At 52.2% G+C, this 70800-nt stretch overlaps 1 protein-coding gene across 2 annotated transcripts; it reads left to right on the forward strand.

The window, feature by feature from the left end:
- Positions 1-19756: 19756 nt before the first annotated feature.
- On the forward strand, positions 19757-31435 carry RASD2 (RASD family member 2). Of its 2 annotated transcripts, XM_027108255.1 has the most exons (3): positions 19757-20114; positions 24627-24906; positions 28968-31435. In XM_027108255.1, exons 2-3 carry the CDS (start codon positions 24636-24638, stop codon positions 29495-29497), a joined length of 801 nt encoding a protein of 266 aa, XP_026964056.1. In that variant the 5' UTR covers positions 19757-20114; positions 24627-24635; the 3' UTR covers positions 29498-31435. The 2 variants fall into 2 exon arrangements, with proteins under 2 accessions (XP_026964056.1, XP_026964055.1); XM_027108254.1 differs by lacking the exon at positions 19757-20114 and having other exon boundaries at positions 24600-24906; positions 28968-29497.
- The last annotated feature ends 39365 nt before the right edge of the window (positions 31436-70800 follow it).

Below are 70800 nucleotides of genomic sequence, written 5' to 3' on the forward strand. Positions count from 1 at the left end.
TGGACCGGAAGGGCCAGAGGGTTCTTGTAGGGGACAGCTGAGTGACGAGAGCAGAACAGAGGGCTGTGGAAGGCTCCGTGCCAGGCGGAAGTGTTCAGACTTCAATGTTATTGTTAATAATAATCACAGAGCAATAAGAATGAGCATCATTTTTTGCACTCGGAGGTACCAAGCATTGCACCACAGGGGCTGGAGTCTCTTATTTCTCCCATTTTCCAGACGAATAAACTCAAGCTCAGAGAGCAAAGACCACACGTTGATCAGTGCCAAGGCCCGGACCGAGTCTCGGGTCCACGTGACCCCAAGGCCAGGTCCTTGGCTGCAGTGAGAGTCAGCATCAGCTGGGGGTACCCAGCAGCCCCTTTGACAGGGGTCACTCTTTATGGACAGTACTCTCCCAGGGTGGGAGTGAGGTGGGGACAGTCTTGTCCTCTCTCCCTTCCCCTCTTTTTCTTTCCCAACTCCCTCTGCACAAGGTCACGGTCAACTGAAAGATCCCTCAGGCTGTCCTCAGCCCCCGGTGGGCCTGTCATCCATGGAGTCAAGTTTAATAGCCTTTGTGGGTCCAAGTGTCCCAGCCCCTCCCCCGAGGTCTGGATGGGACCAAGCAAGGTGGCGATGGCGGTGGCAGGGGAGGGAGGAAGAGACTCCTCTCCAACGAGAGAGGGGACTGCACCACCCCAACCCAGCTTTGGCATGTTATGTGCCGGGAATGAGAAACCCAGCGTTGCTATGGAAACTGCCATCCCCTGCTCCTTCTGTCATTCTCTGTGAGCAGTTCCTGTGTGTAAGGTAGACGGGCAGGGGCACCTCTGCTGCACAGGGCATTGGAATGCAGGAGGACTGTCTCTGGGGGTGGGGATGCAGGAGTGGATGGGAGCTGGGAGAGGGGCCCCTGGTGGTCCTACTCCGAGGAGGGGCTTCAGGGCCTCCGACTTGAGGGCAGTCTGAGGGGCCACCATGGTGCTCAGGTTGCTTCCCTGGAGCAAGCCTGGTAATGGTCATTCAGACTCAAAAGGCAAAGAAGAGTTTGCAAAGTACAGTCAGATGGGCTGTTTGGAAAGAGCTTGGGCCCTGCAGGTCCTGAGATTCAGGCCTGAATACCAGCATTGCTGGCTTCCCCAGGCTTCCATTTCTCCATATCTAGAAGTACAACATCATAAGTGCTCACATGGGATTGTGACTGTGTCCCTGTCCCCTGTCTGGTGGCTACTTCAAAGACAACATCCAGTTAAAGGGGGTCCCTTCTTCGCCCTTCCCCATCTTACCTGATTCCACTCAGGTAGGCAGTATGAGCCCACTTTACAGATGAGAAGATTGAGGCCTAGACAAGAAAGAAGGAGCTCACAGTCCAGAGTCGGGGCAGGGCTGGGGACTGAACCAGGAGACTTGCACTCTCCCCGCTTCCCAGCAGCCCCTCTCCCTCTTGGCCCTGCTGTCTGGAGCCGGCCTTAATTGCCAGGCATGTGACCCTCAGGACTCCCTCCCTCCGAGCCACGTGCTAAGCCCCAATGCCTCTTGATGCTGTCATGGGCGGCCAGGCCTGGGGCAGAGACACCTCTCTTTTTGGCTTTTAATATTAAAATAGAATCAAGTGCTGTGCCTTCTCTGTGGGAAATGGAAAATGAGGCTGGGGAGAAAAACAACCCTTCAGGCCCCAACCTCAACACCCTCACCAGTACCCCTCTCAGCTTCCAGAAAGGAAAAAGTTCCTTCCAGGTGATCTGTTAGCTCTTTCTGGGGCAGAAGCAGGTGGAAAACTAATTTTAACTTCTCGGGGATTTAATTTAGCCTTTTTTTTTTTTTTTTTTCTGCGGTACGCGGGCCTCTCACTGTCGTGGCCTCTCCTGTTGTGGAGCACAGGCTCCGGACGCGCAGGCTCAGCGGCCATGGCTCACGGGCTCAGCCGCTCCGCGGCATGTGGGATCCTTCCGGACCGGGGCACGAACCCACGTCCCCTGTATCAGCAGGGGGACTCTCAACCACTGCGCCACCAGGGAAGCCCTTAGCTTTTATATTTTGCAGACCAGGGGTAGGGCATCAGGTGCCCCCTGCGTCCACTGAGCTGGGGGAAGAATTGAAGCAGGTGGTAATTTTGCCTTCACCAGCCAGGTCCTGCAAATCTCAGTGGGCAGAGATGCCAGAAAGGTCAAGGTCTGCTGCTCCCTCTCCCCTAAAATCTACTGCTCCTCCCTCCCCCAAATCCAAGGAAAGTGTCACCCTGAGAGTTAGGAGACTGAAGCCAGATGTGTGAATCTGTGAAACCTGTATTTGCTGTGTGGCCTTGGGCAAGTCACTTTCCCTCTCTGGGCTTCAGTGACCTCATTGGTCACAGGGGGACAATAATTGCTGTCTTGCCCGCTTCCCAGGGTGGCTATGAAGGCTCAAAGCAATGCTGGGCTGATTTCTTGGCCCCAGTATTTAGAGGGACATAGCAAAACTGGCGAGGGTCCCACAAGGAGTCATCAGAATGGGGCAGGGATCCCCTAGTCCACCCACTGGAGTGGGAGAACCAAGAGATCAGGCTCTATCTTGTGCTCAGCCCAGTGCCTGGTACATGGAGGGTCGTTAATGCAAATTTATGAATGAGAAATCAATGAGAGTTCCCACTGGGAATGGGGACAAAGGTTAGCCTGGAGAAGAGGTGGATGGGAAATTGGCTAATTGATCTCCAAGCAGCAGAATGGCTGTGACAAGGCACAAAGAAGAGATGGTTAGAGACAGGTCCTGGGGACAATGGGCAGACTCTATAACCAGGGGACAGATTTCAATTCCACATGAGGGCCATGGGGTAGGGGTAGGGGAAGTGAGCTTGCATTAAGCATTTGCAGTGTGTCTGGGTTCTGAAGAGAAACAGCTGAGTTTTATGAAGTCCTTGCTGAGAGGCTGTAAAGGTTAGAGTCAGGACCCAGTGTCTGGAGCCAGACAGCCTGGGTTTGAATCTTGGCTTTGTCACTAACCAGCTGTGTGGTCCTGGGAGAGTTACTTCTCATCTCTGAGTCTCAGTTTCCTCATCTGTAAACTAGGGATAATAATGTTATCCAACTCAGGAGTAGCTGTAAGGATTACAGCGTATGTACACATAGACGTACATACATCAACCCCAGAACAAAGCCTGGTGAATAGTAAGTGTTTAGTAATTGTTGTGTGAGTGTTGGCCAGTATCATTACTTTCCCTTGGTCCCAACCTACTTGGTTTCATTTAATCTTCACAATGATCCTATGAGAGGTGCTGTTATCATCCTCATTTTCCAGATGGAGAAACTGAGGTCCATGTAGATTCAGCAATGTGCCTGAGGTCATCTATCTTGAAAGTGACAGTACAAGAACTTGAGCCCAGCTCTGCCCACTTGGAAGCCTGCACTCCTAATCACTGCAGTGCTCCTATCATCTCCCCGAGGGGGGAACCCCGCCATGCCCCCATTTCCAAGCCCAGGAGGCAGAGGCCCAGGAAGAGCAAGGTCACGACTCAAGGTCTCAGAGCCGACCAGAGGCAGAGCTCACGTTTGGCTCCAAATCCCACAGGCTTGCTTTCCACTGTGCGCACCTTCTAACCACGGGTGCCACTGAGCCCCCTGGGGAAGAGCAAGTCCCTGCCTGTTGCTCAGCCAGCATAGGGAGGATGCCCTGGTATGAGCCCTCCCGGAGGACGCTGGGGTTCAAGACAGCACATCTGCTCTTTCGCAGGCCTCAGGGTGGATGATCACGTGAGATGACGGACGTCAAAGCTCTCCAGAAGGTGGCAATGCGACACACGTGAGAGAGGTGAGAAAGCATGCAGGCGTTGCTCTTGCTGTCACTGCCAACTCGGGCCAGAAGAGCCCAGAGTCCCGTTGATGGGGGAGCAGAGGGCATCCCACAAATGCTCCAGGTAATCCCCACCCCCAGGCTTGTCTCCCTCTGTCTCTGTCTGTGTTTCTGTCCCACCCCCATCCCTCTGTCTCCCATTCTCCTTCCCTCCCTCTCAAGAAAGTGAATCATGCCCACTCACCAGCAATGCTCAACCAAGATGAGTAATTAATCCTCCATCTTCCTTATCTGGTCCTCTCACATTTGGTTACTCTTGGCCGAAGCATATTCAAAGACATGTGATACCCAGAGTAAGTTCCAGAGTGTAGCCGAATTCCTCTGCATGAAAATGTGTGGCATTGGAAAGGTCATGTTATAAAAGCAAGTCCTGGATCAGTGCGGTGCCACGTCAGCTCGATTGCCGTGTCAACGTAAGAAACCGGGGCAAAAATAGATAATCTGAGTTATTTACTCGTCCGTGTCAAGCATAAGCTATTTATCTTTTCTGGAATTGAGTTAAAACTGCTCCCAAGGCATTTTAGACAACGATCCTCATATAAAGGATGGAATAAGAGATAATAATAGGAAGTTGTGCTGGCTTGAGGGTTTCTTAAATAGAGTGTTGCTGAACTGGAGGAGTCTGGAGATATCCGGCTTTCCTCCAGACAAATAATACGTCTATTCATTCTTTCCTTTTCTTTCTTCCATTCATTTGGAATCGAGGGTTTACTCTATTCTAGGCCCTGAGAATACAAAGGAGACGGAGATAGACACTGACAAGCAATGGGGACACGTCCCTGTCCTTCTGGAACTCTGGGTCCAGGGGAGGACAAGACGGGTAAACAGGCAGTTAGGATGGAGCGTGCAGAATGCTTTGATGGGGGCATGTGAGGACCACAGGGGCCTGTGGAGGGGCCCGTGTGCTGGCACTGGGCGAAGCACTGGGGTCGTGGACACTGCCCCAGACAGGCTTAGGGTCAAAGTGACTGACGGCACATGGGGTTCAGCTGACCAAACCCAGCCCTGTGGATGCAGCCCTTGGAATGGCCCGGAACCAGATGGGAAGGGAGACCATTTGGGGAGTGGAAGGCAAAGCCACGGAGGTGGGCATGCGCAGAATGTTTAAGGAGCTGTAAGAATGCTGGGGTGACTCTAGTAGAAGTTCGTTTAGGGGAGCAGCCGGAGAAGGGGCTGCTGAGGATGGAAAGGGTGGGGAGCCCCGGGGGCTCATGCAGCTCCCGGCTCAGCGCAGCAGTCTGCTGGGCTTTGCGTGGATCACTGCAGAGGCTGGTTCCAGCTTGGGAAATGTAAGCCTGACCAGGTGGGAGGCTCGCCCCTGCTCGCCATCTGTTGAAGAAGGGTCACATAAGTGCCACTTGGCTTCCTGGGGGAAGATAGCATCTGGGAGGCAGAGAGCGTTCCTCTGGGGGAAGATGCTTGATTGGGCCCAATCATGATTTATTCAGTAGCAACAGACACCTGCAGCCTGGGGCCAGTGCTGGCCTTGGTCCTTCTCCAGGACTCATTCTGGGTGCACATACCTGTCTCTCTGGATGACCATGGCATGGGGGTTGGGAGACAGAGGCCAGCCCAGAGGGAGCAGCCTCCCCTGTCTTTAGCTGGCTGGGGGTTGGGCGGGAGGAAGAGGATGTGTCCAGCTCACCTGATGGTGAGCACTGCCTGCTCCAAGGGTCCCCGTTCCAGTTCTGTCCGCTGGGAGTTCTTCTAGGCTCACCACGAGATTCACCGTTCCTAGTTAGTAGTCCCAGATGGAACTCACTGCCGTCAACACCGTGCAGACCCTTCTCATGTCATATGTGTATGCTCGTGTCCACATGTGTGTGCATACATGCACACGCTGTGTGCTTGAAAGCTGCAGGTGTGCCGTGTTTTCATAAGTCCAAACTAGCATTATGTTAGTCTATGTTAACATAGACTGAGTAATGATAACATAGACTGAGTAATGATAAATCGTCCCTGATAAAAACTAGCTAGCATTTGCAGGCCACGCTGTACTTTTCCAGAATGTGCTTGCATCTATATTTTCCTTGTTGGTCTCACCATAATCCTGAACAGGACTGGGTTTGGTCAGCTGAACCCCATGTGCCGTCAGTCACTTTGACCCTAAGCCTGTCTGGGGCAGTGTCCACGACCCCAGTGCTTCGCCCAGTGCCAGCACACGGGCCCCTCCACTGGCCCCTGTGGTCCTCACATGCCCCCATCAAAGCATTCTGTACGCTCCATCCTAACTGCCTGTTTACCCGTCTTGTCCTCCCCTGGACCCAGAGTTCCAGAAGGACAGGGACTTATCCCCATTGCCCGTCAGTAGAGAGGGCAGGTAGTAAGTGGCCCAGAGAAAGTTTACCCAGCTAGTTAATGACTGAACAGGGAGAACCTGAATCTGCTTGACCCCATGGTCACAGTGTAGCTTGAAGAGACAAAGGTGTCTCATTATCTGCCCTTAGAGGCATGACGTGTACTTCTCCAGGCCATCCTAGCAGCTTTTAACACTGCTAATTTAATGATCATTTTAGAAAAATTGTTTTTATTCAACTAATGGTTTAATAGTAACCTGGAACCTCAGTAGCTGGTCAGTGTTAAGATTAGCCACCCAAAGTTGATATTAGCCAAAGTTTGAATTTTCACCGTGCACACCAAAACCTAATGCTGTTTCCCTACTATGTCCCACCCTCCTGGGATATGTGGCCATGAAGGCTGAGGCTGGTCACAGCCAGGCGTATCCCCAGCCCACCTTTCCCTAATGAAGATAATTTTTTTTTTTAAAAAAAACAGATCCTAAGCTAAGCACTTTGCAGGCATGATCTCAATGAATCGTGACCACAAACCTATAAAGTAGGTAACAGTATTATTTCCATTTTGCAGATGAGGAAATTGAGGTTCAGAGAGGCCCAGTGATGTACTTCCAGCTACACAGGCCAGGAGTGCGGGTGCTGAGAGCCACACCCAGGCTTTCTCTCCCCTGAATCTGGGAGAGTAACGACTAGGCTCTATTGCCTTCCTCTCCTCCAGCTTCTCCGCCATGGCGGGGCTCCTCCTCCAATGCCAGGACCCCAGGTGGGAGGATCATGGACTTGGGAAGTGGACTGGGAACTGGGGTGGGGGGCGAGCTCCGGCTTACAGTTGGGGCCACCCAAGGCCAGGGCAACCGGGCGATTAACCTACATTAGGCTCCCTCATCCCTGCTCCCTCCAGCTCCTGCTACAGTCCCTAATTATGAACTAACAGCGGTTCCCAAGTGGATGGAGGGAGGGAGGAATGGGTGGCAGAGCAAGCTTCCAGATGGCCCTTCTGGCGAGCGTGGGCTTCATCTGGTCTTTATGTAAGAGTTGCTCTGCTTCCTAGATTGCCTTCAAGGCAGACGTTGAAACACTTGTTTTGTGTTTATGATACAGAGGAAGAAATTAAAAAGCCCCCAGGGGAAAACGAGGAAGAAAAAAACCAGGAGTGATTCTGGGGGCTTGTCAGGCAAGAGAGAGAGAGAAACCAGGTCTGGGACCAGTTTCAAGATTACATCGAGCAGGTGGCTTCCCTGGGCTTGGGCGGTGAGGTCAGGATTCCACGGTCACGAGTGGGGAGGAGGGTAAGCCTCCTTCTGGTGACACAACAGGACCAGAAACCACCGATGACGGAGGGCCTGCTGTGTGCTGAGCACTGAACTGGCCTTGAGGTACTCTCTCGAATTCTCTCAGCATCCTCACTTTACAGATGGGGAAACCGAGGCTTGGGGAAGCTCAGTGACTTGGCCAGCTTCAGGTTGTCTGACAGACTGCTTGAAGCTCTCCCACCCAGAACCTCAAGCAGTTCACCCATTCAACCCCACCTCCTGTCGCAACCTCCGCAGACAGCCTCTCCTCCCTAGACGTCCTGGCATCACAGCTTCCAAACCAGACGTCTTCCTGTGTCTGACCTTCTGTTGCCCTTAGAACTGTTCCTAGGCTCCCAGAATCTGTGGCAAGAGGCCTCAACGGCCATCACTCCAAGTCACCATTGGGCTTTTAGATTCTCTCTAAGGCATCGCCACCTCTGCCTGAACACCTGCCTGAACAGGGAGTGAGCCCACTGCCCGGCTGCACGGAGTGGGAGGCTGGGCCTTTCTCCTGATGAGCTGCACCGAGGTTTCTCTTTTCTTGTCTACACCCTTCAGGGCAAGCACAGCTGGGCCCCTCGGTTGGCAAAAGCACCATGTGGGCGATTGCCAGGGTATACAATCACCATCTCTTTTTACAGCAGAAGCTAAGGCCCGGAATGGTGGGGGAGGGAGGGTGTCCAAGGTCACACAGCGAGTTGGGGACTGAACTAGAACTAGAATCAGGCCCGATTCGTAGCCCAGTGGCCCCCTGCCTTAGCTCAGCCCCAGGTCTTACCCCTCCAGGCAGATTTACATGCTCCCAGGCAACTTGCGCAGACCTCCATGAAAGCTCTAGTGTCCCAACCTGTTTGGCAGTCTGTTTTCACAATGGACTTGGGAATTCAGAGGCCAGGGCCTTCTTGCACAGGGCCTGACCCACAGAGGGCACCAGGAAATATTGGAGAAAGGCGGGGGGAGGGAGGGAGGATAGAAGAGGGGAAATGGGGGAGCCACAGGGGAAGGCAGGGGGCCGCCACTGTAAGGATTCCCCTGAGACAGCCTGTCATCAGGGTGGAGTCAGAAAGGACCCTTTCCTGGCCACCTTTGAGCGGGAAGTTGTCTGACTGTGGCTTCGTAATAATCGTGGCAATACTCGGAGTCCACAGATATAGTCTGCTTTATATAATTCCAACTGCTTCTTGCATTTGATTCTCTCGACCAAGTAGGCAGGGGCTTGTGTTATCCCAATTTTGTAGAGGAGGGAACCGACGATCAACAAGGTCCCGCTGTTAACCAGAGACAACACACACCTTCCGGTGTGCAGCCCGGGGTTGCTTCTGCCAGGACATACGCTGCTCACCATTCATTCATTCTTCACTTCACTTCTTCACTTACTCCTTCACGTGCTCCTGAGCTTCCTTGCTTTTCCATGGATGCACCGTGCGCGTGCCTGCCTCGGAGCACCTGTACTTGCCATTCCCTCTGCTTGGAACGCGCTTCCCACAGAGGTTCCCCTGGTTTTCCCCCCTTGCCTCATTCTGCAGAAATGCACCTCTCTGAGCACCTGTCCACAGTAGCTTCTTATCACCCTGTCACACACCCGGCCCGTGTCCATTTTCTGAAGAGCACTAATCACTATGTGACCTTTTATTATGTCATGTATTTATTATAGTTACTACTTTATATCCTATGTTATAACAATTATTATCCCCCTCTTCACTCTACAGCATCAGCTCCTTGACAGCAGTGTTTTGCCTATCTGGTTTTCCATTCTATACCCAGCAGGTAGACCAGCGTCTTGACACACAGTAGAGGCTTAAATATATTTGTATTTACTGAATGGATGAGCACCTGTTACATGCCAGACCCTGCTCTGCATATTGAGAATCCACACACGATTAATGTCTCCCTGCTCTTAGGGAACTCACAGTAGAGAAACAAAAGTGGGTCCCCAGGGGCTTCCCTGGTGGCACAGTGGTTGAGAGTCAGCCTGCCGATGCAGGGGACACGGGTTCGTGCCCCGGTCCGGGAAGATCCCACATGCCACGGAGTGGCTGGGCCCATGAGCCATGGCCGCTGAGCCTGCATGTCTGGAGCCTGTGCTCCACAATGGGAGAGTCCACAACAGTGAGAGGCCCGCGTACCGAGAAAAAAAAAAAAAAAAAAAGTGGGTCCCCAGGATGGAATGGTGGGCCATTGTAGGCTCCCAAGTAATGGTTCTCTTAGTCATTGTGGCAGAGCCTACTGGATGACTCTCCAGTATCAGTTTTCTCTTTTTTCCTTAATAACAGAATCCCAAATTCAGCGGGACACAAGGTCATTCAGGGTAAAGGTCACTCTTCCCAGCCTCCCTTGCAAGCCTGGTGTAGCCATATGACTCAGTTCTGGCCAGTTTTCAGAAAATATCCTTAGAGAAAAGGGGGTATGCCCTTCTTCACCCCTTCCTCTGCTTATGAGATTGTGCAGTGATGGCTAGCCTTGAGTCACCATTTTGGACCTTGAGGATGAGGTCATATCCCAGGGATGGTGGAGTAGAAAGCTGGAAGCAGCCTGGATCTCTGGCTCTGTAGAACAGCCCCCTCACCTCCAGAATTCATTTGCCTGAGCAAGAAATAAACTCTCTGGTTTAATTCTCTTTTATTTTGGATTTTCTGTAGTTTATAGTTAAATAATCCTTATCTTAATGATACAGCCTTGGATGGAAAGAGGGAAAAGTAGGATAAAATGTCTAGGAGACTTGCTTTTCCACACAGAGTAAGATGGGTCCATGGCCTATCAAAGAGGCAGAAGTTGTAGCTGTAATGTGTCTGGATCTAGGCTGTGGAATGGGATAGAACCTATTGGCCTCGCAGGTAAATTGACTATGGTGGCAGTCATTGGATCTCCACTCATTCCTTTACCTTTTCATTCATTTATTCAACCATCCCATCATTCTCTCATGAAGTTCATTCACTCATCTATTCGTCCAATAAAACATTCTACAAAGCAGGGACCCCCAGGCTGGGGTGTGAGTATGAACTGGGCAGGGAAGCACTTTGTAATTGAAGCTTCTCCTGGGGGCTAGCGGCAGACCCATCTCTGAGCGCCAGGCCTCGGCCCCAGTTGATGGCATGTCTGAGAAGTGATCACATTCCAGATTGCAGGAGCGTGCAGTTCCTGGGAGAAGGGCACAGGGCCCTCCAGTTTCCCGGGTTGTCCCTCGTTCTTCCTGTGGCCAGGCAGGGTGTTCTCCCACCTCCTCCCCTATAAGAAAGCAAGTAGAAATTCTCTTCAAGCACAACTGCATACTCATTATGTCATGAAAGGTGACTGATGTTAGCAAGAGAAGGGTCACATGCCTTGTAGCCTCTGAAAAGTCCGTAAGACATAAAGCCTCTGCTTAGAACACAATGCTAAGAATATTCTAGAAGACAGCCGGAAACTCATAGGCCTTGTATATTTTCTCCGAAATTGAGCCAGGATCCCAGGGGAGGGTGGGGTTAAAAAAGATCACAGGACTTGCTGGGGCGGGGTGAGTAGGGAAAAGGAACTGAGAGGCAGAAGGGACACACAGGCGCTCTTCCGAGGCATCCTTGATATGAAGCAAAGTGACTTGGTGGGAAAAATAAGGATTCACTGGATGTTCATAGTTGGCTCAGAATAAGTCAGTTTTCTTTCTGGTATTTGATGGGCCTGTACATCCTTGCAGATACTGTGGTCAGAATTGAGGGTTAGAAGACAAAAAGCAAATGGATCCATTACTGTTGTCTTTTGTTATATAACAGACCATCCCAAAAGTTGGGGCTTAAAATAACAACGGTTTTATGATTTCTTATGCTCCTCTGGTAGGCTGGAAGGGCTCCTATTTCACATGGACTAGACAAGAGAAGTACCGGGTACTGACCAAGAGAGGAAATAGACTGGACACACATGCAGCTGCATTCAGCTTGTGGCTGGAAGGTTCTAGAAGGGCATGTCACATGGCCTCTCATCCTCCACATGGCCTTTCTCACCACCTGGTCTCTCCTTCCCCTATGACAGCCTAGATTTCCTTACGACGTGGTGGCTGGATTCTGAGAGAGTGAAAGCAGAAGCTTCCTGGCCTCTTGGGTCCCAGCCTGGAAGTGGCACGGTGTCACTTCTGCCACATTCTATTGGTCAAAGCAAGTCCACAGCCACACAGTGCCTCAGACTCCAGTGGGGAGGTAATAAACTCCACCTCTCCATGGGAAGAATTGTGAGTGGCCATATTTATAGACAAACTTCTGCGAGGAGTTGATAGGGATCGTGGAACCCAGATGGAAAATAAGATGTGAATTACACAAATTACACAAATTACGCACGGCTTTAGAGAAGCACGTTTGGTGCATAGAGCGAGACTCACCTTCCAACTGCATGGCCTGGGGCTGGGGTTCTGCACAGCTGACTTGGCCTGTCTTCCACTACCCTGCTTTCCTCTTCTTCAAACAACCCATCGGTTGGAGACCACTAAAGGAAAGAGAAATACACCAAGGCCACGGTCATTAGCATCCCGGAACACTGGGTTCTATTTCTGGCAGCTCCGAGGTAGTTGGCAAATCTCTACCCCCTGCCTCCCAGCTCAGCACTCAGAGGTAATGAACCCACTGTATTACGTGGCATTAGCAGAAGTGCTGAGTACCAACCAGGAGAGGAAATAGACTCCCTGCTCTCCACGAGGATCCGCCTGCATCTGGGGCTGGGGGCTCAGCTCCGGGCTCAGGGGAAGGCAACTCGCATTGATTGAGTGCCTACTGTGTGCCAAGTGCCGCTCGGCATGTCTGGCCCCTGCTTTTCTCCTGAGCCTCATCTTGTGCTATTTTCCCTTTCCTGGCTTCCCTGCCAATCTGGGTGTGTTTCTGTTCTTCCAGTGGGCCACTCTTTCTCTTCCTTTGCGTGTCCTGTTCCCTCTGCTTGAAACAGTCTTTCTCTGGTCAACTGCAATGCATTCTTCAAATCACAGGCTCTCTCCCTTCTCTGCTAGACTGTAGGCTCCCAGCCCAGTGTTCTCTAAGTGTTTGTTGAATGACTCAATGATGGGATGAATGAGTCCTCACAACAGCCCATTTGACAGATGAGGCAACCGAGGCAGTTGCCATCAAGCAGAGAACTAGTTCATCCAAGGCCAAGATAAGGTGAGAGGCGGGGCCAGGATTTGAATCCAAGATTGTTGGGTGGCCAAGATTGTGCCCTTTCTACAACACCTGGCTCATAAGGGTGAATGAAGGGTGGACAATGGTGATGGAAAGGGTGCTGGTGGAAGAAGCAAGAGCGAAGGCTCTTCTCTGCCTCATCGCTCCCAGGGAGTAATGCCAGAGACGGAGGGGGACCTGGGGCCAGGCTGCAAAGTGGCACCGTGTTTGGCTGAGTCTCTCTGTCTGGCCTCCCTCAACCTCTCTTGAATTGAGGGTTTACAGGCACTTCTCTGTAGACAAGAGGTCCTAGGCCAGCGGCTCAGCTGGCTGTCTGAATCCAGAGGGCCATGCTAACTCCCAGGGTCCTCGGCGCCCCCCGGTTAATGGGGCCCAGGGCAGATTCCAGGTCAGAATCCGGATGCGTTACCCCAGAAGAGCAGTCAGAATGCCGTACTGGGGGGAACTTCCTGTGGCAGAGAGAGCACTGGCCTCGGAGTCCCAGACAGACTCAGGGTCCCAGCTGCACCAATAAGAGCTGAATGACCTTGGCCCAGTTACTTCACCTCTCGGAGCCTCAGTCTCCTTGTCCAGAAAATGGGGATAACAAGGGTTGTTGAGGAAGTTAAAGGAGTTAATTGTGTAGCATGATTAGGACAGGGCCTGTCTCCCCAACTTGAGCCTTGTGTAAGGGAAGCAGTTGATAAATATTAGGTTGGAAGGCCTATTGTTCTTCCATTGCCATTTAACCTCTTCTGCCTCAGCTTCTTTTCCGTGTCATGTTTTGTTCTGCATGTTTCCTGGGGCTGTGGGATGATCAGATGTGATAGAGGATGGAGAAGACATCTGTGGAGTCCCGGCCAAAGGACAAGGCTAAGGGAAGTTGGGCTGCCCTTCTGCCTCCATCTGGATCACACCAAGTCAAGACCAAGGGGCCCAATAAACATCTGGAGAGAAGCAGAAGTTCCATGAGCTTGGGAGATGATGACGATGATGATGATAGGTATGATGACAGAGAGGATGTTGGAGGTGATGATGATGGAGATGATGATGGAGGAGCTGATGGAGGTGATGATGATGGAGTTGATGATGATGATGATGTTGGGTGGATGGGTGGATAGATGAGAGGGCTTGTTATAGCATGTTTAGGTCAAGCCTTAAGAAGGCAATAGGAGGGTTTCCCTGGTGGTGCAGTTGTTGAGAGTCCGCCTGCCGATGCAGGGGACACGGGTTCGTGCCCCGGTCTGGGAAGATCCCACATGCCGCGGAGCGGCTGGGCCAGTGAGCCATGGCCACTGAGCCTGCACGTCCGGAGCCTGTGCTCTGCAACGGGAGAGGCCACAGCAGAGAGAGGCCCGCGTACCGCAAAAAAAAAAAAAAAAAAAAAAAGAAGGCAATAGGATACCATAAAAAGATCAAAGGACTAGTTATTCAAAGACCTAGATATTTTACAATGCAGGCTCTGCCTCTTACTAGTCAAATGAGTTTGGGCAAGTCACTGCACATCTCTGAGCTTCAGTTCTGTCAGCTGTAAAATGGGAACAAAAACCCTTCCCTGCTTACTTCACTGGGAGCATGCGTGGAGGTCATGGCCATGATCATTTTCATACACACAAGCAGCTATGTTTATTGCTGCTGCTGCAGCTGAGGGCAAATCCCACCCACAGGCAGTCACTGCCATGAAGCAGACTTAGTGCCAGCGCAAGATCTGTTACTTCCTTACCCAGGTGTCTTTAAGCCAGTTGAGTCCCACAGCCTCAGTTTCCTCATTTACCAATGAGGATCCTAGTGCCACCCCCACAGGGATCAACCCAGTGCCTATGAGGAGTAGGGGCTGCATGAATAGTCCTTGCTATGATTAAAGCCTCTGGTTCACTCTTGTTGTTTCTTTTCTGGCCACACCCTCAGCTTGGCCTGGCCTGGTATAATGACCACACCCTCCTGGTCATCACTGGTCCCTGCAAAACTGTCACAAGGGGCTGCCCTGTATGGTTGTACAGGTTGCTCACTGCTCAAGGGCACTCAGGTAAGGAAATTCAGCTTGTGTTTTCCTCTTCCAAAGCGTAAGCCTCAGAGAGGAGCTGCCTCTGCCTAGAGGAGGTGCCTTTTTCTAATTCTCATAAAAACTGCGTATGCTAGAAGGCACCTGAGTCACCTTGTAGTGGGATTCATTCAGCTTAGAAATGTGGAATCAGATGCGGCTTCAGAGAGGATCTGATCCAATATTCCTGTTGCAAAGAAGAGAAAACTGACCACTATTCAGTCATTCATTTATTGAAAGTTTACTGGGCACCTACTATGTGACAAGTAACATCTCAGCTCAGAAATAGGCAGAAGTGATCAGATGAGGGGACGGGCACAGGGTGTGGCTGCTTCAACTGTGCTCCCGTAGACCTTTGGCCCGGGGAGCACCCCCTATGTCCTTATCCCTCCCCCTCCAGGGGTGTTTGGAAGGGTCCTGGTGTAGTGCCAGTTTACTCCAACTAGCTGTTCTCTGCACTGGCTAGCACCTGACCTGTGCCCCTGATCCAGCCAGCCTCGTGCAGCTGGTGACCCACTGTCCTCTGCTGAAGGCTCAAGGCTGATTCTGATGCCCGGGCCTGCTGGGACCGGAGACCCAATTAGGGGCTGCGTGGCCCTGGATGGTACATTCAAGCAGGAAAGAGCCCTGTGCTAGGAGTCAGTTCCTGGGCTCTGGATCTAGCCTGTCATTAACATGTGTTGAACTTGGTGAAGCCACGAACCATCTCTTTGCAAAATAAGAAGGCTGAGCCGCATGACATATAAGGTTTTGCCAACTCTAATCTTCTGGTCAGTGGGTCTCAAACTTTGGCATTGGAATTACTGAAAGGGCTGGTTAAAACCCTCCCTAGAGCTTCAGACTCAGAGGGTCTGGGGTGGGGTCTGTATTTCTCACAAGTCCTAGATGCTGTGATGCCACTGGTCCAGGGACCACACTTTGACAAACCGCTGCTCTAGCAACTCTGGCTGCACATTAGAATTGCTTGGGGGAGCTTTAAACAGTGTGGATATCAGGCCCAACCCCAGAGCAATTAAATCAGCATCTCTGAGTGGGAGCCTGGGCTTTGTTATTATTTAAAAGCTCCCCCGGGTGACTACCAGGGATAGAAAACACTGCTCCAGAAAAGTGGCCAGAGATGTGACAGCACATTGATTGGGTAAATGCCTGATTTCCCTTTGGAGAAAGGTCTCTGAGATCCCAACTCAGCCCCTCATTAGCTGCCTGGCTTTGAACAGCCTCCCTGAGCCTCAGTTTCCCTTCCTGTAAGTGGTGCTGTTAGGACTAAACAGAATTGCCTCCCTGTGTCCACCCTTCCCTTCCTCCTGTCTCCAAGGAGAGCTTGTGCATTCTTCTGCTCTGAGGCTGTTCAGCTGAGCACAATTCAATAAGCGTTTATTAAAAACTCAATGTGGGGCTTCCCTGGTGGCGCAGTGGTTGAGAATCTACCTGCCAATGCAGGGGACACGGGTTCGAGCCCTAGTCTGGGAAGATCCCACATGCCGCGGAGCAACTGGGCCCATGAGCCACAACTACTGAGCCTGCGCGTCTGGAGCCTGTGCTCCACAACAGGAGAGGCTGCGACAGTGAGAGGCCCGCGCACTGCGATGAAGAGTGGCCCCTGCTTGCCGCAACCAGAGAAAGCCCTCCCACAGAAACGAAGATCCAATGCAGCCAAATAAATAAATAAATAAAACGAATTTATATTAAAAAAATTTTTAAAAAAACTCAATGTGCAAGGTGCTGTCCTTAATGATGTGGGAATTCAAAGATGAATCAGGCTCCGTCCCCTCTCTGAGGAGCTCACATGTAAGTGGGGATGATGAGGCATGTGTCCAAAACGCGAGACGGGATGTATCACAGGCCATAGACGAAGTAACAATGGCGAAGGCCACTGTATGCAAGGCCCCCCAGCGGGAGACCCTTTATGGGTTTTATAATCCTCCCAACAACCCATGAGGTAGCTACTAGTATAACACCCACTTTACAGATGAAGAAACTGAGGCTTAAGGGGCTGGTCAGTGACCCACAGTGCAAGAGCCAGCTTTTTTGCCACGGGAGCCCAGACGAGGATGAGATCCACACGATTAGAAAGGCGAGGAGGCTTTGTGGGGAGAGGTGTGGACGTGCTTTGAAGGATGTGTAGAAGTTCAAAGGGTAGTTAGAGGGAAAGATTCCCCAGATAGAGGGATCAGCACATACAAAGGACCAGAGGAGGGAAATCCCAGCTTCTCTAGGGACCCAGAAGTGGTTTGATTGGCTGAAATGCAGGCTAATGGTGAGGCATGGTGGGAATCAGATCCTGGTTGGAGGCCCTGTGTGCTGGGCTAAGGAGTTTAGGTTTTATATCTTAAGCAATGGGGAGCCATTGAAAACTCTTGAGCAAGGGATGGCATTTTTAGAAAAAGATGAAAGTGGTCATGGGTTATGGGGGGGGGGGGCTGGTAACAGAGAGCCCAGTAAGGAAGAAGATGGCTATAACAAATGGTCCATGTGCAATGGTAAAACAAATGGGGGGGCAGGGCAGGGAAGACTAGGAAAGTGAGCACACGCGGGAGGTGTACTATTGCCATGTGAGGCTTCTTCGCGCATCGTTTCCTTATGTGCACCTGCTTACTGACTGAGCCACTCTGCACTGGGGGGCAGGGGCAGGTGGGTCTCCATATACAGCTCCCCTCAAGATGGGGACACGGTCAGTGGAGCATGACCCACTCAGGATAGAGAACTCAGCTGAAGCAGCAGGGAATGGGTTCCTGAGCCAGCTCAGAGCTGGCCGCCTGCCATGCTTCCGGGGTGGGTGTGGAGGAACCGGCCCAGGGGCCCAAGTGCTACTGACCCCAGCTTTCCAGGTGAAGCATACCACCCTGCCTGCCTCCTGCTGCCAAGTTCACAGCCAGCTCAAGGCTCACAGCCTCTGTGCCTCAAGCTGAGCACAAACGCTCCTGGGCTGAAGCCAGTTCCTAGAAGCAAAGTCTGGACGAGGAAAGATCACTGGGCTGGGATCCTGCCGCTTGCCGGCTGGCTGACCTTGGGCACTTCCCTTAAGCCTGTCTGAGGCCTAGATATTCCACGTCCTCCGGTTAGGGGACTAATCACAGTCAAGAAGTATAAGCACTGAGTCCTCTACCTAGTCCTTCCACCTCCATCTGCCCCACCTTCTCTGATTAACTTCTTAAGACCACGCAGGGACAAGCAGACCAAGCCATTTTCTATAATCGAAGTCCAAGACCATCTTAGCGCTTCTGTCACTCTGTGGACCTAGCATAGCACACCCATTTTATAGATGACATAACCAAGGCCCAGGGAATTTCCATGACTGGCCCAAGGCCAGAGATTTGAGCGGACACAGAGGCAGACTGAACACCAATCCCTCACCCAACGGAGCTGGAGCCTCAGCTTGGTGCCCCCCCAGATCCCACTGACTATCATGAGGTGGGAGAATAGGTCTGGGGGCAGATTGGCAGACATCCCCCATGTTCAGGGTTCTGGAAGTGAGGGACAGTTCCCTGGCTTATCCAAATGATGGTTGAACAGAGAATTGCATCCCTTCAGTGTCCCTGTACCACATCACACAGTGAGAACATTCTCTTTTCAGCCTCCTGGTAACACTGAAGGAGAAAGTCTCTGTTGGGAGCTAAAAGGTCTGTAACACCTCTAAAGCTGGCCGACCCCCCTTTTTCACTGAGGGCACATCTCAAGCCTTGGCAGGCCAATTTCCTGCTAGAATTTAATAACCTTGGTTTGTTTCCCTTGTGCTTATTTTTGCTCTTACCTTCTATTTATGGCAAGTGATACTGGTTTCCCATTTAAAGCAGTGATATAACAATTCTTCAAAAAACGTGTTTGGGGCAGAGGGGAGGAGTGGGTCTTGGAAAATACTAAGTAATAATGACTGATGTCTGTCCTGGTTCAAGGTGGGGAGAAGGGAAGGGAGAGAGGTGCTGCCCAAGGGCGCCCAGGACGCCCCCAGCAGGGCTCTCTCTACGATGCTCCCTCAGACCTGCATGCTGCACAGACCTCCACTCAGGAGCGCTTAGGCCAAGGTGACTCCGCGGCCCCTCCTGACCGCACGTGCGCGGCCCATGTGTCATCCCGGGGGGTCCTGCAGGCCCGGAGACCTCGGGAGGGAGGCAGAGGCTCAGGCGGGCAGAATGGGTGCCCGGGAGGGCCCCTGGGGATTTCGGCGAAGGAGGAGGGCGCGGGAGCCTTGCGAGCGGGCTGCAGCCAGACCAGGCGAGAGGGGCCAGGTTCCCTCGCGGGTCACCTGCGGCCGGCGCGGTGCGCGTGTGAGTGCGTGCACAGACGTCAGCCTCCGAGGCCCGCGCCGCCTTCCGCTCCCCGCGCGCTCCCCGCGCCCCCGGCCGCCCCCACCAGAGCCCTGGCCCCACGAGCCCGGGCACGCGGAGCGGCAGACTGAGGTGCCAAGGCGGCCGCGGGCGGGGCTATGGGGCGGGGCCAGGCAGCGGGGCCCGTCGTCATTGGCCGAGCGCAGTACCGGGGGCGGGGCGCTGGGCGAAGGCGGGTGAGCGGGCTAGGGGAGGCAGAGGCGGGCGCCGGGTGGCGGGACAGGCTGCTTGCAGGCTGCGGAGGGGGCGAGTGCGAGCCGCGCGACGGGTCCACGGAGAACCGCTCGCAGGGGCGGCGAAGGGCGCCCAGGCCTGAGCTGGGCTTCTGCCGCTGGGACCGCCGTCAGGAGCCTGGTCTCCGATCACTTTTCGGAGGGACCACTGACCTTGCCCTGCGGGAGGAAGAGGGGCGTTCGCCTCCAGGAGAGGGAAGGAGGGAAGAGCCAGGGCCCCGCAGAAAGTTCACCTCCTCTGGGGGCCAGAGGGGGTGAAGTGGTAGGAGGAGCCTGTGTAAGGCTAACTTGGAGCTGCGAAACCTTAGGGCGGCGTTTAAGGCCCCCTCCCACACGCGCGCGGAGCCGAGCGCCCAGCTCCTCCTTCAGCTGCTGGCGTCGCCTTGCAGGGAGAAAGGAGCCGTCCCTCGGCGCCGGGGGAGCTGCACAGCTGCGGGCAGAGGAGGAGGCCGCGGCCGAGCCGGGCAGGCACCCCCCTACCCGAGCGATCCCCTTTGGGGCGGGCGGAGCAGGTGGCATAGGCGGTCGGATAGGTTCTCCCACCCGGGACACGCACATACGCACGCACCTACAGTCACCTCCAAAGGACCCTCCAGGAGTCTCTAAGGACCCGGAGTTGCTCTTTTTGCCCTCTCCCCCAAACCCGGAGCCCCAGGCAGGGACCCCGGGGTCGGACGTCCCCACGCCTCCGGGCACCTGGCTCAGCAGGAGTCCCCCGGGGCCGGGCAGGGCAGGGCCGGCGGCAGCGAGCCGGAGCCCGCCCAGCGCCCGGGCCCCGCCGAACCCTCGGAACCCACTCATGGGGCACCGGCTCCCCGTGTCCCCTCGCCCGGCCGCGCCCAGCCCGGCGCCCCGAGCCGCGCAGAGGAGGAGCCCGGCGGAGTGACCCGGGAGCCGCCAAAGACTCTGGAAGGCTCGGCGGCCGGAGAGCAAGGCGGTTCCCCGCACCTCCAGGCGCTTGCAGGCATCCCTCCGAGCCGCGCCAGAGGCCCGGCCCGCCATTCCCAGGTAGGAGGGAGACACCCCAACAGAACTGGGGAAGCGGGGAAGCCGGGAAGAAAGGTTTGAAGCTTGTCAGCGGAAGGCTAGGTGAAGCTTTACAGGACTAGGGAAAGTTAAACTGATGGAGCGCCTATTATGATCATACGGCAACTTCACTTATCTAGAGAAAATGAAATTAGTTGAGCACCTACTATGTGCCAGGCTGGGTGCTTATTCCAGGAAAGAAAGACTTCCTGCGTTTCTCCTATGTGCCAGATTCGGTGCTAGAAGCCTTCCATTTAAGAGATCTGGAGTAACAGCCGGTCTGAATCTAAGGAAACAGAGGCTCAGAGAGGAAGAGGCACTTCCCTACCCCAAACACAGCCCCTCCCCTTCCTAAGCCAGCTGCAGCCTGCAAACCTGGCTGAGGGTGGGGCTGGGATGGGGCCAGTTGGTGGCGGCCTTGGTGAGGACCTCCTCTGAGGAGGGAAGATTAAGGAACGCCTTCCCTGTTCAGAGTTCCATGAGCTTTGGGGGGAGTTGGTGCAAGGAGTGAGTTTCCTGGGCGATCCGCTTGCCAAGAAGGGTTTCCTGTGATCAGCTGGCCAGAAGGCTCCCAGGTACCTCTGCGGGGTGCTCTCTCCTCCCCTTACCCCTGACCCTGGGAGGATGATGAAGGGTGTTGTCTAGGACCTCATGGGAGGTGGGAGGCTGGGCTGGGAAGGGGCAGCCAGCGCAGAAGCCCGTATTCAGGCTTCCCCTGGCATCAGAGAGACAAGACGGGGTCCCCCAAGGCATCTGCCTGCAGTCGCTCCCCACCTGACTGCTCCAGGCAGCCCCTTGACTGCCAAGAGGAAGTACCACAAAGAAAGGCGCCTGCTTGCTGGGTGCTAGGAGCTGTGTGGGCCTCTTGGCTTCTCACTGAGCTCTGAGGGCCACTGTGGGTTTGTTTCTACCATTTGAGAGATGACCAGCCCCGCTAGGCCCAGTCATTTGCCCAGGGTGGCTGGGCTGGTGAGAGGCAGAGCTGGTCTGCCTGCTTTCTACCACCCTGAGCTGTGTCAAGGACGGTGAGATTGGCTTTGCAAAGCCCCCAGGACTCCCCTCAGTGTGGGCATGGAGGCCAGTGAATGCATGTGTGTCCAGAGAGGCTGGGATGTGTGCTAATGGAGGAGGCTTGGGGTGTGTGGCAGGGAGGCAGGGAGGGCTCAGGGTACCACAAGGAGGAGGGTGCGGCCAGACTCTTATACTGCTGTTCCTGCCCCTGTGACCCCTCCATCTTCCAGACAGGCCCTGGGAGAAGGGCTTGAGGAAGAAGAATGGGGTGAACGCACAGATGCATTTGCTGGGAGCTGGCTGGACAAGGTTTGGGGGAGTCCTGGGCAGGGTGCCTGACCCCAGCTATCTGCAGCAAGAGAGAGAGGGAATTAGAATAGGCTTCTGGGGTCATTCCCCCCGCCTGACCCCAGCTGAGGCTTCAGTGAGTCAGACTTTGTTTTGAAAAAGATTGATTTTGTCCGGGGGGTGGGTTTTTATAGAGGTAAGAGCCCCAGTTTTGGAGCCAACAGCCTGATTCTAATCCTGGCCTGACCAGTCATCTGTGTGAACTGGGGCAAGTGACTCAGCCTCTGCGACCTCCAGTGTCCTCATTGGTCCAGTGGGTTGATGGTGGTCCCCTCTCCATTGGAGTGTTGTGTAGTCATTGAAATAAGGCACGCAAAGCACCCAGCATGATGGAGGCCTGCCCAGCTGTGCTGACCATTTTCCCAGCGTGGCCCCGCCATCTCTGCCTCTCTGGGATGAGTCACAGAACTTGCATTTGGGTGCCTGTGCTGCTAGTCACCCCCACGAGCCACTCTCTGGGCCTCCGGGGGGGGGGGGGGGATCTACATTCTCAAAGCGCCCTTTGAACTCCTCACCATAGGGTCAGCCTGGCTGAGGATGGAGAGAAGGGAGCAGGCAGCGGTGGAGGAGAGAAGCTGTGCCTACAGCGCTGCCCATAGTACCTCCTCTGGGGGAGGAGAAGGGAAGGAAGATGCGGGGGTGGGAGGTGCTGTCACCTGACGGCCAGGTGTCTGGGTGTTTCACACAGCCCCACGTGGCTGGGGCCATGTGAAGACTCGCAGTCTTCTCTCAGAGAGGAAAGCCACAGATTATTTTTTTTTTTTCCTCCTTCTTTGCCCTCTCCTGACCCCACGCCTCCTCTCTTTGACTTCCTCAGGCCCATTCAGTCGCCGACGTTAGCACGTCTATACCAGGAGCTCTGGGCTAGAGGCTGGGGCAGGGGATACACTGTCCCTGGGGGCTACTGGCCTCCTTCCCTCTCTGTGTAGACAGAGGTGACCACCAGCAGATCCAAGCTCCCCGCAGAGGGACTTGCGGAGGGGGCTGTCCTGGTGTGGGACCTCTTTCCCCAGCAGCCCGCGTCCGTTGAAGGTGCACGCAGCCTGGCTCTCCCAGCCCAGGAGGAGACTGAAAAAATTCAGTGCTGTCGGCTTGCAGCCCTCTCTCCCCTGCTGCCCACCCAGGGATGTGCTCAGGGCACTGAGACCCTCCTCAGTGCAGCCCCCCGGGCCAGCTATACAGGGTGCGGGTGGAGGGCAAAGGCCCCAGAAGGAGGCTTTGAATGAGCTCCAAAGGTAGAGCCATTTGCTTCATTCATTCACAGGTCATTTACTGAGCACCTGCTGTGTACATGGCACTGAAATCCTGTGGGATGAACTTGAAGTCGGCTTCAGGCATGAATTGCACGGGAGATGTAGAGGTCGCAGGCTTGGGGTCACCATCCTGGCTTCCTTATTAACTAAATGGGCCAGTCGTGTAGACGTTTAAGCATCAGGTCCTTATCTGTGAAACAGGGAAGAGAATCCGTACTTCACAGTGAGGTGGTGAGGATACTCCATGGCAGGGGGTAGACCGCCTGGGGTCGAATCCCTCCTTGGCTGGTTACCGGCTGGGTAACCATGAGCAAGGTACTAAACTTCTCTGTGTTTCAGTTTCCTCATCTGTAAATTGGGGTAACCATCTACCTTCTGGGGTTCCTGAGGGTTGAAGCAGGTTAGTACACGTTCAGCACTTGGACCGCTCTGCATATATTAACTGCAAAATAAACGTCAGCTGTTATTATCGTTCTATACTTAGCACAGTGCCTGGCACACTGCAGGGCTTGGTTACTGGTGATTGTTGTCATGGCTCCAGGCCTGGGTCAGCGGTGGGCTGAGCCGGCTTATCGTGTGCGGCCCTGTGCAGTTCATTCATTGAGATCATCTTGGTAGCTTGGCATCGGCCATGGTGGGAGGATTCATGGAAATTGACAAATGCTACCCACCAGAGCTTTTATAAAGGTCTTTTTGAGAGCCGCTTTACTGCACGGCGGTTCTCAGTCAGGCAAGGAGAACTCCCTGAACAGGTCGTGTGCCAGAAAACACACACAAGAGGTGTCTCCACCTGAAGTCTCTTAGCGTCATGGCAGATGTAGACATTTACGATGTTGGAGAGGGCCAGGGGGTAAAGGAAAGAGGCTCTCCAGGCTACTGACCTGGGGCATCACGGCGTGGGGACCAGTCATAGTTAGCACCACAGCCCTTTGTGCAGATTGCGAAAAGGTGCCTTCTCTGAGCAGATGAACTCCAAATAAGACGGCCTCCCACTTTCGCACCCAGCCGGGGGCCTTGTGCAGCGCCCCACCTGCACCACGCTGTGAGGCAGCCTGCTGAGGGCAGAGGAGATCTGTATTGCAGCAGGCCTGCACCCATTTGTAGCTCATCTTCTCTAGGTGGGTGGGTGGCTTCCTGCTGGGTTTGGCAGGAGGCAGAGGAGCCTTCAGAGAGGAGGTGGCATTTGAGCCAGACTCTGCTGAAGGGAAGAGGGTGCTCTTGGGGAGGGACTGAGGGCTGGAGGCAGGTACCAGCAGAGCTCAAGCTCACCAGGGGTTCCGGGGGGATGCTGGCAGCTGCTGAGATAGGAAGCGAGGGTGGCTGGACTGTGAATGGCCTTTGGGTGGGCCTGATGGAGCCCCTGGACGTTACTTATCTTTAATTGGGGTTTGGAGCTTGGATCCATTTCGGCCTCTCCCACAAGCCCAAGAGGCTCCTGCAGAAAGTTCTGATGAGAAAAGTGACTCCCGGGGAAGTTAAGCTCCTTACCCAAGAGCAGTAGCAAGTTAGTGGTACAGCGAGGAGTCAAGCCCCAGCAGTCCCGGGCTGCATAAACAAACAAACAAACAGACAAATAAATAAATAAGGGGTGAGTGAACGCAAGGGTGAGTGAACGCAAGGGTGAGTGAACGCAAGGGTGAGTGAACGCAAGGGTGAGTGAATGAGTGAATGGGTGGATGAATGAAGGAGGAAAGAAAGAAACGAGACGGATGAGCAGGCAGAACTCCAAGGCCTTTAGAAAGACCCCAGTCCAGTGTTCCCATTGTACAGACAGAAAACTGAGACCAGACAGGTGGTCGGCAGGAAAGGCCAAGGCTTCCAGGAAGGGCTGCGAGGCCGGGCCTCGGGCCTCCTGATGCCGACTCCCGGCTCTCTGCCACAGCCCCGAGCCATGATGAAGACCTTGTCCAGCGGGAACTGCACACTCAGTGTGCCCGCCAAGAACTCGTACCGCATGGTGGTGCTGGGCGCCTCGCGGGTGGGCAAGAGCTCCATCGTCTCTCGTTTCCTCAACGGCCGCTTCGAGGACCAGTACACGCCCACCATTGAGGACTTCCACCGGAAGGTCTACAACATTCGCGGCGACATGTACCAGCTGGACATCCTGGACACGTCTGGCAACCACCCCTTCCCTGCCATGCGCAGGCTCTCCATCCTCACAGGTGGGTGCCAGGGGTGGGCACAGATGCTTGGGTATGTGAGCGTGTGTGCTTGGTACTTTACAGTTTGCAAGGCACTTGCCTATCTGAGATGAAGCTCATGACGAGCCCCCTTAGCACTGTGGGGGTCACAGAGGTGTTGCTGCTTCCCGAGCAAAGGATGGAGCCAGATCCCCAGTTCCATTCTGTCTGACTCTGGATCGATTGCTCATGACTGCTGGCGCTGCCTCCCAGATCAGGAACGGATAGACTCTGCACTGGGGCTTTACCTCCCCGGGGAACAGAGGGGCTGCTGCCTTCCTTCTGTGGAGGTGAGCCAGCAGAGCTCCAGCGCCCGGGGTCAGTCTGTCGGGCTCTGATCTATGAACACGGCAGGGCTTTCCCACCTCTCAGATAGGCAGGGGCCGGGCCCAGGCAGTGATCAGCCAGAGGGGCTGGTGGGGACCTGCGGATGCTGGGAACTCGGTAATAATCACAGTCACGGCCATGGCAATAGCTAATACTTAACAAGAGCTGTGTGCCTGGGCCTGTTTCTAGAGCTTGGCATGTATTTATTTAATCCTCACAACTAACCTAGGAGACAGGTATTTGCCTCCATTTTACAAGTGGAGAAACTGAGGCCCAGAGAGGTTGAGTTACTCCAGGTGATAGCACAGCTGGTAAATGACAGTCTGGCTCTCATGCTTTACCACTGGGCTATCCTGTAGCCTCTTGGCCCGGCTGGGGGTGGTGGGGAGGGAGGAGATTGTGGGGGACTAAGGGGCCAGGTAGAGATGTGAGACTGGGCCATGATTTTCATCACTCAAGCAGTTTCGTGTGGTAGCTAAGAGGACAGGTCCAGAAACTGGTCTGCCTGGGTCCGAATCCTGGTTCCACTGCTTCCTGGTTTTGTCCCTCTGAGCGAGTGATTTTATCTCTTTGTGCCTCAGTTTTCTCATCTGTTAGTTGGCATCACATGAGCACCCATTCCAAAGGTCTTTGTGAGAATTTAAATGAGTTAATATAGGAAAAGTGCTTGGTGATTGGAAGGTAAGTGCTCAAGAATTATGGGTCTTAAACCTACATTTGCAGTATGCCTGCCATGGGCTGTGCAGGCCCATTTCCTAAACCCTGCACCTGCCACTGCTGGGCGGCGATGAAGGGAAGGAATGAGCAAGTAACCCCCCAGCCATCACTAAAACAGCCCCGCAAGTCAAGATACTTCTACACCAAGAAACCCTAGCCATGCCCACCCCTCTCCCCATGGCCCGGCCAAGACTCCTCCCTGAGTGCCCTGGATAGACAGCTTCCTCTTCCGGCTGTCCTCACTGACCAGCTGACCCAGATCACACTCAGACTGTCCCACCCCACATTTTGGAGAGGGAGTGTGTGGGCAGAAGGAGCCTGGGCTGACCTGGGTTCCAGTCCTGGCTCTACCACTTGACGGCTTAGATGTGTGACCACAAGTCTGGATCTCAGTCTTCCCAGCTGCACAATGGACATAACCTGCTTCCTCCCAGGGTGGCTGCGAGAACTGCAGGAAATTGCGTTGGGGGCATTTCCAGGACTCGATGGAGAGTGCAAGGATGTCTGCTCTCCTGGCCATGGGGAGGGGACTGGGTGCCCACCCACAGAAATAAGGCTAACGGAGGGAGAGAGTAGATGTGGAGAGGGACCACATGCGTATTTCCAAAGTTAATTTTTAATTACACAAATACACCCTCCTCTAAACATACAGATAAGGCTAAAAAGCCCCCTTGCCCATGCCCCCAACCGCAGGCTCCTGCCCCCTCCCCCGAGGTAGCCACCCCATCAATCTTCCAGGCCCCCCACGAACACTTTGACATTCACATTTGTGTCCCCATAACGGAGAGTATTTTTGTCTCATTTTTACGTGCACATATCATTCCAAGCACATCTGCCTGCTGCCTGCTTTTTTCACTCACCAGCCCGTGCCTCATTTTCCAACCTGGTGCTGGTACACAGCAAATTCTGAAAGCCATTAATTCTTTTTTTTTTTTTTTATAAGGAAGGATTCTTTTTTTAAAAATTTATTTATTTTTGACTGTGTTGGGTCTTCGTTTCTGTGCGAGGGCTTTCTCCAGTTGCGGCGAGCAGGGGCCACTCCTCATCGCGGTGCGCGGGCCTCTCACTATCGCGGCCTCTCTTGTTGCAGAGCACAGGCTCCAGATGCGCAGGCTCAGTAGTTGTGGCTCACGGGCCCAGTTGCTCCGCGGCATGTGTGATCTTCCCAGACCAGGGCTCGAACCCGTGTCCCCTCTATTGGCAGGCAGACTCTCAACCACTGTGCCACCAGGGAAGCCCCTGAAAGCCATTAATTCTGCCGCCAGCTCTCCTTCCAGCTGCCAGCCAGGCGTCTCTGAAGCTTGGCATCACAGCCTTTCACCTGGATATGTCAAGGCTGCAGAGCCCTCAGGGGCCCGGGATTCACCTTAACGGGATGAGTTTGGCAGCCTAAGCAGAAACGGTTGCCAGGCCAGCGCTGCCTTGCAAGTGCCTTTCTAAACTGCCCACACCGTCCTCCATCCCATCCCACCCCGTCCACACAACCAGCTTTATGAACACCCACTGTGCGCCGTGACGACATCTCCCTCTGCTCCAGAGAGCATCATTGGCTGGAACGTGGTCCTGAACGTGGCGTGTGCTATTCTGAGGGGGACAAATGGCGTGCCCCGGGGGTCCAGAGGAAGGAGGCAGCAGTGATCCCAGAAGCTGGTATCACTTGATTCTCCTCTCGAGAACTTGGGCCAGTCCCGGGCACCTTTGAGCCTCGGTTTCTTATAAAACAGGGCTCTTAACATCTCCCCACAGGTTCTCAAGAGTTTAAGTCAAAGTGCAAAAGGTACTTTGAGTGTGAGACTGTGATCACTGTAGTGAGATGTGGAAATTGGGGTGGAGGTACCAGCCCTCTCTCAGCCTCCCCGCCTCCCCTGCCACCTCCCCATCATCCCTGTTTCAAAGACCTGCGCTGAGGGATGCAGCGAGTTGTAGCAGGGGTAGCGTGGGCCTGGGAGGCTAGTGTTCACTTGTTCATCCATGATTTATTCAAGAATCAGAGGACACCTGTGTGCGCCAGGACCAGCCAGGTGAGGACAGAATCGGGTCCACATCTCGGCCTGGCCACACCTGAGCTGTGTGATCTTGGGCTGGTTGTTCACCCTTTCTGAGCCCCAGTTGGCTCACCTATCACATGAAAGTAATGAAATCTCCCTCACAGATGTTCCGTGAAGAGTCAAGGGGGAGCCCATGCGACTCTCACAGGTGCTTGTTCTCGGGTCTTTTGAGACCCGAGATCACTGAGCACGTGTCACTCTCCATTCATTATCTCATCAAACCTTCAAAAGCATCCTGCATTGGACAGATGGGGAAACTGAGGTTTAGAGAGGTGGTATGACCCGCTGAAGGCCGTGTGGCCAGTGAGTGGAGGGGTAAGAGGTGAACCTAGGCCTGCCTGATGCCAACACTCCGCGTTCCAACTATGCATCGGGGGCTATTCCAGGCCCTGGGGATGTGCGCTGAACAGCAAGACCCCTGCTCTTGTGGAAACTGTATTTCGTTTTTTTTTTGTGGTACGCGGGCCTCTCAGTACTGTGGCCTCTCCCGTTGCGGAGCACAGGCTCCGGATGTGCAGGCTCAGCGGCCATGGCTCACGGGCCCAGCCGCTCCGCGGCATGTGGGATCTTCCTGGACTGGGGCACGACCCCGTGTCCCCTGCATCAGCAGGCGGACTCTCAACCACTGCGCCACCAGCGAAGCCTCTGTATTTCTTATTATTCTAACACAGTCCACACAAACTCACAAATCACTCACCCTGTCTCCAGCCCTGCCGGGAAATGTAGGGCTGATTCATTGTGTTTGAACCAGGCTGTGCCACGTATTAGCTCTGTGACAAGGGATTTAACCTTCTGGGCCTCAGTCTTCTGCTCTGGAAAATGGGGGGAATAATAGCAGTCCCCGGCTAGAGTCACTGTGAAGGTCAAGTCAGGGAGCGGGGAGGGGCGAGGGGGTGTGGTGCGGTCAGGAGGCGCCTGTGAACTCACCGCCTGGGGTTCCTCTCCCCACAGGCGACGTTTTCATCCTGGTGTTCAGTCTGGATAATCGGGAATCCTTTGACGAGGTCAAGCGCCTCCAGAAGCAGATCCTGGAGGTCAAGTCCTGCCTGAAGAACAAGACCAAGGAAGTGGCAGAGCTGCCCATGGTCATCTGCGGCAACAAGAACGACCACGGCGAGCTGTGCCGCCAGGTGCCCACCACCGAGGCCGAGCTGCTGGTGTCGGGCGACGGGAACTGTGCCTACTTCGAGGTGTCGGCCAAGAAGAACACCAACGTGGACGAGATGTTCTACGTGCTCTTCAGCATGGCCAAGCTGCCGCACGAGATGAGCCCCGCCCTGCACCGCAAGATCTCCGTGCAGTACGGGGACGCCTTCCACCCCAGGCCCTTCTGCATGCGCCGAGTCAAGGACATGGACGCCTACGGCATGGTCTCGCCCTTTGCCCGCCGCCCCAGCGTCAACAGTGACCTCAAATACATCAAGGCCAAGGTCCTCCGGGAGGGCCAGGCCCGCGAGCGGGACAAATGCACTATCCAGTGAGCAGGAGGGACGCTGGGGTGGGGCTTGGGCGGTGCCTTACGGTGGTGGGGGGCGTGGCCCCGGGTGCCCGCTGCCCGCATCTCCCCCCATGAGACCCCAACAGCAGTCACGTTCTAAGACCTTTGGCGCCAGACTGGAGGACCCCAGCCTCCAGCCTCTGTGCAGTCTCCTGCCTTCAACCACTTCCCTCTGATTCCTCCTTTCCACCACTCGCTCTTGGTTTCAGCTTCTCCGTGGGTTGGGAGGGGAATCCCTGCAGGACAAGAGGCAAGGTTGGGTGACATCTGAACTTATGCCAGGACCCAAGTCAGAGCTTGCTTGAGGGGCCAGAGGGGCCAGGACCCCTGCATCCGATGGAGACTCCTGGAACATCCCAGATGAAAATGATACCCAGAGCCAGCTGGGAGATGGCTCCGCTGTCCTGGTGGAAGACCCAGCTTGGTTTAGGAGGCAGCTGGGAATCTCCTCCCACCCCATCCTGAAACGCTTACCCTCTGGCTCAGCTGGTTCTATCCCCTGCCCCCCAACTTGGCCCTCAGCTGCCCCTGACATTGAGCCAGGGGTGTCTGTGTGTTCGAAGGAGGCGTGGCTACATCGCCTGGCCCATGTCCATCTCTTGGACCGCCTTCCTCAGCCTCTTCTCCCAGGTTCCTCTCGTCTGCTAGTTGTGCTTTGTTGTTGCGGCTGTTACGTCGTGTTCCCAGTAGGAATGGAAATCGCTGTACTGTAAAAGCCTAGTGACCCCTCGTTAGCAAGGCCCCCCACCAGTTCAGATCCACTGCCTCCACTGGGGATGCCTTCGTCCCCCATTCCAGATGGGGTTTCTGTGGCCTGTCTGCAGCTGGACGCTGTGCAGCTGAGCACCACCGTTCACACTCACACAGGCGGGGCAGGCCTGCGGGGGAAGCTTCTCCTCTTGCCTCCATTTCCCAGAGGGGATGGCTGAGACTCACAGGGCAAAGTGACATGCCCCAGCTCCGCCTCCCGGCTAGTTCCGGACACAGCTCCCCCTGGAACCAGGCTGTCCTCTACTGTGCTGGTTCCTCAAGCATTTATTGAGCGCCTGCTGGGTGCTGGGTCCACCCCGTGCTAGGAAACAAAGAGGGTGAGCAATGCACTTTACGGCCCCGAGGCCAAGCCTCCCCGGCTCTGGCCACTTTCCCATCCCCCACCTGGCCGCTGCCCACCCCTGCTGCCCTACTGTCTCTGTACACGCAGCTGTTGGCAGGCGTGGAAGAGCAGCTGGGAGCCAGAGCTGAGCCCGGGAGAGGCAGGTAGGAAGAGCTCCCAGTGGGCCTTTTCCTGGTGCCTGTGATGGGGTTGTGCTGGGTACCAGGCGTGGTGGGATTTGAACCCGTGGACCAAAGGCTCTTAAAAAATACATTTTATACTTTAAACCTCCTTGAAACTATTGAAGTTCAGGGCCCCAAGGAACCTTAGTGATCATCTAGTGAATCTGAGGCCCAGAGAGGGTAAGTAACTTGCTCCAGGTCACACAGCAAGCCTACGAGTGGCAGAAGCAGGGTTAGCTCTGGCATTCAGCACGCACCATGGTGTGCCCCTCTCTTGAGGCTGCCTCAGCCCCTGGGGCCTTCAGGGATTTGAGGTGTTGTCTCCCTGACCCTGTCCCTAAATCTGCCTTTGAGGGCTCCTGTAGATTCTGTGTACATTGTGCCCACGTATATACATGTACATACACATGAACACACAGACATAAACGTGCCCTGGCCTCAGCTCTGCACACCCCCACCCCACCCTGGCCCCTGCTGCTCAAGGCAGCCGCTCTGACCCTGCTTCTGTGCCCACACCTGGCCCCAGCTTGAACCCTCTAAGCAGACCGGGTACCTTGGCCAGGACAGGTGTGTGGCCTGGTCTCAGTCACACCTCTGCTTCCCCCATCACTGTGTACACTCTCAATTAAAGTGGGTTTGTTTCTAAGCCGTGTCCTTGACCGTGTGTATTTTCTGTATTTCCAAGAAGAGGTGTGGCTCTTCCTCCAACCAAAGGACCTGACCTTTCCCTCCCCAAATTGCACCTGCCTGGTACCCTTTCCCTGTGTGTCAGCACTGAGTCAGCCTTCAAGGTTAAGTACGTGGAGGGCGGGATGGGGGGAATAAAACCCCACAATAAGGGGGAATCAAACCCCTGGCCCTCCTGGGCCCTCTGAGGGGTGTATGCTGAGTTGTTCATGTCCCTCTGGAGGAGTGGCCAGGTCAGACAGGAGAGGCCGCCCCGTGGACCATTAGCCCTTTGGGGTCACCATATGACCAAGTTCTGGGTGGCTTCCAGAACCACCCAGAGAACATTTGGCAATATCTAGAAACAGTTTTGATGGTCAAAACTGGGGAGGGGGGTGGCATGCTATTAGCACCTGGTGGGTAGAGACCAGGGACGGTGCTGAACACCACACCATAAAGTGTTACCCCGCCCTGAATGTCAGCAATGGGCAGCCTCCCGCTTGGACTGTCAACCCTTGAGATCAGGACACGGCCAATGTCTATGTATGGTTGATACAACTTACAACTTTCTGGATGGTAAACACTGGACAAGCACAGTGTGCCCTTGTGTGAAATGAGACAGGACATGGGAGGGGAATGGCAGGTGGAGGTGCGGGGAGAAGGTCCTGTCCCCATGCAACCCCGAACATGGCGCCTTGGACCGAGGTTCTCCCTCGGCGGAGGGAAGGGAAGGGAATCAGCCACACACCTGCTGCGTGACCGACACCCCTACTCTCACTCCATCTTCACCTCTTCCAGCCCCGTAAGAAACATGCTCCTCGTATTCACCCCTTCTTGTGGTGGGGAATTAAGCTCAGAGAACTCAATTTCTTCTCCAAGAAGGCACAGCTGGTGAAGGGGCAGATCGGGGACTTGAAACCAGAGGCCGTCTGGGCTCCGTGTGAGTGAGGAAAGGATTTTGCGTCTGGGAGATGGAGACAGGTCTGTGCTTTTGAGCAGTCAGCAAATACCACTGAGCAGGGAGGTTCAGAGAGAAGGCGGACAAGGTCTCTGCCTGCCAAGGGCTCACGGTCCAGAGGGGGAGACCCCTGTGCAGACATTCACAAAGCAGGGTGAGCCCGGCTATGGTGGAGGAAAACCAGGTGAGCCTGGGAGAGCTCCCGACCTCTGCCTAGCTGGGAGCCCAGCTTCCCACCCATCCTTTGCCCATGCCAGACAGAGAAGGTCAAAGTGGGAGACGAGTCACCCTGGTGCTCTCCCAGTCCTGGTTTCTGTAAATGTGAGATGTGGAGGTGAACATTCCCTTCTGCATTGCAGGTCAGAACTGCACCCTAAGAAGGGCTACACGGAGGGGTAGCTGGGCACACCTTCCATGCAAGCCTTCCACGGTGCATCGGAGCCGGGGCACCTCTGCCATGCCCTCCCTCCGTGTGGGACTGTGAACAAGTCCTGTCTTCTCCCAGGCTTCAGTTTCTTCATCTCTAAGTGGGAGGTGGGGAGGACAGCTGGACCAGACAGCACACGAACAGCCCCTTACAGCCTTATGTTCTCTGCGAAAAGGAATTAATATTCCTACTACATAACCCACAACATTCTGATCGTTACTAAACAGAACACGTTTGCCCCAGCCCCGGCCCCAGCCCCACTCCTTTCATCCCCCAGATTCATCCTGGAATGGGGTTAACAAGCAGAAATCTGGGGCAGAGGAGGAAGACGCCCCTGACAAGTAGCCCTGGTATGGAGGGTGGAATAAGGTTGCAGGAAAATTCCCCTCATACGGAGACCATTCAGAGATAAGCCCAGGACAGCCAGCTTAATTCCCAGCCTAGGAAGGGAGCGTTGGGAATCTGATTTCAGAGAATTCTGAGCTATGAACTCTAAGTACTTGTTCTGTTCCGCCTCCCTGAACCTGTCACTTATTCCAAAGAAAAACTTCAGCCTGCATCCAGGCTTGGTGGGGGCTGATGGGAGGCCAGCTGGGGCTCTGCTGGGCTCGGCCTGTTCCTGCAGCCTCTTGTTGCATCCTGGAGGCAAAGCTATGAGGAAGGATTATGAATCCCCATATGAGGGAACTGAGGCTCAGAGAGGTAAAGGCACATGCCCCAGATTGTACAGCTGGTAAGTGGCAGAGCTGAGCTAGAATTCACCACTGATTGCAAAGCACGTTTTCTCCCCAGAGCTTTCATAACTGAGCCAGCTAGGAGCTTCTCTCTGGAGGGAGAAGCCAGCAGTTTGGGGTGTGATGTCTGAACATGGTTCAGAGAACTTGGGCGGGTGTCATTCACAGGGAGTGAGATGCCCTGCCGCTCATTGCCAAGGGTGCAGCCACTGTAGCCGGAGGAGAACTTGACTTCTCTCTCATGGAGAAGCCCAAGGTGAGTGCGCTAGGCCAGAGTACGGCTCTGTTCCACCTGATCATTCAGGCATCCAGGTCTCAGGCTCCTCTATCTCTAGGACCATGTCACATCTGCAAGGTCAAAGCCACTGCCATATTCAGGTTCAGCCAGAAAGTGAAGGGAAGAGAGTGCAGACACTGCACATGTGCTGTTTTCAGGGCCCTGGACACATCCCTTCCACTCACTTTCCACTGGCAAGACTCAGTCATGTGACCAAACCTACCTATGAGAAGGGCTGGGAAACGCAGTTCCTTGCTAGGTGGCCCCGTACCCAATGGTGACTCGTGGAAGAAGAGGAGGAGTGATTGGCTGGCCAGCTAACTGTCCCCACGAAGCCACCCTCAAGCAGCAGATCTGAACCTCAGGACTCGCATTCAACCCGACTTCCAACAAGCTCCACTCAGTAGACGCGATCAGAAGGCAGCTCTGACCTCCCACTGTTTCTTTCAAGTGGCTCTGGGTTTTGCTTTCCCCATCCCTCCACGAGAACTGGGACTGTCCCATGACTTTTCTCATCTATACCAGAGGCACCGCGGATGTCAATATAGCCTCAGTTAAAAATCTCTGGCCATGTGATGACTGACATTTCTGTCTTCATTCAAAGGAAAGTCCTTCCCCCAGCTGAGTTCTGCTGTGCGCAGAAAGCTAGAATTTGGGGAAGAGAAGGGTGGGCATGTCCTCCTCTTTTTTCACTCTCCATCTTCCCTTTTAGCTAATTCCAGTTTCTCTCTCCTCCGTTCTTGGGAGGTGGGTCAGGGCGGAGGCTGGGGGAGAAGAGGTCAGTGGGACAGGAACGTTCCTACTTGCGGGGACTATGGTATTGTGGTAAGACTGTGTCATGCCCACCAGGCTGCCACAGGGTCTTTGCACTTGCAGTTATCTCCACCTGGAATGTGCTTCCTCTACAATCCCCACTGGCTCACTTGGTCCCTTCATTCATTATCGTTGCTCAGAGAAGCTTCTCCTGACTTCCTGCCCTAAGATCCCCTCCTAATCCATCACTGTTCGCCCTCTTTTTCTGCTTCATCTTTCCTGATAACATTGATCATCGCTTGACTCTTTATAATGCGTATTTTATTTATTGTTTATTGTTTATTGTACGTCTCTTCCGCTAGAGTGGGAACCACACAAGACTAATGCACAGGTCCTCCCAGAGTAACACAGTGCCTGGCACACAGTAGGTCTTCAATAGATAAATCAGGAACCAGTGGAGGAATGAAGAGAGAGGGCTGATCAGCTACACATTGGAAGCCCACTCTGGCTTCAGGGAATGTGTTGGAGGGTCGTGAGAGGGGATGGTGAAGAGAGGGTGGATTCGCGGTGGTAGAACTGAAGACGTGGGCTCCCGAGCCAGCTGTGGGGTGTTGCATTGGGTGGAGAGCCGAAGGCGGGTCTCAGGATTGGCATTTGGGCAGCTGGATGGTAAGTGGTACCAGTCTCCACAGTGGGGACGCCATCAGGACAGGGTGCAGGTTGGAAGGCCGTGAGCGTGGGCACAGGACGGATAGGATGGGTTGAGTTTGAGTCGTGGGGAGTTTGAGGCACCCGAAGGAACTTCAAGTGCAAGGGACCAGCAGGAACCTGGAGGGGAGGGTCTGAATCTTAGGAGAGAAGTCCGACCTTGAGTGGTGGACCTGAGGGTCACGCCAGCCTTGGGAAAGTGTGGACTAGACAGACCAGGCAGTAAAAAGAGGACCCAGAGGAACACCAGGGTTTAGGAAAAGACAGAGTGGAGGAAGGCAGAGGGAGAGAGGAGAGGTAGGTGGAAAACCAGAGTGTGGGCCTTGGCAGCCGGGGACCAGGAAGGTTCGAAAAGGGATAGATGGGCGCCAGTGTCAAAGCTGCCACGAAGGGGCTGAAGGGCATCCACAAGACACTGGAAGAAGCCCAACTAATGGAGAGACGGCATGTGAATGGAGGGGGTGGCGAGCCAATAGCGAGGGTACCTTTTTCTCTTTCTTTTAAATTTTTTCATAAGCATGGCTGGAAAGTGGAAGAGAAACTAGAAGGAGACAAGGGGTTCCAGAGGGACCGTTGTTAGTATTATTACCATTTTTGAAGACGGAGAGGCTGGAACTTGATGAAATGCTCTTGAGAAAGATCCAGAAGAGAAGGAGGATGACAGCACAGAAGAGGAGGAAGTGTTGATTGCTGGAGAGGGGTCTCTGGACACATGGGGAGGGCGGCGATCCAGGACACAGGTGGAGGCAGTGGCTTCAATCAAGAGAGAGGATGACCGCGGAGGAGGGGGCAGGGAGGAGAGCCGAGCCCGCGATGGATGGAGTGAGTTGCCTGAAAGCCTTTTCTTGCTTTCCAGAGCGATCGGCATCCTGATGGGCTACCTGATGGGGATGGAGGCTGGCCCCCAAGAGAGAACACTCTCAGCTCTCTAACGTTTTTATAAGAAATTAAACCTCAAGAAGAAAAGCCCGAATCAATTTTATCCAAAATGAGTAAGAAGCAGAGAGGATGGCTGCAGTCCAGGAGCGTGGGGCGTGGAATTCACAGAGACAGCTAAAATGAAAAAACCCATTTGACAATGAATATTCACTCCACAAACACGGAGCTCTCTGTGTCCCCAGACCAGCCCTAGGAGCTGGGGGCAGATGAAGAAGGCCCTCAGGGAATCTTGGGGGATGGGAAGGACACACAGGGAAGGGGGCGTACTGCAATTCGGGGAAGTAATTGCTGATGACAGAAGGAAAGGTTTCTCAAAGGAGGTAACAATTATAGCTGCCTCTTAGGGATTTATAGAATTTTCCAGGGAAGAACTTCCTGGAGGTGGAGAATCATATTATTCTACTTAATATAAGTGTAATTATATTTAATATCAAAGTTCTTAGCTCAGCGCCTGCCATATCATCAGCCCTCGATAGAGATGAACCATTAAAATATTATTACTAATAATTTTCATCCTTTTATAAGTTTAACTCCCCCCAACTCCCCCCCCCAATTTTTTTTTTTTTTTTGATGCTTATAATTACTGTGGGCCCTTGACATTCACAAGAGATAAGACAAGAGATCTTTAAGAATTCCACACTGGGAAATACTGTCTCCAGCATAAACTGTCCTTCTAAAGAGGGGCAAAGTGTCGTTGGAATGTGAAACTGCTGTCTTGGACGTTTACTCCTGTAAAGTCAGGACTGGAGCCATTTCTGCAGTTATTGACGTGCGTTCCATCACTCATCAGCCTGCCTTGAGTCCTCATTCAGTTGAGCTGTTCCTGGAGTCGGCTCAGCGGCTCCCTAGAGCTGGGCGGGGAATCACTTCTGGTTTCCACTGAGAGCATCTATTGTGGGTTCATTTGGAGCCGCAGATCTAAGCCAGGGCTGAGTTCCCCTCTCCTCTCTTTAATCCACTCCCTGCTTCCATTTTTTTCAGACTAAAAGCCAATCATGTTTCAGACATCTTCATCCTTCTTTCCATGATTAGCACTAGCAATTGGAATTCTTTTGCGACCGTTTTCCTGAAAGGAACAGTGTTTATCACCAGGTGGCCAGGCTAGGCTCACTCATTAGCTCAGTTCCCTGCTGACACTTTTTTGCCCCATCAAAAATATAAACTGTTAAAATTTTAAAAATCATTGCAAGCCATGGACCTTTGGATCACTTGAAATGAGACCAGATTGCATGCTAAACCCTTGAATGTCAAGGACATCTTGGGCTTTCTGATTCCCCTCCCCCTCCCAAATGCAGCCTTTAAATCCCCTAATGTTCCACACCACCTAACACACATGCACACTCACATATGAACATGCGGACACGTGCCGCCATGCACACACAGGCATACAGGTTCACACATATACGCATGACCACACACGCGCACACAGCACATATAGCACATGCTTGCACACAGCAGCTCACATGCATGCTTGCACACTCAGACACTTGTAATCACACTCACACAGGAACACACATTCAGGCTCGTGGCACCCTGGCATGCACACATCTCCCACCACACACATATGCACATATACAAATACACACCATACACACACAGGAACACACATGCATTCACAACCACGCACGCTCACACACACAGAGACATACTAATGCTCGCATGCATGCGTCCACACAACCTGCCTGCATGGATGTCCCCTTACACACACACATGCATGCATGCACAGAATGCATGTATGCAAGGCACACTCTTGCACGCCCATAACACATGCACACACATGAATGCACGCACAGACACAGCAGGCACAGGCTTGCCCAGCACTCTGCCAAGAACAAGTGAGGAGGCGGAAGAGGAGAAGGTAGGCACATCATTCTTCTCCTTCTAGTTCAGATGACTTCTTTTCCTTGGCACCAACTTTTGTTTCGACATCTTTGTTATTTTTTTAGATCACAAAGACACGGGACTGGAACCAAATCCCCAAGTTTTACTGATAGGAGATGCGATTTCTAGCAACGAATCTGCTGGAACAAAATGACATACCAGAAGAAGAACTTAGAGGCATCTCAGTGTATTTGTTGTATCTGCAGCACCCCAGTGCCCCTGCCCGCCTGCAGGGAGGCCACACAGCTGAGGGAAATACACTGGACTAGAAGCCTTGCTCTTGCTTCTAGGAGCTCTGCCACTCTTTTGCTGTGTATACTTGAGCAGTTCGCTCCCCATCTCTTGTCCTTCCAGCTCTGACGTTTGAAGATTCAGGTATCTCTGTATAACAGGTAGAGGAATGTCCCCAGGGTCACGTACAAAGAACGCAAGTCTTGTAGCTTTCGTCCCAAGGTCATTACTAGGAGGCTTCTCACATTTGAATGTGCGTACGAATCGCCTGGGGATCTTGTTAAAATGCACACTCTGAGTCAGTAGGTCTGGGGCGGCCCTGAGAGTCTTTCTAACAAGCTCCTTGGTGACACCAACACAGCTGGACCCCGATCACGCCTTTACTAGAAAGGTCTTACGCTCTCCCACATTTTTTTTAAAGGTAAAATGAGGTTGAGTTTTGTGCCCCTCTCACTATACCCCAAGCCCCTGGCTGGGACAGGGATGATGTCATCTTCTCACAACTTCTCCCCCCAGCCTTTGGCTCTGGGTCTCCCCAGTACCACCCACCTCCCTTTCCCAAGCCAGGCCCTCAAACTGCACCCCCATCTTTGGAGATGCGGGTTGTCAGAGGGATGGAGAAAGTCTGCATTCCACCAGCCTCGGAGCTCCTTACCATCCGGGAGGCAAGTCCCTTCTCTTGAAGCCTCAGTTTCCCCACCTGGAGAAGAGGGGGTTGGACTTGATCTCAGCCCTGGCCACACTTTAGCTCCGGCAGAGCTTTTCCCAAGTACCCTGGCCTGGGTGCCACTCTCCAAGATTTTATTTAATTGGACGGCGGTGAGGCCCAGGCGTGGGTGTTTCTAAACAGCTGCACAGGTGATTGTAACGGATGCCAGGTTTGAGAACCACCGAGCCGGTGCTCATTAAGGGTCAGCCCAGCGCTGACTGTCAGCGTGTGGTCCAGCGGCCAGGTCTGCACACCAACCCCACACCGTCAGATGCAGGGCTCAGGAACAGTGCCGGGAAGCCTCAGAAGGATTTTGGCCCAGCTTTAGAGAAGGTCACTCCCCTCCCATGGGAAAGAGTTCTTGAAGTGACGCTCAGGATGACGACCCCACCAGCAAGTTGAACTTTCTTTTCTGCTGACGGGCACATGATGTATTTAATTAAAGACTCAACCCCACACGTCAATCACCTGCAGACCTCCCCCACCAACGCACCTTCCCACGGGAGGACTGGAAACAGCACTTCTGTGTACACGTGGTGGGGAGGAGAGCCGGTCCAAGGCTGCTGCTGACACCAGGAGTTAACCTGACATCCTGGCCAAACAGGGGGCCCAATTAGCTAGACCCCCTTGACTTCCTCACAGCAGAGTCCCAAAAGGAGCCATGAAAATGTTTCCTTGAAGCCAGCTGGTGGTATGGCTGTAGAGTCCCATGGTTTCCATGGCGACCTGTCTCTTCCTAAGGCTGACAATGGGCTCTATCATCAACAGGATTATTTCGGTATTGGAGAAGCCCAGTCCAGCGTGGGTCAGTCGGGCCCCTCTAATTCAGCTCCGTGATGCCTGCTGGTGGCTCAGGGCACATCCTGGTGGCAAGGGACAGAGATGCCAGATGGGCAGCAGCCCTGTCCCCAACAGCGCCCTCGGAGGATGGGAAAGTAATCGTTAGGATAAGGACAGTCAGTGGGGACCTCTCCATGGTCACTAGCAGGGTAGGGTGGTGGCCCAGCACTGGACACTGGAGCCAGACCACCTGGGGTTCACATCCTGGCTCTACCACCTAGTGGCTGGGTCACTGTGTGCAAGTTACTTGATAGCTCTGTGCCTCAGTCTCCCCATCTGTGAAGTGGGGATAATAATACCATCTTCTGAGACTCTACGGAGGATTGAGTTAATTAAGAGAAGTCCTTATAACAGTGTCTGGCACCTCGTAGCCTCTGGGTTTCCTCTCATTATTTATAGCCCCATCGTCCTAGGTAGTGAGACAGTCTCCAGGTTAGAAGGGCTCTGCCAGGGCCCCAGTCTCCCCACTGGCCAGGGCTTGACCTGGGAGAATTTTTTTTAATAAATTTATCCATTTATATATTTATTTATTTATCCTTGGCTGTTTCGGGTCCCCGCTGCTGTGTGTGGCCCCTCCTGCTGCGCAGCATGGGCTCCAGGCGCATGGGCTTCAGCAGTTGTGGCTCGTGGGCTCTAGAGCGTAGGCTCAGCAGTTGTGGCGCACAGGCCCAGCTACACCGCGGCACGTGGGATCTTCCCAAGCCAGGGCTCAAACCCGCGTCCCCTGCATTGGCAGGTGGACTCCCAACAACTGAGCCACCAGGGAAGCCCCAGACCTGGGAGACTTTTAATTATCCTGATGTCCAGTGCACCCCCAGGTGTACACTGGAATCTCTGAGGGTGGGACTCAGGCATCAGTTTTTTGGAAAACTCTACAGGGAGTGATAATAGCCAAAGATAAGAAAGGGTAGAAACTTGGAAGCATTTGCTCACATAAGTTTCCCCAGTAAGTTCATGAAATCAGAGTAGAATCTGGGGACGGAGGAGCAGATGAAGACTAATATTTGCACGGTCCTAGGCCCCTTCTGCTCATTTATTCATTCCACAAAGACTTAAGCTCCTTCAACCTGCTCATGGCACGCACACAGCCTGGAGTGAGGCAGGGATCCTGCCTTACTGACTTGTGGGGAGGCAGACACGCATCCAGTTATCATATCTGAGATCCCAAGTGGCCGTGAGGGCCGTGAAGAGTGAGTGGCCTAAGTGGTCAGGGAAGGCTTTCCGTTTGACTTGAAATCTGAAGCATACAGAGAAGTTAGAAAGCGGAAGGGGACGCACCCAAGGTGGAAAAATCCCACACAGGCCACAGATCCCTGCGCCTACCCAGCATGACACCTTCAAGAAAGCAAAAGACGGGTGGCGCGGTTAGAACTGTGAGAGGGAGGGAAAGCGAGGGTGAGGGAAGCACTGCAGCTGAGCAGGGCCTGGCCCCGCAGGGGTGTGGTGTGGGGATGGTACAGGCCAGCTGGGCCGTGCTCCTTTACCCAGGCAATGCAGCCACTGATAGGTTTTAAGCAAGGGATGGCATGATCGGATTTGCAATTTAAAAGATCCTTCTGGCTGCTGCTGGGAGAACAGACTGTCAACCTCACAACAGGGCTGTCAGCTAGGTCTATTAGGCAAGTGAGGAACCTGAGGCCCAGGAGTCTGAGTCACTTGTCAGGGTCATGCAGCTAGCAAGTGACAGAGGCAGGACTGCAGCCCAGGTCTTCACACCCATGTCTGGGTTCTTGCCACTGCCCACCCCATCACGGCTCCCCCTCTGGATCCTATACAGCCCTCTCGTCCCCACTCTCTCATTATAAATTCCAGACTCCCTATGAGGCCAGCCTGTTAATCCACGTTGGATGACGTTCTTTCCCAAAGCCGCTGTAAAGCTGGATATTCATTCTTCAGGGATCGATCTGACTTTGGGAAGCAGTCAAAGGCTGTGGCAGCCAAACTTGGCAGGATAAAGTGGGTGATTGTATCGGTCACCTATCGCTGTGTAACAAATTACCCAAAAACCGAGCAGCTTAAAACAGCAAAAAAAAAAACAAAAAAAACCAGCAGTAAACATGTAATATATCTCACAGTGTCTGTGGGTCAGGGATGTGGGAGCAGCTCAGCTGAGTGGTTCTGGCTCAGCGTCTCGCATGAGGTCAGAGTCAAGATGTCAGGCAGGGCTGCAGTCATCCCAGGGCTGGACCGGGGCTGGAGGAATCACTTCCGAGGTGGCGCCCTCACATGGCGGGTGCCGACGCTGGCTGTTGGCTGGAGGCCTCAGGCCTCTCCACGTGGGCTTCTTCATGGCTGCTTGAGTGTCCTCACAACATGGCGGCTGGCTTCCAGTGCAAGTAATCCAAAAGCAAGAGCAAGGAGGAAGCTGCGATATTTTTTATGGCAGTCTCAGAAGTCACACGTCATTTCTGCAGTGCCCTGTTGGTTACTCAGTGTGGGAGGAAAGTGTATAACAGTGTGAAGACCAGGAGGCCTTCTTGGAGGCTGCTACCATGGGGACCCTGTCGAGGATGTGGTTTGGGTTCTAAAACTACAGAGACAGAGATGGGTTTCTTGGGCTTCAGCAGAAACTATCTCACCTCCTCCTAGAGGACTTGGGGAATCACGCAGAGAATGTGAGCAGTCCCCTTTGACGGAACCCAGATCTGCCAGCACTGATTAGGCACTGACTCTGCGCCAACCCACATCCGTTACCTCATCTCACCTTTACAATGCTGCTTGCAGCGGGCAGTTTCGTTTCCCCTATTTCACAAACGAGGGATCTGAGGCCCAACCCAGAAACTGATCAGGGATCAGGCGTCATCTCAGGAGCACAGCGGCCAGGACCACCCATGCTTGGAACTCATGCTCGGAAAGTAGAGAGAAAGAGATTCCCAGGCACCAGACTATGGGGGGAGGATGCAGGGGAAGCCCGCTGCTGTTTTCTTTCCTAACCCTGGGATTGGGTGGTACACCTTCAGGCTGCTGGGCAGAGACCCGTGCACAGTGCTGTGGGGACCATTAGCTGGGGTCCTGAAGGGTGCAGAGGGCGCATGGGGAGCATTTAATAGAGACTCTTGTGAGGTGTAGACAGGGTTAAGGGAAATCGACAAGGGATGGTGAAACACCCAGGAACCTGGCAACAGGTGGGAGCCATTATCACCCCCAGGACTGGAGGGGCCAGGAAGGGACAGTTCCCAAATCAGAGGGAGCTGTCGTTATCATTGTCATTGCAGGAGAGGACAGACTCCCAGGATCTGTGGCCTGTGGCCGGGCTATTTATACCCACCCACTGGAAAATGATGGAGATGAGACCCCTCCCCAAACCTGAAGTAAGTTCAGAACAAAAACCCAAAACAACACCGCTCTAAGACCACTGCCTGTAATTGGTGTCAATGGGTTACGGAGTTATTGCGAATCTGCTTGCGAATTCGCTGTTCGCTTTGGATACTTTGAAACACAGAATCTAATAAAGAACGCACACGCAGAGCTAGTCAACGTCAGATGGGTGACGAGAAGCCCCTCACTCTGCTGCACCGTGACCCATCCTGGCAAGGAACACTCAGGAATGGGGTCTTCATTATACAGATCTCCAGAAAGCACATGAGAAGAGGCACAGCATCACTGATCACCAGGAAAATGCAAATCAAAACCACAGTGAGATACCACCTCACACCCATTAGGACGGCTAAGTGTCCAGAAAACTACAAGCATCGGCGAGGCTGTGGGGAGACTGAAACCCTGTCGGTGGGAGTGTAAACTGGTGCAGCCACCATGGAAAACTGTATGGTGGTTCCTCAAAAAGTTAAATTAGAATTACCACGTGATCCAGCAATTCCATTTCTGGGAATATACCCCAAAGAATGGAAAGTAGGGTCTTGAACAGATACTTGTACATCCATGTTCATGGCAGCATTATTCACAATAGCCAAAAAGTGGAAGCAATGCAAGGGTCCACTGATGGATGAATGGATAAGAAAAATGTGCTCTCCATACAGTGGAATATTATTCAGCCTAAAAAAGGAAGGAAATTCTGACAATGCTACCACATGGGTGACCCTTGAAGATGTTATGCTGTGTGAAATAAGCCAGACACACACACACACACACAAAATGCCGTATCATTCCACATATATGAGGTATCTAAATGAGTCAGATTCATAGAGACAGAAGGTACAGTGGTGGTTGCCAGGGACTAAGGGGAGGGGAAAAGGGGAACTCTTGTTTAACGGGCACAGAATGTAGTTTTACAAGGTGAGAAGTATCCTAGAGATGGATGGTGGTGACGGTTGCACATATGAATGTACCTAATGCCACTGAACCGTGTATTTAAAAATAGTTAAAATGATTAATTTTATGTTATGTGTATTTTACCACAATAAAAAAATTGAGGAAAAACCCTCCCCATCAAAAAGGAAAAGAATGGGTCTCTTGTTCCCTGGGACTCCAATCTCAAGACAGCCCCTGGCCATCAGGTCCTGATTCTCCAGGGAGACAGGGGTGAAAACACCCAGGGGGCTTCCCTGGTGGCACAGTGGTTAAGAATCCGCCTGCCAATGAAAGCGACACGGATTCAAGCCCTGGCCCGGTAAGATCCCACATGCCGCGGAGCAACTAAGTCCGGGTGCCACAACTACTGAGCCTGCACTCTAGAGCCCGCGTGCCACAACTACTGAGCCCGTGTGCCGCAACTACTGAAGCCCGCGTGCCCAGAGCCTCTGCTCTGCAACAAGAGAGGCCACGACAATGAGAAGCCCACGCACCGCAACGAAGAGTAGCCCCTGCTCCAGGGAACTCGGGTTTATACTGAGCTGTTGGGACTTGGTGGGGTTGGGAATACAACGGTGACCGCCCCGCCCCGCCCCGCCCCAGCAAACCCCCCAAATGAAAGACAGCCCTCACAGAGCTCATAATCGAGTGAGACAAATGGACATCAATTAACTAATCACAGAGGGAAAGGGAAAAATACAACTCTGGGAAGGGCTATTGAAGGGCAGGAGGGTGGGGGGAAGGCTAAGTGCGGGATACATGGGGAGGGAAGGGTTGAACTCAGCTTACAAGGAGGCAACCTGGGAAGAATAAAATAAGAATACCCGCCCCTCCAAGGACCTCAGTTTACTTTTTCAGGGGAGGAAGGGGCTAGGGAAATTAATGGAAAGCGGAAAGGTCAGGAAAGAATGAGGTGGCAGATACAGCTGGGCCTTGAGCGTGGCCAGAATCACAGATGGGGGGCCCCGTCATCCTGAGGCCCGCTCCTGGGAGGCACTCGCAGCCCAGCCAGCCGCCCAGGGCGAGGTTCCAGCCGATGAGCCATCTTAGAGCCTCGGCCCCTCCGCGGGGCGGGGCAGGGGCGTGCGGGAAACGCGCTGCTCCGCTATCCATCTGGCCTGGAGCCCGGCCCCGCCCCGCTCGGCGGCTCCGGCCCCTCAGCCTGCGGCTCTGAGGACCGATGCCTGTTGTCCTGCTGGCACGCTCCCAGGGCCAGCCCTCTGCGAAATGGGGTCAAGGTCTGGGAGTCTCTTGGCCACACGCTGAAACCAGTCCCCAGCCCCTGTGAGCCGCCAGCAGCCCCGCAGACAGTGGCAAGTGACCCCTCTTCTCAGGTCCCTCCGCCCGCCACCTATGGTATTTGCCTGGACGACAGAGCAGATCAGACCTCTCTCCGGATGCAAACCAGTCAAAGGTTCCCCACCTCACTCGGCAAAACCCCAAACTCCTTCGTGGGGCCTCATCCCCTGCCGCGTTCCCACTTGGGCCTTCTGCTGTGCCCCACCCACCCCGCCCCCGCCCAGGTATGCGCCAACCTCAGGGCCTTTGTACCTGCTTTGTCCACTGACTCTTCCAGACACACGTTGTTTCATCTGTCACACCACCCAGGTCTCTGCTTAAATCTCATCTATTCACAGGGACCTTCCATGACTACTCTGTCCAAAATGGCCTCTCTGCTACTCTTTAAAACCACTGTCTGCTTTTTTTCCTTCATACTACAAATTGTATGTATATAGTTTATTTTACTTATTATCTGTGTCTCCCCTCGAATGCAGATTCCGTGGGATCGGAAAATTGGTTTTGTTCCCTGCTACATTCCCAGTGCCTACAGAATGCTCCGGCATAAGTAGGTCTACTGTATAGAAGATCACATAATTGCAGGTTTCTGAGCGGCCACTTAGGAAAAAACCTCTTCTGTAAATGCTAGTTGGTGTGTCTATTCTGCTAGGGCTGCAGAAATGAAAAACAGTACCTTCCTCCTTGAAATTTAGAATGTCACACTCAGGATAGGAAAAGAGTCTGACATGAGTAAACCACCATCAATAACACCGAAAAAAGCCCTCTTCATCTCAAATTCAAAAAGCACCTGTCATTTCTAGTTAGCGGGGCTGGATAATTTCTGAAATTGATGGACGTTTATAGCATGCACAAGAAGAGCATCTTTGCAACAGCAGAACCTTTTATCTGGCTTACAGGCAGCTAAAAACATCCCCAGCCCAGGGTTGTTAGCTCTTTACTGAGGCTAATTTTCACAAACATTATTTTGAATGAAGGCCAGAGTGGGAAAAGCGTGCCTCAGGGTTCAGGCACATCTTGTAGCCAGGTGTTCCGGGGAAACTTGTTTCTCCTCTTCAAGCCTCAGTTTCCTTTTTAAATTTTTTTTCCTATTTCTTTTCTTCCTTCCTTCCTTCCTTCCTGTCTTTCGACTGTGTTGGGTCTTCGTTGCAGTGCACGGGCTTCTCATTGCGGTGGCTTCTCTTGTTGTGGAGCACGGGCTCTAGGCACACGGGCTTCAGTAGTTGCATTGGGTTCAGTAGTTGTGGCCTTGCGGGCTCTAGAGCGCAGGCTTAGTAGTTGTGGTGCATGGGCTGAGTGGCTCCGTGGCATGTGGGATCTTCCTGGGCCAGAGCACGAACCCGTGTCCCCTGCATTGGCAGGCGGATTCCCAACCACTGTGCCACCAGGGAAGCCCCAAGCCTCAGTTTCTTTATCTTCGATGCGGGTTTGTGTGAACAAAGGGGGCTGGACCAGATGACCTCTTATTGCTTTAAGGCTCTTAGGCTGAACCCAGAATTTCAAGAGCACGTCCTCATCCATGTGCTAAGTCCAAGTGGCTTGCCGCCCTTGGGGGCAGGGTACTCAGAGGAGTAATCCCAAAGAATGCCCCCTCTTCCCAGCCAGCGAGGCAAGGCTGGGCCTGGGGGCCTCCTCCCCGCCCCTCAAGCCCAGGATCCCTAACCAGCTCTAAATCACCTCCCCTCCCTCTACCTTTCCCTCTCTAACCCCATCCACTTCCTCCCACATGCTCAGCTCACGACACTCAGCCCCATGCCTTCTTCTCAAACGTGCCGAGCCGGTTACAGCCTCGGGGCTTTGTACTCGCTGTGCCCTCTGCCTGGAATGCACTTGTCCCAGGTGTCCCTGTGGCTCCCACCCGACCTCCTTCAGGGTCCTGCTCACATGTCTCCTCGGGAAGAGGCCTCTTCTGACCCTCTACCTAACGAGCACCCCGGACACCTCACATCTCCATCCTCGGCTTTGTTTTCCTTCACAGCACTGGTTGCTACCTGCCAAATGGAGTCTGACTGCCCCCCCCAGAACACCTGCTTCCTCAGGTGTCGTCTCATTCATGGCTGTACCCCCAGCACCGAAAACATGGCACATAGTAGGTGCTCAAAAGGTAATTGTTGGAGGAGTGAGTGAACAGACGAAGATGCAGAGCAGGAGAAGGGAAGTCTCCTCCACCTCCGCCCTCCCAGCCCCCGGTCCTGCCCAGTAGACTCCTCGGCCTTCAGGGGGGTCTGAAACACCCACCTTGGCCACAGGATGCTCAAGCTGGTGGCATTCTCAGAGACCCAGTTGAACCAAGGGGAGACTGAAGCCTGGAGTGAAGAAGGGGGTTCACTCCCTCAGCCCCATGATGTCACAGAGCAAGTTGTCTTGAGCACTTTTCCTGATATCAAGAACCTAGGTTGGTGGGCCCGGGGGGGGGGGACTTCCCTGGTGGCGCAGTGGTTAAGAATCCGCCTGCCGATGCAGGGGACACGGGTTCGAGCCCTGGTCCGGGAAGATCCCACATGCCGCGGAGCAGCTGGGCCCGTGCGCCACAACTACTGAAGCCCGTGCGCCTAGAGCCCATGCTCCACAACAAGAGAAGCCACCACAATGAGAAGCCCGCACACCACAACGAAGAGTAGCCCCTGCTCGCCGCAACTAGAGAAAAGCCTGCGCACAGCAACGAAGACCCAACACAGCCAAAAATAATAAATAAATAAAATAAAATAAAATAAAAAGAACCTGGGGCATCTTCACCTGCACAGGCCACCCCAACCACAGGGGCTGGGCCTCCAGCCACCCTCCACTCAACTGTGACAAGATGCCAAAGGATGCTCCTTCCTGTCTCAGACCAGGAGCCCCCTCCACCTCCAAAGGGGAGCAGGGATGGGCAGGAGTTGACAGTGTTGAGAATCTGCTGGGGGCTGGGTATTTTTTCATAGATGCATCTTCTCCTGTCACCTGCACCACAACCCAGTGGGGTAGGAGCAACTGTCCCCATTTTATGGATGAGCAAATTGAGGCCCGGAGAAGTGAAGAAGTGTGCCCAGGTCACACTAAGCCAGGAATTGGCACCGCAGAGCACTGATCTGTCTGTGAGAAGTTAGAGTCTGTTAAAAGCCATTTAGGGCTAGGGCTGCAGCCCCCGGAGCTCCCTGCCCCAGAGGGAAAGCCGTCAGTCAGCGGGGAGCTCATCCCCTCCTCCCGCCCACTCCACCTGCCAGTGTCACATGTCACCGGAGGGCACGGAGCTCGCGGGGGCGCCTCCCCTGGGAGGCCATGCAGGGAGCCCTGGGAGCTGCACCTTGTGGGTGGCTGGATTGGGGGGGGGGGTGTGCACATGCTCAGGTGCACGCACGTGCTCTCTTGCTCTCTTGCTCTTTCTCTGAAGCTTCCCTGGAGGCAGGTCAGCCTGCTGGGTCAGCACGCCCCAGACTGGGGTGCACAGGGAGAAGCCACCAGTGTCAGAAATGGCAGGAAACCGTGGAGGCCAGCCAGGCCAGTCCCTCCACCCTTGTCAATCTAATCTAGAGCCCTGTATGTCAGACTCAGGACAGGCATGGTATGAGGTCGGGCCCTTCCAAGAACATACATTGAATATATCCGTTCAATGCAAGGGCTCCAGGGTCAAACACCTGGATTAGAATCTGGGCTGTTTCCCAGCTGGTTGACCACAGAGAATTCTCTTGCCCTCTCTGAGCCTCCATTTTCTCATCTGCTTTAAGACAATTTTTACTGAGCTCTTGCTTAGTGACAGACAAAGGCAGTGGAGCCAGGATTTGACCCCAGACACAGGATATGCTTCTACGAATGTTGCATGAATGGGCGGATGGACCAATAGGCAGGCTGACAAGTTGGTAGGCAGAGCAGTGGGAAGTGCGGTGAGGAGATGATGGGTGGAGGAAGGTGGGTGAATGGGTGGATTGGTGGGGAAGTTAGGAAGAGGATAGATAGCTGGATAGATGGATAGGTAGACCAATCGACAGAAAGAGAGATAGGTTTTTGGGTAAACAATAGGTGGATGAGAGAGAGTGTAAGATAGGTGGATGGACGGGCGGACACGTTGGATGCGTGAGAGATGGACCAATAGCAATCAGACAGAGACTGGTGGCTCTTCAGCCCAGTGGATGGATGGATGGACATGTGGGTGAGGTAATTGGTTAGATGAGTGGAAAGATGAATGCATGGACCAGTGGGAAGGAAGATAGAGAGGTGGATGGACAGAAGACCAGAGAGTGGATAGATGGTGGATTTCCTCCCCCTTGAACTGAAGCTGAGGAGCTGGTAGTGGCCACTACAGAACTACCATGGATACCCTTCTGTCACTCCCATCACTTGCTCCACTGGCCTCTTCTGTGTCACTTGAACCTGACAGGCAGCCCCACTCGCTCTGCCTGGAGCCACATGGTCACCCGCTCACATCCTGTTGGACCATTTGCGGCCCCCGCAGCAGCCCTGTCCCCGCGGCACTGATTACTTTCTGACACGCTTTCCCAGGCACTCATTTTGCTATTAACTGTCTTCCTCAGGACCAGAATGTCACTTTGGGGCAGGGGCTGTGTGTTGGGTTCCCGGCACATGGCGCACGGTGGGTGGTATTATTTGCGGTTATCCAGTGGTGTCATCGTGCTGGGAACAGGCGATAGTGCTGGGCACAGGGCTCGTGGCTTAGTGGGCACAGGGCACGCGTGAGGGAGACAAGGTCATTATCTCCTAGTTTACGGAGGAGCGTGCGGAGGCTCAGAGAGGAAGGCGTTGGCTCAAAGTTTCAAAGCAAGGCTGGGAACAGAAGGTGCCAGAGTCAAGTCCAGGGTCATCCCGTGAGAGTCATGGAGTCCGCGGAGTCCCAGCACTGCCATCATGGGACCTTGACCTTGGGCAAGTCCCTTCCTCTCTCTGAGCCTCAGTTTCTCCATCTGTAAAATGGGACAGTAGCAGCCTCGTTTTTGCAGGGCTGTTGTGGGGACTGAGAATGCTACTGGGTGTGAATGCTTTATGTGGAGAACTGTGCTAATGTCACTGGGTGTTATGGTGCCACCGTGCCCCCACGTGCCCGGGTAGGGAGATCCATGGTTCCCAGACAAGCCCGGGGCCCCAGGCTCGGTTTAGAGGATCCAGGGTAACGCTGGCTCAGGATCAGGGATCAAGTCCCTCCTTTCCAGGCCGCTGTTCCTCCAGCTCCACCGGACACTGCCTCCAGTGATGTCTCACAGCTGTGGGGATGGGGCTGGCTGGGAGGAGCGAGGCGGGCAGGGAGAGGAAGGCCTCAGAGCTTTCCCAGGCTGAAGGCCACCAAGGAGCTGCTCTCGAATTCCTCCAGCACAGCTGGGCCGCAGCGGACATGGCTTTCCCAGACCCCGCTGGCCCCTATCTACTGGGGATAAACATGCCCCCCTTCACCCCCACTCTGGAGGGGGAGGGGAGGCTCTGTGAAGAGGTGGACTCCCTGGGAGTTGCCACTCTCTGGGGCAGTTCCAGGCCTCAGTTTCCTCACCTGGAAAATGGGTTTGCACCCAGGCTGCAGCAACCCCAGGACTTGCCCAGGGGACAGCTCCCTCCACCCCACCCTACCCCCATGCAAAGGGGGCAAGTTGTTTCCTAACTCTGGCCGCAGGCTCCACATCTGTAAAATGGGCTGGTTGAGCTCAAAGATCTTGGAAGTCAGTTCCCCCTCTGCTATTCTGTTACAACTGAAAGAGGAACAAGGGTTACAACTGGGAAGGAAAGAGCACTTAGTGAGCTCCAACTCTATGCCAGGTGCTTCTTGGACATTATCTCATCTGTCTGTGTATTAGTTTTCTATGGCTGCTGTAACAAATTACCACAAACTTGGTAGCTTGAAACAACACGCTAACATTAATTACCTTACAGTTCTGGAGGTCAGAAGTCCAAAATCAGTCTCACTGGGCAAAAGGTGTCAACAGGGCTGGTTCCTTCTGGAGTCTAGGGGAGAATCCTCTTCCTTGCCTTTTCTAGAATGGAGGCTGACTTAATTTCCACATCACATGGCCTTTCTGCCCTCTGCTTCTGCTGTCCTGTCTCCTTCTTCCCACTCTGACATTCCTGGATAATCCAGGATAATGCCCACATCTCAAGATCCTTCCTTGAATCACATCTGCAAAGTTTCCTTCACCAAGTAAGGGAACGAAAGTGTTTTGGGGATTAGGATGTAGATATCTTTGGAGGGTCATTATTCCACTTACTACACCTGTCACCATAATCTGTCGTGGGCCTCAGTTTCAAATCCCAGCTTCTGCCACTTTGTAGCTGTGTGACCTTGGGCAAGGACTCAACCTCTCCAGCCCTGTTTTCTCACCTGTAAAATAGAGATAATGGCAGAGGATTGTTAGAGATAACGCAGGGAAAGCTCTGAACACAGCCCTACTATGGTGTTGAGTGATGTGTATAGTAACCGCAGTAGGGATAATAATAATAATGGCAGCTCTTGCTTGTTAAGGACTAACTTTGGGCCCCGTGCTGAGCTCAGTATTGAGTTTATGTAGGTGAGCTGAACAGACAAGATCCTGGCCCTCGTGGAACTTATAATAGAGCTAAGAAGACAGACAGAACAAATAATGACAAATAATTAGGTAATTACCAGAGAGGTCCAGAGAGGCCCAAGGTCACACAGCTGGGAAGAGGAGAAATGGGTGGTATTCACACCCAAGTCTGTCTGATTCCCAAGCCCTTATTTTTCCATGACACTCCCAGTCCCCCAAGGCTGGTTGAGGCCAACACAGGACCAGCAACAGAAAGGGACTTGCCAAATGCAGACCTAGATCTCTGGGCATCCTGCCCAAGGTTCTTCCCAGGGGAGATTCTGAGACGTAAAGTAGTAATGACTGGTGACAGACAGTGCTGCGCCAGAAGGCGGGAAGGACACTCTATGCGCCCCGGTCTCATTCAGTCTCCGTGATGCCCCAGGAGAAAAGACTTGTTATCCTGCTTCCCTAATGAAGAAACTGACGTCTCAAAGTCATGTGGCGTGCCCAGGGTCACCGGGCAAGCTAATTGCCCAGCAGAGCCCAGGACACTCACTAGAGAAGGGTCTAGCGTGGAACCTCCCAGTTCGTTTGCCTGGCCTTAAAACCGGTCCCTAACCCTGACATACCCTGCCTCCTCCATCCAGCTGGCGGGTATGCAGTGGGAGTGTATGGTCCTGTGATCTTAATCCTGGGGTGGAATTCCGCCTGAAGACAGTCTTGAGGGAGATATGTGACCCGCTGGCGCCACCTAGTGGTCATATGGAGCTATGCCACGTCCCCCGGGGGATCATCAAGAACCTGCAGAGGCACTGGGAGAGATGAACACAACTTCCTCATCCTCCATCCAGCTGGATCCTTTAGCAAATCGACAAGGCTGGCCTAAAAAAGTGATCAAAATGACCATGATCATCTTGCAGCTGAGGAAACTGAGGCCCAGACAGGGGAACTACACACCTAGCCAGTCGAACTATATAGCCAGGCAGTCAGGGGCAGACCCAGGTGTCAGGAGGCAGGGCTCGCCCTGTGCCTGTCCAGCTTCTGGGAGACCAGAATGAATTAACTCTTCGTGGTGCCTCTGTGGGGAGGACCAAAGCAAAGAGGGCCTTCCCCGGGTTTCCACCAAAAGCTAGAGGCCAAGTTGGGACTCCAGGCAGCCTGTCCCCCTACCCCGCTCCATGCCAGGCTTATGTATGGGTAGGCCATGGAGGACCAGAGAGGGAGGGTGTGTGTGCCCCTCCAGATCTGGGCTTGCAGGGCTGACAGCCCAGGGCTGGAGGAGGTGTTGCTGGTCGGAGCTGATTATAGGCTGAGTCCTGAGGGTGGGAGAAACAAGCTGGAAAGAGAAACAGACTGTCCAGGCTGAAGGGGTAATGAAGGCTCCTCCCATGGAGATGTAGGACACACATGGCTGGAGAAATCCCATGATTCTTAGAGAACCGTAGTCCTTGCCCTCAAGAGCTTGATCTTGCCTTGATTTATTCGACCAACAATCACCGACCACCTACTCTGTGCCTGCCTCCTGAAGGGTGCTGGGGACCCACAAACCAACACCACCTGGCTCCTCCTCTGCAGGATCCCACAGGCCAGCGGGGAAGACAAATAGATAACAGACCATGAGAACAAGACGAATCGGTGAGGCCCCACCTTGGCCTCCGCAGCCGGACAGATCTAGCTGCTGATACTAACAAAAACAGTGGCCAGCACTTATTGATTGCCTACTGTGTGCCAGGCCCTGGTGTAAGCACTTTCCATATATTAGCTAATTTGGTGAAATCCGGACTCTCTCATACTTGCTGTGTGACTGTAGGCAAATTACTTGACCTCTCTGATCCTTGGGATTTTCATTGCAAAATGGGAGCCATAATATCTACCTTGCAAGAGTCTTGTGGGGTTTAAATGAGATGATGAGTGAGTGAGTGTGTGTGTGTGTGAGTGTGTGTGTGTGTGTGTGTGGTGCCTGGAATACAGCAGGTACTCCATAAATGGTTGTCACCATCAAAATAAGTGCCATAATGGAGGGACGCTGGAGGAGTCACACAACCTCATGCTTCTGCTAAGTGTCATCTTAGGGTTGGGGATAGTTTTGTCTGAGGTCAGGAGAGGATGGAAGGGAGCAGGTACGAGCAGACCCCTGCAAAAGGAGGGGAGACTTGGCCAGGGCCTGGGAAAGGTGGGGGTCCTGCCTTCTCCTCCTCCTCGTGTCCCCCTTCCCCTCTGGGGCTCCCTTGCTCCCCTCCATTCCCACACCCTCTACCCTCGGCCAGGCCTCACTCTCTCCTGCCTGGACCCACATTTCTACTGATTTCTCTGCCCGTCCCTCTTCCCGGCAGCCAGAGGGAGCTTCTAGAACACAAATCTGTCTGTCCCAGTCTCTCTCCAGCAAACTGATCCGCTCCCTACAGGAAAGCCTATTCAAGTGTGAGGGTCAAGGCCTCCCTCGCTCCTGGCACTGGCCTGTTTCCACAGTGACCAAATTTCAGCGGCCTGAAGCTACACAGAGCTACCACCGCTCCCGAACAGATGCTATGGGCTCCCTCCTGGTGGTGTCCTCTGCCTACAGTGTGCTCCCCTCTGCTCTTTGCCCCCCACCCTCATCTTTCCAGACTTGTGTGCCACTCCTGAGGGGAGCCTTCCCATGCGCCCCTCCCCCATAGTTTCAGAGACACCCCACCACCATACACACACACACACACACAAACACACACACACACACACACACACACACCAGCTTTGCTCCCTACCCCCAGGCCACAGGGTGTTCCCTGCTTTGCCATATTAGTCCATCTCCTTTACTAGATGATTACATTATTTTTTATTGAAGTTAATAAAATAAATAGTTAATTTACAATGTTGTATTAGTTTCTGATGTACAGAAAAGTGATTCAGAATACAGTACATGTATTCTTTTTCCATATTCTTTTCCATTACAGTTTATTACAAGATACTGAATACAGTTCCCTGTGCTATGCAGAAGGACCTTGCTGTTATCTATTCTATATATAGTAGTTTGTATCTGCTAATCCCAACCTCCTAATTTATCTCTCCCCGCCTTTCCCCTTTGGTAACCATAAATTTGTTTTCCATGTCCATGTGTCTGTTTCTATTTTGTAAATAAGTTCATTTGTGTCATATTTTAGATTCCACATGTAAGCGATATCATATGACATCTGACTTTCTCTTTCTGACCTACTTCACTTGGTATGATAATCTCTAGGTCCGGGACTTCCCTGGTGGGTCCAATGGTTAAGACTTTGCCTTCCAATGCAGGCGGGGGGGCGGTGGGTGAAATCCCTGGTTGGGGAGTTAAGATCCCACATGCCTCGTGGCCAAAAAACCAAAACATAAAACAGAAGCAATATTGTAACAAATTCAATAAAGACTTTGAAAATAGTCCACATCAAAACAAATCTAAAAAAACAATCTCTAGGTCCATCCATGTTGCTGCAAATGGCATCTTCCATTCTTTTTTTTCTTTTGAATTTTATTTTATTTATTTTTTTATACAGCAGGTTCTTATTAGTCATCCATTTTACACACATCAGTGTATACATGTCAGTCCCAATCAATTCATCATACCACCACCACCACCCTCCCGCTGCTTTCCCACTTTGGTGTCCATACGTTTCTTCTCTACATCAGTGTCTCACTTTCTGCCCTGCAAACCAGTTCATCTGTACCATTTTTCTAGGTTCCACATGTCTGCGTTAATATACGATATTTATTTTTCTCTCTCTGACTTACTTCACGCTGTATGACAGTCTCTAGAAACATCCACATCACCACAAATGACCCAATTTCATTCCTTTTTATGACCGAGTAATATTCCATTGTAAATATGTGCCACTACTTCTTTATCCATTCATCTGTTGATGGGCATTTAGGTTGCTTCCATGTCTTGGCTATTGTAAATAGTGATGCAATGAACATTGGGGGTGCATGTGTCTTATTGAATTATGGTTTTCTCTGGGTATATGCCCAGTAATGGGATTGCTGGATCATATGGTAATCCTAGTTTTAGTTTTTTAAGGAACCTCTATACTGTTCTCCATAGTGGCTGTATCAACATACATTCCCACCAACAGTGCCAGAGGGTCCCCTTTTCTCCACACCCTCTCCAGCATTTGTTGTTTGTAGATTTTCTGATGATGCCCATTCTAACTGGTGTGAGGTGATACCTCATTGTAGTTTTGATTTGCATTTCTCTAATAATTAGTGATGTTGAGCAGCTTTTCATGTGCTTCTTGGCCATCTGTACGTCTTCTTTGGAGAAAATGTCTATTTACGTCTTCTGCCCATTTTTGGATTGGCTTGTTTGTTTTTTAACATTGAGCTGCATGAGCTGTTTATATATTTTGGAGATTAATCCTTTGTCCGTTGATTCGTTTGCAAATATTTTCTCCCACTCTGAAGGTTGTCTTTTCGTCTTTTTTATGGTTTCCTTTGCTGTGCAAAAGCTTTGAAGTTTCATTAGGTCCCATTTTTTAATTTTTGTTTTTATTTCCATTACTCTACGAGGTGGATCAAAAAAGATCTTGCTGTGATTTATGTCAGAGTGTTCTTCCTATGTTTTCCTCTAAGAGTTTTATAGCGTCCGGTCTTACATTTAGGTCTCGAATCCATTTTGAGTTTATTTTTGTGTATGGTGTTAGGGAGTGTTCTAATTTCATTCTTTTACATGTAGCTGTCCAGTTTTCCCAGCACCACTTATTGAAGAGACTGTCTTTTCTCCACTGTATATCCTTGCCTCCTTTGTCATAGATTAGTTGACCATAGGTGCGTGGGTTTATCTCTGGGCTTTCTATCTTGTTCTATTGATCTATGTTTCTGTTTTTGTGCCAGTACCATATTGTCTTGATTACTGTAGCTTTGCAGTATAGTCTGAAGTCAGGGAGTCTGATTTCTCCAGCTCCATTTTTTTTCCCTCAAGACTGCTTTGGCTATTCGGGGTCTTTTGTGTCTCCATACAAATTTTAAGATTTTTTGTTCTAGTTCTGTAAAAAATGCCATTGGTAATTTGATAGGGATTGCATTGAATCTGTAGACTGCTTTGGGTAGTATAGTCATTTTCACAGTATTGATTCTTCCAATCCAAGAACATGGTATATCTCTCCATCTGTTGATATCATCTTTAATTTCTTTCATCAGTGTCTTATGGTTTTCTGCATACAGGTCTTTTGTCTCCCTAGGTAGGTTTATTCCTAGGTATTTTATTCTTTTTGTTGCAATGGTAAATGGGAGGGTTTCCTTAATTTATCTTTCAGATTTTTCATCATTAGTGTATAGGAATGCAAGAGATTTCTGTGCATTAATTTTGTATCTTGCAACTTTACCAAATTCATTGATTAGCTCTAGTAGTTTTCTGGTGGCATCTTTAGGATTCTCTATGTATAGTATGTCATCTGCAAACAGTGACAGTTTTACTTCTTCTTTTCCAATTTGTAATCCTTTTATTTCTTTTTCTTCTTTGATTGCCGTGGCTAGGACTTCCAAAACTATGTTGAGTAATAGTGGTGAGAATGGACATCCTTGTCTCGTTCCTGATCTTAGAGGAAATGCTTTCAGTTTTTCACCTTTAAGAATGATGTTTGCTGTGTGTTTGTCGTATATGGCCTTTATTATGTTGAGGTAGGTTCCCTCTATGCCCACTTTCTGGAGAGTTTTTATCATAAATCGTTGTTGAATTTTGTCAAAAGCTTTTTCTGCATCTATTGAGATGATCATATGGTTTTTCTTCTTCAATTTGTTAATATGGTGTATCACATTGATTGATTTGCGTATATTGAAGAATCCTTGCATCCCTGGGATAAATCTGACTTGATCATGGTGTATGATCCTTTTAATGTGTTGTTGGATTCTGTTTGCTAGTATTTTGTTGAGGATTTTTGCATCTATAGTCATCAGTGATATTTGTCTGTAATTTTCTTTTTTTGTAGTATCTTTGTCTGGTTTTGGTATCAGGGTGATGGTGGCCTCATAGAATGAGTTTGGGAGTGTTCCTTCCTCTGCAGTTTTTTGGAAGAGCTTGAGAAGGATGGGTGTTAGCTCTTCTCTAAATGTTTGATAGAATTCACCTGTGAAGTCATCTGGTCCTGGACTTTTGTTTGTTGGAAGATTTTTAATCACAGTTTCAATTTCATTACTTGTGATTGGTCTGTTCATATTTTCTATTTCTTCCTGGTTCAGTCTTGGAAGGTTACACCTTTCTAAAAATTTGTCCAATTCTTCCAGGTTGTCCATTTTATTGGCATAGAGTTGCTTGTAGTAGTCTCTTAGGATGCTTTGTATTTCTGCGGTGTCTGTTATAACTTCTCCTTTTTCATTTCTAATTTTATTGATTTGAGTCCTCTCGCTCTTTTTCTTGATGAGTCTGGCTAATGGTTTATCAATTTTGCTTATCTTCTCAAAGAACCACGTTTTAGTTTTATTGATCTTTGCTATTGTTTTCTTTGTTTCTATTTCATTTATTTCTGCTCTGATCTTTATAATTTCTTTCCTTCTGCTAACTTTGAGTTTTGTTTGTTCTTCATTCTCTAGTTCCTTTAGGTGTAACGTTAGATTGTTTATTTGAGATTTTTCTTGTTTCTTGAAGTGGGCTTGTATAGCTATAAACTTTCCTCTTAGAACTGCTTTTGTTGCATACCATAGGTTTTGGATCATCGTGTTTTCATTGTCATTTGTCTCTAGGTATTTTTTGATTTCCTCTTTGATTTCTTCAATGTTCTCTTGGTTATTTAATAACATATTGTTTAGCTTCCATATGTTTGTGTTTTTTGCGTTTTTTCCCCTGTAATTCATTTCTAATCTCATAGCGTTGTGGTCAGAAAAGATGCTTGATATGATTTCAATTTTCTTAAATTTACTGAGGCTTGATTTGTGACCCAAAGTGTGATCTATCCTGGAGAATGTTCCGTGCGCACTTGAGAAGAAAGTGTAATCTGCTGTTTTTGGATGGAATGTCCTATAAATATCAACTAAATCTATCTGGTCTCTTGTGTCATTTAAAGCTTGTGTTTCCTTATTTATTTTCATTTTGGATGATCTGTCCATTGGTGTAAGTGAGATATTAAATTCCCCCACTATTATTGTGTTACTGTTGATTTCCTCTTTATAGCTGTTAGCAGTTGCCTTATGTATTGAGGTGCTCCTATGTTGGGTGCATATATATTTATAATTGTTATATCTTCTTCTTGGATTGATCCCTTGATCATTATGTAGTTCCTTCCTTGTCTTTTGTAACATTCTTTATTTTAAAGTCTATTTTATCCGATATGAGTATTTCTACTCCAGCTTTCTTTTGATTTCCATTTGCGTGGAATATCTTTTTCCATCCCCTCACTTTCAGTGCGTATGTGTCCTCAGGTCTGAAGTGGGTCTCTTGTAGACAGCATATATATGGGTCTTGTTTTTGTATCCATTCAGCAAGCCTCTGTCTTTTGGTTGGAGCATTTAATCCACTTAAGGTAATTATCAGTATATATGTTCCCATGACCATTTTCTTAATTGTTTTGGGTTTGTTTTTGTAGATCCTTTTCTTCTCTTGTGTTTCCCACTTAGAGAAGTTCCTTTAGCATTTGCTGTAGAGCTGGTTTGGTGGTGCTGAATTCTCTTAGCTTTTGCTTGTCTGTAAAGCTTTTGATTTCTCCATTGAATCTGAATGAGATCCTTGCCGGTTAGAGTAATCTTGGTGGTAGGTTCTTCCTTTTCATCACTTTAAGTATATCATGTCACTCCCTTCTGGCTTGTAGAGTTTCTGCTGAGAAATCAGCTGTTAACCTTATGGGAGTTCCCTTGTATGTTATTTGTCATTTTTCCCTTGCTGCTTTCAATAATTTTTCTTTGTCTTTAATTTTTGCCAATTTGATTACTGTGTGTCTTGGCGTGTTTCTTCTTGGGTTTATCCTGTATGGGACTTGCTGCGCCTCCTGGACTTGGGTGGCTATTTCCCTTCCCATGTTAGGGAAGTTTTCGACTATAATCTCTTCAAATATTTTCTCGGGTCCTTTCTCTCTCTCTCTTCTCCTTCTGGGACCCCTATAATGTGAATGTTGTTGCGTTTAATATCGTCCCAAAGGTCTCTTAGGCTGTCTTCATTTCTTTTCATTCTCTTTTCTTTATTCTGTTCTGCAGCAGTGAATTCCACCATTCTGTCTTCCAGCTCACTTATCCGTTCTTCTGCCTCAGTTATTCTGCTATTGATTCCTTCTAGTGTAGTTTTCATTTCAGTTATTGTATTGTTCATCTCTGTTTGTTTGTTCTTTAATTCTTCTATGTCTTTGTTAAACATTTCTTGCATCTTCTCGATCTTTGCCTCCATTGTTTTTCTGAGGTCCTGGATCATCTCCACTATCATTATTCTGAATTCTTTTTCTGGAAGGCTTTCTATCTCCACTTCATTTAGTTGTTTTTCTGGGGTTTTCTCTTGTTCCTTCATCTGGTACATAGCCCTCTGAGTTTTCATCTTGTCTGTCTTTCTGTGAATGTGGTTTTTGTTCCACAGGCTGCAGGATTGTAGTTCTTCTTGCTTCTGCTGTCTGCCCTCTGGTGGATGAGGCTATCTAAGAAGCTTGTGCAAGTTTCCTGATGGGAGGGACTGGTGGTGGGTAGAGCTGACTGTTGCTCTGGTGGGCAGAGCTCAGTAAAACTTTAATCCATTTGACTGCTGATGGGTGGGGCTAGGTTCTCTCCCTGTTGGTTGTTTGGCCTGAGGCAACCCAACACTGGAGCCTACCTGGGCTCTTTAGTGGGGCTAATGGCGGACTCTGGGAGGGCTCAAGCCAAGGAGTACTTCCCAGAACTTCTGCTGCCAGTGTCCTTGTCCCCACAGTGAGCCACAGCCACCCCCTGCCTCTGCAGGACACCCTCCAACACTAGCAGGTAGGTATGGTTCAGTCTCCTATGGGGTCACTGCTCCTTCCCGCTGGGTCCCAATGCTCACACACCTCTTTGTGTGTGCCCTCCAAGAGTGGAGTCTCTGTTTACCCCAGTCCTGTCGAAGTCCTGCAATCAAATCCCACTAGCCTTCAAAGTCTGATTCTCTAGGAATTCCTCCTTCCATTGCCAGACACCTAGGTTGGGAAGCCTGACGTGGGGCTCAGAACCTTCACTCCAGTGGGTGGATTTCTGTGGCATAAGTGTTCTCCAGTCTGTCAGTCACCCACCCAGCAGTTATGGGATTTGATTTTACTGTGATTGTACCCCCCTACCATCTCATTGTGGCTTCTCCTTTGTCTTTGGATGTGGGGTATCTTTATCGGTGAGTTCCAGTGTCTTCCTGTCGATGATTGTCCAGCAGCTAGTTGTGATTCTGGTGTTCTCACAAGAGGGAGTGAGAGCACGTCCTTCTACTCCGCCATCTTGGTTCAGGGCCTCTTCCATTCTTTTTTATGGCTGAGTAATATTCCATTGTATATATGTACCACATCTTCTTTATCCATTCATCTGTTGATGGACATTTAGGTTGTTTCCATGTCTTGGCTATTGTAAATAGTGCTGCAGTGAACATAGGGGTGCATGTATCTTTTCAAATTAGAGTTTTTTTCAGATATATGCCCAGGAGTAGGACTGCTGGATCATATGGTAACTCTATTTTTAGTTTTATAAGTACCATTCATACTGTTTTCCATAGTGGCTGCATCAATTTACATTCCTACCAACAGTGTAGGAGGATCCCCTTTTTTCCACACCTTCTCCAGCATTTATTATTTGTAAACTTTTTAATGATGGCCATTCTGATGGATGTGAAGTGATACCTCATTGTACTTTTGATTTGCATTTCTCTAATAATTAGGGATGTTGAACATCTTTTCATGTTCTTATTGGCCATCTGTATGTCTTCTTTGGAGAAATTAGATGATTACATTTAATGAGGGAGAAACAGTCAACTTAGAAGCACCTCCATCAACATCAGGCATTGTGGTTTCTCATGACACTCATGTTCCCAAGCTCTTACTCAGTGCCAGGCACTCTGTGCTAAGAGCTTCACTCCCAGGAAAGCCCCATAGGAACTGTTTACTACCCCTTTTACAGATGGGGAAAATGAGGCCAAAGAGGGAAGCAAACGAGCATCAGAGTCGAGCTGCCACATAGCCCATCTCATGGCACACATACGCTGTTCCCTCTGCCTAGAACACCCTTCCCCACCCTTCCTGTATTTGTTGTATAAATAGGAGGATAGATGGACCATGAATGATAATAACAACTCCCTTTCCCCAAGCCCTTTCTCTGTGCCAGGCACTGTGCTAGGTGCTTTACATGTATTGATGGTCACAAGAACCTTATGGATGAAGACCCAGGTACAGAGAGGTTAAGTAACTCACCCAACATCACACCAGCAGAGCTCCAACTTGCTCCCTGGCAGCTGGGGCTACAGGATTCCCTGCTACCCCACACTGCCTGGGTGACCCCTGGCCCATCCTACTCCCTCCCCCCTACCCCTTGCCAACTCACTGGGGCCCAGGAAGGGGTCCTTCATGCAGGCCATGTGCAGACCGTGTGACTCTGGAGCTGAGTGGACACGGGCAGCAGAGCTGGAAATGGCAGAGCTCGTGGCCTGGAGCTGGCTCCTCCTCTTACACAGCAGGTGGGAGTCCTGTCCTGTCCCCTACCTACGGATGCCAGCTGGACGGGACAGGAGGGGAGGACAGTTTCTGTTGAGTCATTCCCAGTGGAACCGAGTCATGGTGTGGGTGCTGTAGGGGTCAGAGAGCTCAGGTTCTGGTAAACTTGTTATTATCGTGCTCCTTAGCAAATCTGCTAAGGTTACACCTCCCGGGGTGCTGGCGGGGCACATGGGGGACCTTGGAGGCTCCACTGTATGGATCCTAAACAATATGGTGGGGCAGAGCTAAAATTAACAATGGGAAACCACCAGCTCCTCTTGCCCTCTAAGGAAAGGGGGCTAACAGGGTCTGTGGGCTTCTGGGGAGCACAGAGCGCTCATGCCCACATTTCATAAGAAGGGAACCGGGCTGCACAGAGCCGGCCCCTTGTGAGAAGGGTGAGGTACAAGGGGCCTGGGGGCAGGCAGCCTGGGTCCAGATCAAGTTCTACCCTTTACACTCACTATGTGATCGCGAGCAAGTCGCTTAACCTCTCTGTGCCTCCAAAAAACTCATCTGAAGAAACTGAGATAATGACAGCACCTGCTCCCCAAGAATGAATGGACCTGGCACGGGGCACCAGGACTTCAGCTTACCCCTTATAGTCTCATCAATGACCTTACAAGGTAGGCATTGTGACGGCCATTTACAGATGAAGGAACTGAGGTTAAGACTCTCAGGGGCCACGCAGAGCTAGTGAGAGGTAGAAACAGTCAGGGTTCAAAACTGAACAATGTCCTTGTCTCGGCGTCAGCTTGTTCCTGTTTATTTCTGAGCCCTCTGAGCCTGCCACTATGTGTGGCACCTGTTAGATGCAGTCGTTGTTGTCAAGCAAATAGATAGAATGGGTTGGGGAGGGGTAGTGAGCTCCTCATCACTCCAGAGGTATGCAAGCACAGCCTGGGCATGGTAGGGGTCCTCGAGCGTTGGATTTGGCGTTGAACCCAGTGCTATTCAAGGCCCTTCCCTGCCTCCCTAGATCATAGGGCTCATCACTCTCTTCCCCCGGGACACAGGGATTATTTGGCTTGTTTTACAGTGGGGAAAACTGAGGCCCAGAGCCAGGATTTGCCCAAGGTCACTCATCCAGCTCCAGGTGAATCTGGGCTGGGGCCTCAGTCAAGGTAGATGGTCAGCTGAACCCACCTCACACCACCCCAGGCACAGGGAGTCAGAAAGGTGGGCTCCTGCCTCTGAGCGACTAGAGAAAGGGGGCTGGGTGGAAAGGAGGACGCAGGCCCTCGGACAAGGCAGGGCAAATCCTGGAGCCAAAGGCAGGTGCTCAGGGGTGTGCGGGACCAGGGAGCAGGCGAAGGCCACCGGAAATGGCAACCTCAGACTCCTTTTGGTCCCTCGTTGGACAAAATGAAGAAATGAGAACCCAGAGAGAGATTCTTTTGTCCCGGGACTGTGATATCATGCAGTGCACAGGAGGGGGAGTTGGGGCGTGGGCCTGGCAAAGCCTGATGCTCCAGCAAAGGTGGAGGACGATTCACACCAGGTGGGAGTTTTCTGGCCCTACTCAGCCCCCTTCCGGCTCCTGCCTCACACCAAAGTCAGAAATAGCTGTTATTTTCTAAGCATTCGGGATGCACAAAGCCCTGTTCACTCATTACGCTCTGCATTTATCCTAACACAGCCCTGTGAGGTAAGCACTGGGAACACCATCACCTTCATTTCTTCAGAAGAGGAAACTGCAGCCAGAGAGGTTAAGAAATGCCCGAGGCCACACAGCCAGCGAGAGGCAGAGCTAGGAGTTAAGTCCTGCTGGCTGCTGGGTCCCAGGCCTTTGCCCCCTGTCACCCAGCCTCTGATGGCCTCGTTCTGGGGATAGAGAATACCCTCCCTTCTCTCCAAGGTCATCTCATCAGAACTTCAGGGTGAGAGTATCTCAACCTCAGCATTCACCTTCTGGAAAATGACTCGTGCTCTGGCCAAGAAGCTGCAGTCCTCGCGCAGGACGAGGGGCAGGTAGCAAAGCGGCCAACAGGGTCAGCTGTAAGCCTGGGCCACCCACGTTGATCACCCACCCAACGGGAATCTCCTTTTTTTAAAAAAAAAACCAGCTTTTGGGAGCTAGAACTCACATTCCATCTACTTCACACCATCAAAGTGCACAGCGGAACGGTTTTAGTCTATCCCAGAGAAACCATCACCACAATCGCTTTCAGAACATTTTCATCACCCCCAAACGAAATCCTGTATCTCGGGGCAGTCACTTCCCATTCCCCGCCCTCACTGCCCATCCCAGGCAACCACTAATCTACTGTCTCTGCATCTGCCTCTTCTGGACATTTCTAGAGATGGAGTCCCAAGAATTGTGTCTTTCACAGGCACCTTTTCTGGAAGCCTCATAATCACCTCTTGCAGGAAGACTGTGTTCTCTCCATTTTATAGGTGAGGGAACCGTGGCTCAGAGCGATCAAGTAACTTGCCCAAGGTCACCCAGCTCGGGAATGGTGGGCGGATTTGCACCATGTCTGTCTGGCTCCAGAGACCCCAGGCCACCCTCTTAGGCCTCAAGCCCAGAGTTGCCCGACAGCTTCAGGGCCCTGAGGTTAGGGGTTTGGGGGCAGGAGGAAGGCGGAAAGGCTAGGGGTGTTTGTGGGTGTGGAAGCCAGGGCTGGAGGGGCAGAGAGCCTGGGGGAGGCACTGGGTCCCACCACCAGACAGCAGGACGCCAGGGAGGAAAGGAAACTTGCAGGATAGGCCGTGGAGGCAGGAAGGGAGTGGGGTGGCCAAATTCCCCCTGGGGCGGCAGTCTGCCTGCCTCCCCCCCAGCCCCGCCCTTCCCGATGATTGGTCCAGTCACAGCCTCCCCATGACTCCACTGCCACCTCCTCCCGCTCTGGAAATAGCTCTCTGCCCCCTTGCTCCCAGACCCGGGCCCAGTAGGATGACTCAGCATGAGCCCCAGAGCTGGCTGTCATTCTGCCCACTCCTCCGCCCCCCCAGCCCGTCCCTCTCTGGCTGGAACTCCCAGGAAGTAACTACCACCAGACCCGCGGTGACTGTGTCAGGATGGCCTCGGCCCGCACGCCCTCTGGGCCAGGCTCTTCTTCCCTCACTCCCTTCTAGTTAGGGGGCTCTGTTCACCTTTTACTGGAAACCCCCCCTGGGGTACATGTAAGAACTTCAGGTCCTCTTGCAACGCTCTCTGTGTTTTTTAAGTTATTTCTGTATCTCGACCCCCCAAAAAACAAATTTTAGAATATGCTCTTTCAGGCTGCTCTCAGCTTTGGACCACCAATTTGACCCATCCTACCAGCCCCCTTGGGAATCACCAACTTAATAAGTTTACCCGTTCATGGATGGGGAAACTAAGGTTCAGAGAGGGAAAGGGGCTTCCCCAAGGTCACTTGGCTGGGAAGGGGCAGGCTTGGAACATGAATGTGTATCCCAGTGCCCTGGAAATGGCATTCTGAGGGTTTGCTTGTGGGCCCAGCCCGCCAGTGTGAGGAGGGGGACCCTTGATCCTTGGTGGCTTAAGGGTTAAATGATAGGGCTTCCCTGGAGGCACAGTGGTTGAGAGTCCACCTGCCGATGCAGGGGACACGGGTTCCTGCCCCGGTCCAGGAAGATCCCACATGCCGCGGAGCGGCTGGGCCCGTGAGCCATGGCCGCTGAGCCTGCGCATCCGGAGCCTGTGCTCCGCAGCGGGAGAGGCCACGGCAGTGAGAGGCCCGCGTACCTCAAAAAAAAAAAAGTTAAATGATAGCAGCAGCTGTTTATTACACCAGAGTACCAAACTTTTTTTCAGTTTCATCCACTGGTTCATTTAGAGCCGGACAGCCTGGGTTGGAATACCAGCTGCAGCAAACTTAGTGCTCTGTGACTTTGAGCCAATCATTTAACGTCTCTGAGCCTCCCTCTCTCATCTATAAAATGGACATTATAATAATAGCCTCTGCCTCATAGGGCCGTAGCGAAGGTTAGATGAGTGAATACGCCCACAGCGCTTAGAAAGTGCCCAGCTCACGCTGAGTGCTTGATAAAGGCAAGCTGTTTTGTTACTATTCCTGGCGGATGCATTATGTGGGCCGAACCCAGTGCCCCTCCCCTTCCCCAGCCTCAAGGAACTCACTGGGAAGCGTAAGAAACTGTCTAGAAAATAGGGCTGCTACGGTCCAGAGAGGTAGGGGCTGGGGTGAAGATTGGGGCTGGGGTTGCAGGACCCAAAAAGGGGGCCTGGCCCAGCCTGGGGGTCCCTACAGAGCTCCACGATGCTGTGGAAGGTGCCAGCTGGGAGTCGGAGGTCGGAGTTCCAGCTCCAGCTCTGCTGCCCACCTGCTCTGTGACCTTGGGCAGGTCACTTGCTGACTCTGGGCTGCAGGCTCTTGCCCTGCATGGCGGAGGTGCCAGGTCTCTGGGGACCTGGGCAGCCAGACGTCCGGGAGGACAGCCATGGCTCTCTGGGCTATTTTTACTTGGACTGAGGGCAGTCACACACTCTTCTTGGAATCAGAACCTGAGAGATGCCAGACGGAGCCCCAAGGTCATGCAGCACGACCCCTCCTGTGTCTGAGGCTGGGCCAGCTCACTCAGCAGCCTCTTTGGGCCCAGTCTGGTCCCATCTATAAAACCCAAGGCGGGGCATCCCTCTCTCTCTGGTCCCCCAGAACACTGCACCCCAGTTATTACAACCTGACCTCATGCACCGCCACGCTTGGACACATTGTTATTTTTATTTTAAGCCGTTTAGAAAGCCACAGAAAAGTTATGAGATTGGAGATGGGGAGAAAAGCTGGGAGTGGAGATGAGTGACAGAGACGCAGAGACACAGAGATGGGGAGAGAGAACAGAGAGATGGAGATAGAAACGGACAGGCAGAGACAAAGATAGAAATGGAAAGAGAGGTATAAGTCAAACACAAGGAGACAAAAGTAGAAAAGTATTTAAAGAAAGAGAGGAAAGACCTGGGGGCGGGGCAGGGCGGGGGGTGGGGGACGAGGAGGGGGAAAGCAGTGGGGAAACAGCGCGGGAGAGGAGATACAGAGACGAGGAGGGGCCAGGTACAGGGTCGGCCAAGCTTTCTCTTCTCTGGGCCTCAGTGGTCTCACCTGTAAAACCACATCTGAGCTAAGTGACCCCCAAGGGCTCCCTGAACTCTGATGTTCAGACCCTGTGGTGTGAGGCATCTTGAGAATGGGTTGGAGTGATGGGTCCCACCAACCTCCTAACTCTTCAGAGTTGGGTCATGCTTTGATATTCACTCCCCACTGTCAGCTCTATATAACTAACCCCATCTGGCATGTGGGAAGCTGAGGATCAGAGAGGGGCAAACATTCTTCTAAGGCCACACAGCCGACTGTGATGGGAAGGGACCTGGGCTGCTGAATGTGGTGGGGAGGCCTTTCCACCCGCCTTCCGACTCCTTGTGTCTGTGGACCCATATCCCAGTATCCCCGGTGGCTGTCACATCGCCTCCCCTGCTTCATCCCCTCCCTGGCCCTCGGTGCTCAGTGGACCAGGGCAGAGGTGACCCAGCCACATACACACTTTTTCCATGCTGCCTGTGGACACTCTCTGAACAAAGGGCAAGAAGGGAACATGTGTTCCTCACCCAGGCTCCCTTCTCCCCATTCCTCAGTGAGCTACTGCAGCCTGGGACTCCTTCACTAAGGAAAGAGATAAAATTCAGGGAGAAGAAGTAAAGCAGAGCCTGGGTTCCTGCTGTTGGAGCGTGGAACAGTGCGCCCTCGCTGAGTGTGCCGACATCCCAGCCCTCACGGCCAGCACTGTGGGTTCCCTACCCAACAGCCCTCTCCTCAACGCCATCCCACCAGCTACCTCCCTTTCCTTAAGAGTCTCACATTGGTTTGGGGGTTCCACACCCCCCCGCAATGATGCTCAGGGAAGGTGACTCCAGACGGCCCCAGAGGCGAGTTACAGTTGCTCTCAGCCCGTCATGGTGGTCTTGCCTGTGATTGGCTTAAGCATGGACATGTGGTTGTTTCCTGGGAAAGGGAGGCTGAGAGGGAATTGGTCAGAGTGGAGGGAGAGGGACTTCTAGGAAGTTCTTCTTTGTTTTCGAAAGGGGACATGAAGCAGAGACTTGCCTTTTCCTGCCTTTGGATGTTGAATGAGGATGTGATGCCTGGAGCTGTGGCAGCCATCTTATGACCTTGAAAGGAAGGTGAATTGTAGAGAAGAAGACCTCACGCTGCATAAGTGACCCCGAGCTGGAGCCCCCTTGCTGAGCCCTTTCAAGCCCAAGGGCCATGAGAGGCAATAATGAAATACTGAACTGTTGTATTTTAAACCATTATATTTTAGGGTGATTTATTATACAGCAATAGAAATCAGAACAGTAAGCGTTTCATAGATATTTGGTGAACTAATGTATTGCGTACATGATTAGGTGGATTTTTTTTTTCTAAGAGAAGCTGCAACGTGAAAGAATCCAAGAGCTGCCATTGAGTAGCAGTGACCTCAGGTGCCCTGGAGTAGGTCACCTTTCCTCCAGAGAGTTCCTCAATGGCTTTTCGTAGACACTGCCACGAACGGTGAGAGGTGAGATACAAGTGACCCAGATCTGGCCAACCCGTAGCCTTTGGAACATCACCCACAACTTAGGAACCTGGCCAGCCCAGCCTGCAGACACTTAGTGGGGATTTGGTCACTTGTCTTCAACTGGCAGGTCATTGAGTCTCGCCTGCAGAATATCACAGAGTGTCATCGGCTCTGTCTCAAGGTGCCCACAGCATGGAGGGCGGGCGGGACTCCAGGACACAGGTCACTGGAAGAGGGAGTGTTGGCCTGTCCAGAAGGTGTATCAAGATCACAACCACGTGGCTAGTGACAAGGGCAGCACCAGAGGCTGCCACCGTGGGACAGATCAGAGCCTCTGGGCCTCTTCCCATCACGTTTGCAAGGACTGGCTCCCCTTGGACTGAGTTAGCCCTGGACTCTTGGTCAATTCAGGGAGAAGAAAGGAGGTCCCGAATGAGAAGTTGGACTTCCTGCTAATTCGGAAGTGGAGGCTCAAGCTGGTTTTACTTTGAAAAATGTGGGAGTTGGGGTTCTATTTACCCCTAAGGGGATGAGACATGTCATGCTGCTTAAATAAATCTGGAGATCCCCCGAGGCAGGGAGCGGTTAAGAGTGAACACCCTGTTATACGTACAGTAGAAATTAACACAACATTGTAAATCAACTATACGTCAATAAAATAAATTTTTAAAAAGCCATCAAAAATCAACATTATGGTGGGGAAAAAAAACAAAAAAAGAGTGAATACCCTGGGTGCAATCCCAACTCTACTACTTCTCAGTCGGTGATTCTAGGCGAGTTGTCTTAGTTTCCCCATCTGTAAAATAGGGATGGTGGTTGTACTAGTAAGGGTCCGCCAGAGAAACAGGACCAACAGGAAGTATAGAGAGATTTATTTTAAGGAATTGGCTCACACGATTCTGGGGGCTGGCTAATCTAAGATCTATAGGGCAGGCCGGGAGCTTAGACAACCCCTTCCCCATCGCCTGCACACTCCACCATCTAGCACTTAAACCTCTTCTTGACACCCAGGCATCTTAGCCTGGCACAGACGACCCCCAACCCCCAGAATTATCTAAAACCACCACTCGTTTCTCCTTCACACGATGGGCTCCAGCTCCATCGGAAATGGGATGGAGCTGGGACCTGGGACCTGGTCCATCCCAGCTCTACACCATCACACCTGTTCTTCCCTCTTGCCTGATTCCCTACCATAAGGATGATAAACTTCTGGCCATGCTTAAGACCCAGCGTGCCTGATCCCCTCTAGGCAATACTGATTTTGTCTCTCCTCTCTGCTTCTCACTGTACCCTGTAGACACCTCCGTGCCCCTCTCTCTCTTTCCCTCCTCCCCGCCTCCACTCCCACCAGATTGCAAATGAAACTGGAGATTTTGTTTTATTCCTTTTTACTTTTTTTTTTTTTTTTTGCGGTATGTGGGCCTCTCACTGTTGTGGCCTCTCCCGTTGCGGAGCACAGGCTCCGGACGCGCAGGCTCAGCGGCCATGGCTCACGGGCCCAGCCGCTCCGTGGCACGTGGGATCTTCCCGGACCGGGGCACGAACCCGTGTCCCCTGCATCAGCAGGCGGACTCTCAACCATGCACCACCAGGGAAGCCCCCTTTTTACTTTTACTTCCTTATTACTTTTTGTTGTTGAACGGTCTAATTTTATTTATTTATTTGTCTTCACCTGGAGGCTTGTGGGATCTTAGCTCACCAACCCGGGATTGAACCCAAGCCCTCAGCAGTGAGAGCACAGAGTCCTAACTACTGGACCACCTGGGAAT

This window comes from Aethalodelphis obliquidens, unplaced genomic scaffold, assembly GCF_003676395.1.
Source record: "Aethalodelphis obliquidens isolate GAN/ISIS:26980383/991018 unplaced genomic scaffold, ASM367639v1 scaffold8, whole genome shotgun sequence".
In the NCBI taxonomy this organism is placed as follows: Eukaryota; Metazoa; Chordata; class Mammalia; order Artiodactyla; family Delphinidae; genus Aethalodelphis; species Aethalodelphis obliquidens.

Bases quoted from the DNA above. Each gene is read 5' to 3' on its own strand.
- RASD2 (XM_027108254.1), top strand. From the start codon at position 24,600: ATGCCGACTCCCGGCTCTCTGCCACAGCCCCGAGCCATGATGAAGACC. The intron at 24,907-28,967 runs GTGGGTGCCAGG...CTCTCCCCACAG, and splicing joins CAGGCTCTCCATCCTCACAG to GCGACGTTTTCATCCTGGTG.